Genomic DNA, 72,089 nt, shown 5'->3' on the forward strand with positions numbered 1-72,089 from the left:
CCGCAGTCGCAGGAGGGAGGAGACCCACTTTCTCTGGCTCAGCGCAATACGGAGCTCGCGTGGAATAATACGGGGCTGCGGAGGGCGACACAGCTCTGACTCAGCACAGCGCGCCGCGAAACAATGGTTAGTGCGCAAAAGAAAGAGGCACCCGAAGAGTGCGGAGACGGCGAGCGAGACAAAATGAGCGGAGATACCGCAGCCGCTGTGCATAACCAAACGAGATTACACCGCAGTTACAGATTCTGCGCCAGCAGTGTTGTTGCCCGTGAAGTATCAGCGCGAAGGGCACGTTACGCAAAGTACCAACGAGTTGATTTCGACTCTCGGGCGACACCGTCAGCAGATATGAACAAGACCACTGAGGCGCTTCCCCATAATCTCGTGCAGCCCCGTTTGATCTTACCTTCACGTCATAAGCAATGACTCGAGAGAGTTCTGCATCGTGCTGCTCTTGTGTTTCGCAGACGTACGAGTCAGTTGTACCGTGTTAACGCTGTGGAAACTAGAGCTGGCGAGACCGTATTCGCAAAGCGCTCCGCACGTAAAAATTGTAATAATACGCACTTTTGCCGCCATAACAGTACTTTTCACAACATTTGTAGCGGGGAGTAGGGCTTGCCGCTTTCGCCGGAATGATCGCGGGACGATGATTCATCACCGGTCTGTCATAACACGTGTAACTTCAACCGCTTATAATTTTTCCACCTCAATCCGTGCTTCCGCCGTGTGCGCGCATGCAAGTCGCATGCATCTGTGAACAGGGCATTATATATGATTGATGTCATATCAAAGGCGAGCACGCTACAAGCTCTGTGTGCATCGCTTGCTGGACTCGTACGATCACCATATTATTTCGTTTTCAGTGGCTTCATCAGCCAAGCATCTCGATTCCACTTCGCTTTGGGGTATACGCGTAAAAACTCACACCTGCCTCGGACGAATACGTCCGACACTGCGGCATCGAGCAGTAAACCGTGCTGTAAGAGTGGGCAACTAAATTGCTGCCTTGGGAAGGAAACATGTAGTACGTTATCTACAACCCTCCACTCAAGGCTTCAATCGCAAAGTCAGCGAGCTGTGTTGGCTGCAGAAAAGGTGCGAACGCGAGTCACGGGGTGTCACTTCCTACGTCATAGCGATAGCCGCGCCGCGGTCTCTCCAGTGGCGACCCTCGAGACCAATATGGCACAGTGACACATAGAAGGCGAATGACGGCGATGGGGACAGAAACGCAGGGAAGGTCGACGTTGCAGAGCAGTGCTTACAGATAAGAAAACCTACCGCGAAACTTGCTCCCCTATTCTCCAAGCGTCCGGTCCCATCACTTTTGTCGTTCCGTACTTGTCTCTTTGTTCGCGCAGCATTTTCTTATTGTGAACATGCATGAAAGACGAGAAAAAGAACAAAGAAAGAGAGAGGGGGGCTGGATATAAATAAGAATACGGCCAGAAAACAGCAAATGCAACCGCGTCGCCCCATTTTCCTGGTTTGGACTAATGCGTGCATTTTGCTTCTACATCAACGGCACCAACGTTACAAATTAATGTAATTAAATTTGAACTAATGAAAATTATCAGTTTGCAGTAATGTCAACAGCTGTCTTAAGCTTATAAACAACGCGAGACCACCTACGCTCTTCAGATCCCAAATGACTTCGTTTAAGGTCATCTTAGTTTTGCCAGTAGCAGGAGAACACCATCTACCAATCCTAAACTGCTTATACTTAAATCATCTACACATACTACTGAGATCCTGATTAAGCTTATCCGTGCCTTGCAGGAAACAGTAGCAAGTAATTGCTAGAGTGGTCTTTTCAGTTTAAGTATTCTACTTTAATCGTACCTAACTTTTATATTTAGTTAATCTGACGCCGAATAACGACAAATGTTCCCAAGAGTGCGATTCAAAATTTATCTTGCCACTTGCAGAGTTGTGCTCAAGCAACCGCCTTGGCGGTACATCGAGTGGAGACGTGAGCTTTATCAAGCAGTGCCTTCAGCGGATGAAAACCGCGACTAAGAGTCTAGCGTGAAAGAGAGAGAGAGAGAAAGAATCAAGGTAAAGCGGTCGTTCTGTCTGTAGGCCTTGTTGATTGGATCCAGATCAACACTTACATAGGTTTTTCCTTCTTGTAATGCACGCACGTGCGCCTAAATTCACGCTAAACACCGGGGGTGAGTATTTCAGGAGCAAAGGGGTCGGGTTATTCCTAAAAGCATCATTCTAGTCTTGCTACACAGGACCTGCGCCTGGCGCGGCGTCGCCGACGTGAGGTGTACGACCGCAACCGACGACCGCAACCGACGCCCGTCCGCGCGCCGAGAACGTCGGAGCTGGACAGATGGCGTCAAAGGCGTCGTTCACTTCGTAAGAGAGTGAAATGCTCTTTGCACCGGGTTATCGAACCGTGAACTGCAGTATCAACGCTATAGTAGCGACATCTTGTGAAGCTTTGTCCAAGCACAACGCGTTAGAAATACTACGTTACATTAATGCTCTCGTCGAAAAAAAAAAAAAAGAACGAGTTGTGTGTTAACCATTATGTTAATGCTGGCTATTTACACTATCAGCTTCAAGAAGAATATGGTTGGTTGCAGCCAGCACCCCTAGTTACAGCGCTAACACTGTGCCTGCTATATATGCATGGTTAGATTCCGTACCACAAGAATGCACCACCAAAACGGCCGGTCATGCACACGCCTCCCGGTAAAAAGGCAAAACTCTCTGATAGACCGTTTACCCTTGGTTCTCTAAAAGTGAACCAAGAGCAAAACTCTTGGTTGAGCACGCAATTGGCCTGGCCGGGAATCGCCTGCGTATGAGTTGCAGAGATTGACGGCGATGTTCATTAATTTCTGCCAACTGTTGCGTGATCGCTTCGTATCTGGATAGAGGCCCGGCCTTGGCGCGTGAAGGCTTTCTCCTCGGTACACCGTCAGGCCGCACGACTTCTTTTCTCGCTCCGAGGGTTGCGTCGCCGGCCACGGAAACTTCCTGGTGCGGCTTTGCACTGCGCCAGTGCGCCAAGCATATCTTCAGTCTTCGTTGTTGGTATAATATGGACCTGTCCCCTCGTCCGCGACTGACGCCGCATAATTCGATCTCGGATAACTCGCAATTCCGGCTCATTTAATGATCTCAAGTTCCGTTAATCTCCTCCTTAGTTATATAAAACCGCCCTGCGTCTTGGGTTACATCAAACGGGTTAATATCCCAGCCAAACAAGTGCTAAGCCGACAAAATATATTATAGAAAGGTAGATGTGCGCCCCCCCCCCCTTAATCACTTTATTTTCTTTTCACCAGTTTTTCTTGTCAAGAGGCTCCAGTTTCAGTCCTAGCGGACATATACGTGTAAAGTACAAATTTTCAGATAATTCAACGCGACCCATAATAAGTAGGGCGGCCACAATTTCCTTCGCCTTTCATCACGAAACATCGAAAGACACACACACAAACGTCAATCCGCGTTCCCGACGGCTAAGCCACACACATAGCGCACATTCAGGCAAGTATTTCCGCATAATCGGGATACCGCTCTTGTCCTCTGACGTCACTCTGTTCTTGGAAGCGCTACGCCTGGCAATGTTAGGAAGGGATATACCACAATGTAAAACATAAAAAGAAATGTTACTAAATATTCATTCACATAATTCTTGCGGCTTCTGCGTTTTAATTATCTAGTGACTCTATGTGAAACATCACAATGAGTTATGCAAAACTCAACTGCCACGCTCACGTCCATACGCTTCGAGTTGTCGAATAATCCGCCCTCACCCCGCGATCTATACGACTCCTGTTTTGCTCCCGGGTTCCATCCACCGGCAGGAATGATGGTTTTTTTTTTTTTTGCGAAGCTTTCCTTCTGAGAAACCCGTATGGGCTTCCTTTGTAGCTTCCTGCTATACAGGGTGTCCCACGTAACTTGAGGCCAAATTTTAAAAATATGCGAATGCCACGTAGCTGGACAGAACCAAGGTAATGTTGTTTGCCGTCGCTTGGAGATACGCAGATTACTTTGTCATTCTGCCTAATTACATAATCAGTCCTAATTAATTAAGCAACTTCTCAAATATTATAATTAGATGGAGAGTGTCAATGAGAAAATTGTAGGGCAACATGAAAAACTCCCGATACAGCTTTCTGTTGCTCAGTACGTGCTACATAAAAAAAGAAGTGTTTTTCCGAGTGTGAAAGATGCTCGAAAATACACGCAAAATTGCCGCGCGACTGGCAGCTCGAGGCCCTTTGCGTGTATTCGCGTTCTTCTTTCACGCTCGGAAAAACGCTTTTACGTAGCACGTATCGAGCAACAGAAAGCTGTATCGGGAGTTTTTCATGTTGCTCTACAATTTTCTCACTGACACTTTTAATCTAATTATGTTTCAGAAGTTGGATATTTATTAAGACTAATTATGTAATTGGCCGGAATGAAAAAAGTAATCTCAGTATTTCTAAGCGACGGCCAACAACACTGCCTTGGTTCTGTCCAGCTACATGGCATTTGGATATCCTTAATGTTTGGCTCAAGTTACGTGGGACACCCTGTATACTTCCAGAGGAATAACAATTTTCCCCTTTAATATGAGGCATCTTATAGAAAACGCGATCAAAGTGTTGACTTCAGTGTCAGTTGGACAGTTATAGATTATCCCAAGCATTATTTAGCACACTTAAGAGGGAGCTTTAGCTCGGGTGCTCCTATCTAACTACATGTAAAAGGAGAATTCGCTTTTCTCGGCAACCACAGAACCAAATTTGGCGAGGTTTGTTGCATCTAAAAGAAAAAGCTAAAATATAGTGACTGCCAGTTTCGAATTTTTGATTTATGTCGCAAATTTTTTATTAAAAATTAGCAAAAACTGAAAATTTTCAGAAAACGAAACTAGCAAGTTTACAACTCTGTAACTCGGCAACCAAAAACGATACCACAGTTTTGTGAATCACATCTCATAGTACATCTACAGCGGAACAAATTGATCTGTTACACATGAATCTCACGAAATTTAGTAATATGGAAACTTTTGCAGAAGCCTTGTAAACTACGTAACAAATGCACGTAAGGTGTAAAATGACATATCGAATTTGTCCGCTTTAAGTGATCTAATGGATGCCGTTTACAGAACCGCGATATCTGTCCTTGATACAGAGCTATTAATTTGTAAACTTCGTGCTTCTATTTCTCTCAAACTTGCGAATTTTTGAAAATCTTTTCAACAATATTCAGGTCCTAAGTCGAAATTCCGCTTCCAACAGTCACTACAATTTAACTTTCTTTCTTAAATGCAACAAATTTCACTAAAATATGTCCAGTGGTTATCTCAGAAAAATGCTTTTGCGTTTTACATGTATTTGAATAGGCCGCGTCGGAGTTGGGCCCGAGCTAAAAAGCATCCTCTTAAGTAGAAATGTAATGCATTCTTGGTCATGCGACGTTTCAATGGCCGTTCCAGTGCAATAACGAAAACCGTGATATGGTGCCGGTTAGAGTTAAAACAAAGCAATTAGTTGTTTTTTTTTCACTAAGCAATAAAGCTAATGACAGAGGAAGAGCCTATCAGTGCGAAGCTCCGAACGTTTCAGTTGTCCCACGCACGATAATGGGCATCGTGGTTACATGCACTGTAAGTTTTTGAAGAATAAATAATAATTACAGTTAGCCCATCAAATAATTGGCAATTGAGTGAACGCTACAAAGGATGTCATTAGTTTTTCAAGGACAACGACATGCGCTCTATAGTGCGTTGAACACGTTTAAAGGGACATACAACCGCTCAGAACATGAATCGAGATAACTCCGCTGATGTAATGATTCCCTATCGTAGTGGCTAAAACGAGCCAAGTTCTTCTCATTAAATGTGGATTTATATGTTTTATTCATCACTAAATGTCGTGAAAAATTACCTTTGGCGTCCGACGCGGCAAAAACATGAAGCTGCACAAGATGTTCACCACGTGACCTTCTTTTAGCGTACGCCGTTCCTTATCTTTTTATTAGTATTGAAATTTAGTATACTTTTTGCTATTATAAGTTTTTCCTGACTTACAATGTGCAGATAAGCACTCGTCTGTAGTGAGTAGAAAAGTGGCGCTGCCTTCGCCTTCGTTGTCAACGAGTTGGCTTGGCTCGTCTGTCGACAGAACAACGACGACGAGGGCCATCTAGCCGTGACGTAGGCGTGTACTTAGGGAAAAACGCGGTACACATGTAAGAAATATATATACAACAACGCCAACTTATTGCACCAGCTTTTCATTTTCAAAAGTAGTTGAAGATGTCTAAACGTAGGTGGTTAACCACAGTTACACTCACTCCTGTGAAAGAAGAACGATGCGAGGCGGGCTATCGGCATCGCTCTCACTTCTCAGCGTTGCTGGAGAAGGGGCTCTTACTTTCTTAGAGGCTGCTCAGATCGAAAAATTCTGCTGACTAAATATCCAGGCCCTTTCGGAAGTAACCACTGCAACTGTAAACACTACCGATGGCGAGCTTTGCGTTACGCCATAAAAAACCTAGGTCCTTAAAAATCTGTTGTCAGTCCCTTTATGCGCCTTCGAAGTGAACCCGCTTGCCCATTATATGGAACCAATTTGTATACTTGTACAGCGAATTTCGGCTATAAGGAATGCATTTTCTTAAAGCTCGGACGCAGCTTCGTAATTGCGAGAACAGAAAGCACCCCTTCACATCATCCCACTGGACGTTCGAAAAGCTGCGCGTGGCGACTACGGCGGCACGCTTAGCCATTCGTGACGTCAGCAGTGTGAGCGGGGAACCAGGTGTTCTGTGGGGGAACGACGTCGCGGCCATTGGCGGGAAGCAGTCGGTGCATGGCATGCGACATGCTCGGCCACGATCGCCTCTCGGCAGACGAGCTTCTCGCAGCACAAACAAAGGAATGAAGAAACGAGGCGGGAAACGGAGATATATAGAAGCTCGTCGCAAGGACGTCGCTCGGGAAAACACATCGACACCGACGGCATACTAAGCGAACGGAGCCCGAAGGCGCCTCTGTAATCACAACCGGCTCCCACGACGCCGATCTCCGCTGACTGCACCGCATGCCTGCAATCGAATAGGGGCGAATGCACTCGAAAGCGAACGCGCCAAAAACACAATCGCCACGGCAGGGCTGCACGGCTTGGCTGCACCACTCTCGCTCTCTCTGTTTATTCATGTCGGAAGGGAACGCCTCGCGGGATCGAGAACGCGAGATGGCCAACTCTTGCTTGTTTTTTTTTTTTTCTCGTTTTTTTTTTTTTTTTTTGCGCTAATCGTCTTGACCAAAAATAAAATGTCGGGCACGCCACCCCGAAATTGCTGCTTTTATGGGTGCACAAAGCTGCCCACAGTGTCACTTCGGTCATATACATAATCTCGATAGTGGCATGACAGGCACTTATGTAGTTAGCGTTTACCGTGAGGTCACGATTTGCTGTGTTTGCATGCACACATTTATTGTAACACCGCAGACAGCGCTCGACGTACTGGACATGGTGCATACCGGTAGCGCGTGAAAAAGAAAAAGTGCTCTCGTTTTCAGCCCCCGTGAAACGCCTGTGGCAATGGTCGACGTCGCCTCACAAGGAAACACAATCCTTGCCATGCTCACAGTTGGGTTTATGCATTCGCGCGGTCAGCTGTCATTCCGGTTTCTCTTGTTACAATCAATAAGCTGGATATGTGTCACCGAAATTCGTAAGCCGGTCTGCGAAAGCCAGGAAAGAAACGGTTCTAACAAGAAACAAGCACAGGATGCTCTTCCTTGACTGAAAACCAGCCTCGATTGCAAGGGACCTTTCAGACGAAGCCGGAAAAGTGCCGTGTCCGAGTAAGAGTTAGGCCTACGGGCGCGTCGGGAAAGCCAGTCGAGTGTGCAGAGTCGCAGCATGTGGTGGGGTGAAAGACACGGTTAACTCACCTGTCTCGTACCAATCCTGCGTTTCGTCGGCCGCCGAACTCGTGCTGGGAGCTCGCGACCGGGTGTCGCCGCTCTCGGGAGCGTCCTTGTCGGGTTTCATAATTGCGTCCAGCCGAAACTCACGGATGTTGCAAGGAAAACTGCAGTCCGCGTAGTAGCAGTGTTGCAGTGCTCGCTAGAGCGACCAACGGAGGCGCAGAATGCCACGGGGTAAATTTCAACAACGTTTTGTCAGTGCGGTCTGCCAGTCGAACTGGCATATTGGCCGCCGAAGGCGATTTCGGCCTCACCCGAAACAAAAGGGCATAACTGGGGCAAATACGGCCGCCAAACACGCGATCACATTCGCAAGCAGACGGTTACAATTTGTGATGCATTTTCTTCTGCTTTTCTGCCAAGCGCATTGTTGCTTAACGATTAACGTTCATGCGCTAAATTAAGACAAAAACATAAGCCAATTCTTACTTTACATTATAATAGTATAACTTGGCAATCACTTGTATTTATGTTATTTTATTTTGGCATTTAATTATGTATTTATTTAAAAAAGCTTCAGAAATGGTTTTCTTATAGTTCAAAGTCAAATCTCAAAGGCTGTGTTTTTGTACGGCAGACTAAGATCCCCTAAAGTACACAAACGTCTTTGTTTCTAAAAAAAAATGTGTCGTTACTGCTACTCTGTTCTTGCTCAAATTTTGCAGCAACATTCTGTTGTGCACAAAAATAGACTGTGTCCAAAACATGACGTCCATGACGTATTTTGGCGTCTTGCAATCGTTTCTGGTAAATGCAAGTCAGTAAATACATAGCCTTTGAGATTGAAACGCCACCTAAAAAGGCCACGATTTAAGTCTGAGGCGCTGCAGGCGGTTGCGTTCATTCCCAGAGTCCTCTGCGATAGTTTTGTTGTCCGCCATAACTGGAGAGAAAAAATTTTGTATCTGCGTTCTGGTAGTGCAAGCCGTCGTTTTACGGGTCACTGTAGTGGATCACTTGTTGAACGAGTAGCTGCACATTTCCAGCGTCACCATGGCAGACAAAATAGACATGTCCTTGGACGACATCATCAAGATGAATCGGAGCCAGTACCGGACGACGCGAGGCCGTGGCAGGGGCCGTGGTCGAGGCGCGGGCAGCTTTGCTGGACGCGGAGCGGCACGTGGATTTGGAGGAGCCGGTGGCGGTGGTGGAGCTGTTCGAAGAGGCACGCTTAGAGGACGTGTCCGTCAGCAGCCCTACACTAGGGTGAGGTAGCGGCCTGCACGTTTACTTGGCTGCGCTGTGGAAGTGGAAGCCGATATCGTTCGGTACTACCGGCGCGCCAAAGTGTTCATGTTTAGGCCTTTGTCATTGCGCTATTGAATGTGCTTCGGTAGCCAGTGGCGCGCTTACTAATGTTAGGCCGGCGGGTTTCAGACGTGCTGCTACGCGACACAGTTGTGCGGCGTTGCGTGTGCGCTAAACGTGTCTCGGCCTGTTCTGGAGCGAACCACGAATGCTGCCTCCGTATTCGCGATTGGGTTGCGGAATGCGCGCGGCAGGCTTTTCTCTGTACGTCGTGTAGCCGTTGTGGATAGTCGTTTCGGAATGGTGGCGCTAGGCGCAAAATTCTATGGCCTTCAATCACGACACGTAGAGGGGCCTGTATTTAGGATTGTATACTGTGTCCTAGCGGGTTCACATTGTGCGAGGCGAAGTTTGAAATTGAAGCACGTAAGACCTGCCCGCATTAGCTGCTCTATTTGCAGCTGCGTCATTCAGAAATGGCATCATTTCGCTCGTTTTCTATTGTGCGCATCAGCGCGTTAACGTTTTACTTAGCTACGTAATATGTATAAGTAGTTTCGCTTCCTTTCGTTATTACAGCGGGCCAACATGCCTATAATTTTCTAGTAAGTCCAGGAAAGTGTAGCTCAGGAAGATATTCTTACGCTAGAATTCAGTATATATGGATTAATAAATTTAGTCCCTTCAAAAACGGACGGATTGTTCTGAAGTAAGGAATTGCATCCAAGTGTTGATTTCAGAGACATTTGAAAACGGGACTATTACTGTCAACCAGTTTGAAAACACTGGTATTCCACTTCAGGGCGCAAAATGGTTGATAATCAGTTTGTTTATGATTGGGTGCACACATTCCATTTGGTCAGTGAACGTACCTAACCTGTGGGACAAAATAATGGGCAAGCGAAACAATAAAGGTGAGAAAAATTAGTCTGAAACAAAAAATAAATTCCTCATGGCCATAGTTCGAGTGGTTTTTCAAGAAAAGCTAATGTCTGCTAAAGCTAATGTGGAACCAGCAACACCTGTGAGCTAGATTTAAGTATAAACCCCATGCAAGCGATCTTGCACGCGACAGCGACAGGCGACGCGATGGAGATGGCTGTCGCGTTCGCTCGCCGCCTACAAGTTGCACCCCATGCGAGCGATGACTTCGAGCGACGTCTCCCCAGTGTTGCCGGTATGAGGGCAGCAATATAGGCGCCGAAACTAGCGTGACGCGTGCTTTATTAACTTAAGTTGATGTATTTTACTGTAAAAAGCAGCATAAAATATTTCTGAAAGTCTTGCAGTAGGTTCTTATCCTCGCACCTATAAAAATTCAATCGTTTGCTCGTTCCGTGCGACAATCGGAAGTACTGGAGTTACGTACATCCAGTTCCGGCTTTGCGCTATTGGCTAGTCGCTCATAGCACTTCCGGGCGACGAGCGACGAATTCTAGATTTGCAAAACCGAGCGACCGCGCGACAAGACCGAGCGATCTGTTCAAGCGACGGCCTGATCCGTCGCGCAAACCCGTCGCTCGTCGCTGTCGCGCACAAAATCGCGCTAATGGGGTTTAGCCTTTAACTTAAATTTGTGACCTCAGCACTGTAGACAGGAAAAGTACCAGTTTTTGTAGTAACAAGGAAATCTTAACAACAGTTAGCAGTAATATTGACTATGTACAAGTTTTGTGGGCTTATTTGAGCATGCCTGTGAAATAGTGTTTACGATCACATGGTTGATGTAGAAAGGAACATGCATTTATGAGCCTTGTTTCTATGGCGGCTGTTTGCAGAGCTTTACGCAAACCAAAGAGCTTCCTGACCGGTGGCAGCATGACATGTATGATGGAGTTGGCGCTCGACGTGCCTTGTCCGGCGGCCTCGGAGGTGCTGGCATGGGCCCCTCCAAGCTGCTGGTCTCCAATCTTGACTATGGAGTGTCTGACGCTGACATCAAGGTGTGAATCTGCATTCCTCAATTTCGTGACAACTCTGTCTGGGTTGTAGTTACAAGAGAATATCAAGTTTTATGGCACATACGACTGGTCTTTCGAGAATACTGTCAAAGTGATCTGGTGGTTGTGTAAAACAAGAATGAAGCTGTATTACTCATACAAAGGACTTTCGCAGCATTATTCCATCTTTAACACACACTATAGAAACATGCTTATTGTCATGATACCACTTAGTTACTTAATTTAAAATCATGCCAGAATGCTTGGGAATGGCCATTTGAATGTGCCATTAGCAAGCATCGGTTTGGCAGGCTTAGGAATTTTCTCGAGGTTCTTGATTCTCAGTAAAGTTTCATTCGACGTTCAGGTGTGAGATGTGGTCGTCTGTACATGACAGCACCGTTTAGAGTTGTATAGACCCGTTTCTTCAATGGGGGCAAAATGCAAAAACACCTGTGTTTAGGTGCACGTTAAAGAACCCCAGGCAGTCGAAATTTCCGGAGTCCTCCACTACGGCGTGCCTCATAATCAGAAAGGGGTTTTGGCACGTAAAACCCCATAATTTTTTATAGACCCCTTCCATGGCGATCCTGTGGGCGATGCCATGTTTCATCACATGGTGACATGTTCGTGGAATTTCTCTGTTGCCTGCGTGTTTAGAATGCATGTGCCTGATGCCATTGCAGCTTGGCAAACCTTTGTTTTGGTGGATGTCGTAGACAGTGACTGGTGGGACAACACGAAGCTTTGGCATTAGCTTCAAAAAACACGTAAGCGCTTTCGAAGCTCATTACACCTTGTCCAAACGGTGCGAGCAGCATAATGGTGCTTGTATACTAGAAGTAGTGCTGGAAATGTATCCCAAGCTGTCCAGACTCTTCACTTGAGGATTTATTTAGTATGAGTGTCTCTTACTCTTTGTTCTTATTTGCCACTTGCTTTGAAGCAGTGGCTTCTCGTGTTTCTGACTCGGTAGCATTAATCGCAGCAGTCACTATCAGATCATTTTCTGCCTAATCGCTTGCAGGTGTACTCATTTGCAGATTTGTTCTTGCCGCGCTGAATGCTTGGAACATAGATGTTTTATACTTTGTATTATAGCTTGTAGTGAAGACATATTATTGCTAGTAATTCACCGATTCTGTGGACTGCCACGAATCATTGGGCTTTGTAAGTTCGTGTGTTGTCGGTCTAATCCGTCACCCAAGCTTCGGCGGATTGATTTTAGAGTATGTCCATTCACTTATTATTAATACATGGGCGTAAGTTTGATCGTGAGTTGGGGGGTGGATCTGTGAAGATGACATGTGAGAAACAATACTGCATCAGGAAACGATGCTGCATAATTTGTCACTGTGTAGTGAGCGGTACCGACTCTTGCTGGCGTTGCACGATTGGAGTCTTTCGTTTAGAGGTTAGCAATGCAACGCTAATGGATAAGTGATTTTTTTTTTTTTTTTAAAGTCAAGGCAAACGGGCAACACAGGCAGTTCTTGAGTAGCAGTGGTCCGTAAACTTGGCCAGACAGATTCATTCCATTCCTTAAAACGCCGCTCACTATTTTTTTGTGGCCAACTGCTGGACACATCTTCCCTCTACTATTCCACATTTTGCAGCATGCATAGGGCACATTGCCTTAGTGATCACGCATGTGCTTTCTTGAAAGCTGGTCACACAGTAGCAGGACAGAAGCAGTAATGGTTTAGCATGTGCATGAGGCAATGTCTGTTGCAACGCGGGAAGTGCCATCTCGTTGTTGTAGAGCAAACAACGCTGTGAAAAGGGTCTATGGTCTTCTACCGAAACAAAAGATTGCTGCTTGAACTTAAATTTCTGCTGTACACTCGAAGCTCTTCATGAACCACTGATGAGTCTAGCTTGTCTGCATTTTTCTGTTGACATTTCCAAATTTTTTGCTTCGCACTCCTTGAGGGTTTGATTGCATGCATACCTCAACATAACCACAGGCTGTAATGCTCATCAAGGGTTGTGCGAAGAGAGATCTTTTGCCACAGTCACTGTAGCAATCTCGCTGAATGTGTGTACACCTTAACCATCTAATACAACAAGAATCAGTGTAGTCGGTGGAACATGACTGGTGGCAAGGATGCACGCGGCTCTCTACAAGCTAAGAGCCAATTGTGTTCACCGTTCAGTGTTATTTACCTAATTAAAGCTAATCTTTGGTTTTGGAACATAAGGAGATAATGTACATCGAGTATTGCAGAAGGCACTGAGCAGAACAAATTAACCAACACCTGGCAGCCAAATAATATTGCCTTAGTTAGTGCTTTAGGAACTTTCAATTGATTACTTTGAGTTTTAAGTTATTGAGTTCCCCGTTACAGTTGTGGTTGCATCATGTAAAGCTTGAATTTTGGTGTTAAAACTGTGATACAAAGTGAAATAGTTCTAGGTGGATGTGCACAAAAAAAGTGCTTCTTTTTCTTGGAAATAAGGCTCATGATGGTATTTAGGTGGCAATGTATTTCTAGATGCATTCACACTTGCATCCTGACCTGCCGTGGTGGCGCAGTGGCTTTAGCGTTGCAGTGCAAAGCCCGAGGGCACAAGATCGAATTCCGGCTGCAGTGGCCACATTTTGGTGGAAGTGAAATGCAAAAATGCCCTTGTACCGAGCATTGATCGCACATGAAAGAAACCCTTGTCAAAATTAATTCAGTCCCCCCCACTACTGCACACCTCAGTCATATGGTGGTTTTGGCATGAAAAACCCAAGAATATAATTCATCTTTAATGTGTGCCTCGAGCTCCTTAAAAGATCATCTTTATCTTGAGTGACATATACACAGCATTTCAGTGTCTGACAAATGTCTAGCTTTCTTCATGTGTCCTTAAATGCTGATAATGAACTGACACTTGCAGGAGTTGTTTGCCGAGTTTGGTCCTCTGAGGAAGGCAGCTGTGCACTACGACCGTTCTGGGCGCTCACTGGGCACTGCAGACGTGGTTTTTGAGCGGCGCACAGACGCTGTTCGGGCAATGAAGCAGTACAACGGTGTGCCTCTCGATGGTGAGTGAGCCTGTAGATCATTTACATTCAATAGAGAAGTCTGTGAGGTAGACCTTTATGATGGTGCATCGGCAAGCAAAGCTGAGCTTGTCTAGAATGGTACAGTGAAATGGTGATACAGTCAACTCCCAATAATTCAAAGTCTGTTAATTGGAAGTGAAGCGAAGGTCCTGCAAGTTCTGAATGCAATCCTATAGAAAAAAATACTTGGTAATCGGAAGATAAGGGTCTTAAATATCAGTTAATTAGAAGTTATTTTTCAATTGAAAGCCTCGAGGCGATTGTAACGTTCCATAAATTTGCTATTTTTCAAGTGAAAACACAACTTTGTGTACCGCACTAGTATCGTCACCATCGCAGCTGACCGCAGCACCATCGCTTGCGAAGTGTCAAGCTTAAACCATCTGGCCTATTTTTAAAGTGCAAAAGCAGCTTTGTGTCAGTCGTATCGTTGCCATCGCAGCTGACCATCATGAAGCAGGAAGATTAACTGGTCAAGCCGGGTGCAAGCAGCATATTAGCATCTTTGTCTCCGTGTCTTTCCCCAAGTTGGTTCGCAAGTGCGTTGGTTTCGTTCCACTGGTGTTTCCACGAGCTGCATTTCGGTTGCACTCACGAAGTTGGCAACTCATGGATCCTATCGCACGCTTGACTTGGTGATGAAAGTCGAGACTTTGAAAGAAGCTCAGAAATGAAGCACCGCCAAGGAAGACATTGCATGGAAATACGATATCAAGAACAAGTGCTCATTACTGGATGCTATTGAGAATGGTTAATTCAAGATGTCTCGAAAGAGAATGCACACCGGCACCTACCTGGAATTAGAGCAAGCGCTGTTTCTTTGGATTAAGGAAGCACGAAGCAACCAACTTCATCTCAGTGGTGATGTCGTTGCAGCAAAAGCCCTGTCCCTTGCAGCGATCTTAGGGATTGACAACATTGTTTCTTCCGATGGATCACTGGCGTGCTTCATGCATTGTCATACCTGGTTTTTAAAAGCGTCTGTGGAGAGAAGGCGTCAGTCAACCAGGGAACTTGCGTGACGTGGAAGGAAGAAAAGCTTCACGAGTACATGAACAAATATCAGCCGGAACACATATTTAATGCCGATGAGACTGCACTTTATCAGATGTTACCAGAGAAGACTGACATTCAAGGACAACGATTGTGCTGGAGGAAAGCGTAGTAAAGACTGTCTTGATGATGGATAGCATATCGTGCACTGAGTGATCTCGCCTGCTGGTGATCGGAAAGGCCACTAAGCCTAGATGTTTTAAAGGCGTCAAAGCACTTCCTGTGGACTACATAGCTAACAGGTAGTCATGGATGACTTCGGACATTTTTAAAGACTGGCTGCAAAAAGTGGATCGCAAGTTCGCGTCACCAAACCGTAATGTTTCTTGTGGACTAGTGCAGTGCCCATATGAATGTCTGCCTTGCTTACTTGCCAGCCAGCACGGCATTGGTGTTGCAGCCCATGAAACAGGGAATTACAGAAAATGTAAAGGTGTTGTACAGAAAGCATCTTCTCAAGCGGGTGATGTTGCGCATGGACAACTCCACCCAGTATGAAGAGAGCCTTCTCAGTGCCATCCACATCTAGGACGAGCTTGGGGTCACGTTAAACAAGAAAGCATTGCCAACTGCTTCAGAGAGTGATTAGTTTTGTTCAACGGGGAAGCACAGAAAAGTGAGCTTGATGAACATAGTCTTGGAGTAGCTCTTGGTGGCATTCATTTCGAAGTGTATGTTGCCATGGGTAGTGCATTTCAGATGTATGATGCGCTGACGAACATTGAAATCTTTGAGATTGTTAGACTCCGTAAGGCTAGTAAGGAAAGTGACATTGACGACGACGTTGAAACTTGGCTGCAGCTGCGGGCCTTGCCCTCATGCAGCGGTTTTTTGCAGCGGAGAACTGTAACGTGTGCGCCTGAGCAAGACTAGACATGTGGTGGTTGGGCATCAGCTTGCTCATCTTCTTTTAGGTTCTCTTTTATAGCTTTGTGCGAGACAGTGGCACATGCACTGAAGTGATTAGGAAAAAGAAGGATGTGCTTGCTATCAGCTCATCTGCTTCCATGGTGGCCAAGTTTGATACATCTCCTTTCCCTTAACGAGAAGAAAAAAAAGAAAAGAAAGGAAGAACGTTATAACCATAGGGTAATAAAGAATAGCTAAAAGACTTGACGAAATTTCGCGTCGTATTGCAGCCGTTGAAGCTTGTTGCGCTGACGGGGGTCGACCTCCAACGCCTCCACTTTGGAGAAAACCCGTCTGTTGGCTTGCGGGTGACCAGTGAAACCAGGCGCACTTAGGCCTTGTTCTGGAAGCTCCTATCTTTCGTTTTGTGGGCTACTATTTTCAGCGTTGGTGTTGTCTTCATCCATCCAGCAGTATTTTTCCTGCGTTTGGAGCAGGTGTTGTCTGTTCAGCCTTAGAAGCCTTCCATCCTCTGTCTCCACGATGTGGGAACGGAGGGCCACTTTTTAAAGCACTCTTTCCTTATGTGACCAGTTGTCATCCAGTATGCGCACCGTGTCTCCTTGCTGCAAAGGGTGCAGCATTTTGCCATTGGCCTGCTGTTGATACTTGATTATATTGGGTGTCCCACCCCAGTGCTGCATTTCGGAACATTGGTGCGCAGGCGCAATCCCTGTAACAGTTGGGCAGGTAAATAGCCATCCTCTAGGACAGACACACGATAAGACGAGTTATAACCAAAAATCGTCGCAAGATTCAGTGGTCTTTTTTTATGATGCGCTTGGCTATCTGTGCTCCCTTTTCAGCAAGTCCATTTGATCTAGGAAATCGCAGGCTTTTTCAGTACCCCGAATGATGACGACGTCGACGTAAACGCATACTCCTAGAATGCTTTCAAAGATCTCAGTGTCTTTTGAAAGACCCTACTGGCAGATGAAATGCCAAATGGTCGCCTTAGGAACCGATAGCGCCCAAAAGGAGCGGCGAACGCGCAGACCTGCGATATGTCTTCCTCTAGGGGTATCTGATTAAATTTTGAGTTGGCATCAAGTCTTGAAAAAAAATTGAGCTTGTGACAGCTTACTTTCTATATCTTTGCAGGTAGGCATCAGGTAGTGCTCACGTAATATATTCTTGTTTACTTCTCTAGGGTCAATGCATACTCTGAGAGCGCTGTTCTTTTTTTGTACCATAACTAGGGGACTTACCCATTCAGTGGGTTCTACTTTTACGATGATGGACGCCTTTTCCATCCATGCCAGCTCATCACGAAATGGTTGCTTCAGTGCCAAAGGTGCTTTCCGAGCAGGTTGTACGACTGGAACCGAATCTGGTCGCAGAACCATCTTGTACTTTCTTTCTACACAGCCCGTTCCGTGAAACAGTTGTGCTAATTCTATTTCTGGCCCTGCTTTTCTACTTTGCCTGACTGAGTCAGTTTGCTGGGACAATGCCAAACTCAATGCATGTGCTTAAGCCACTGATTGCGTGGCGTCCTTTCTTGATAATATAGAAAGCAGTATCACTTGCACTGTTTATCTCTAGTGCTTTAGTGGCGGCACCGACGTGCTTGATCCGGGAGCAGTTGTAGGCAGTCGGCACTCCTGCACTCTTGCGCAACGCGTTCACTTTCAAGATGTGTTGAACTATACTAAACAGAATCAAGTTGCCTTGGGAACCCGTGTCGACTTTCAGTTCTATCTCGTGACCAGAGACCATGCTAAGCCCTGTCCAGTCTTTTCCTAGTTTTGTGCTTCCATCACAGATGCTGTCATCAAGAACATCAAAACTATCTTCATGATCTTCTTGAATGCCGTGAACATGTAGGTTCTTACAGCATGCTGAAAAGTGATTCTTCTTTGTACATGCGTAGCAGGTTCTTCCGTAGGCTGGACATTGCCATGGCGTGTGCACCCGACCATAGTGCTTGCACCGCCCTTTCTGTTCTTCGCCGCGTTCAAATCGGCAAGAGAAGTCTACTTGCATGCACTCATTGGCTCATGCCGCATTTTGTTGTGCCGCCGCTTCAGCTGCTTTGCACATGTTTTTGGCATTTTGTAGTCAAGGTTTTGTCCCACAACGTTTTCTCTGACAGTCCTGTTATCGGTGGTCCCTAATAAGATCTAGTCCCTAATCATCCACTCTTCAAGGGTCCCGAAATTGCAAAGTTTGGCTTGCGTCCTCAGGTCGCGTGCAAACCACTCGAATTACTCTCCCTCATCTTGAACTCTCATACGTAACACATGGCGTTTGTAAACCTCGTTCCCTTGCTCAATTCTGTATGCATCAAACTTCCGCACTAGTGTCTCGTAGTCATCCTTGAGCTCACCTTCGGCGAATGTGAAGTTGTTATAGACCTCAGACACTTCGTCACCCATGGCGCTCAGGAGGATGGCTGTCTTGGGATGGTCTGCCCAGGTAGCCATCAGGAATAGGTCCAGTCTTTGCTTGAAGATTTCCTAGTTCCTTCTGACGTTGCCGGTTAACTGCAGTGGGCAGGGTAGTTTTAAGGCATCCAAGTCTTGCTTCCCGCTGCGCTGCTGCGGGCACTTCTGACACCATGCATCATGTGTGCCTGAGCAAGACTACACATACGGTCTTTACGTCCATTTATTAGTTTCTCATTTATAGCTTTGTGCGAGAGGGTGGCGCATGTGCTGAAGTGATTAGGGAAAAGGTGGATACACTTGCTGTCAGCTTGTCTGCTTCCGTGGTGGCCAAGTATGATACAAGAACAACGCAGAAGAACTTGTGCCACATCTAGTCCGCAGAACTTGCTTTCCGCAGCAAGATTCTGCAAGCAGAAGCAGACAGCAAATTACTGATTCTTTTTTTCATATACAGTGAGCTAAAAAAATGTATATTTTGTTTCTTTGTCGTTAATTAGAAGTTTATTTAATTCAAACTTTTTTCAGTCCCCGTGAACTTCGTATTAACGGGAGTCAACTATAGTTGCAACTAATGTAGGGGGTTTATTCAGTGCAGCTCTTCTGCCCTGCACAGTTGCATCCATTTCTCGAGAAATATTCTCAGTGACCCCAACAAAATCTCCTAGTCGCACTTTTTCAAGAGGTCTGATACATGCACAAATTGAAATTCCAGACCACGCTACGGAGCACAGTCGGCCTGACGTGGTTAGTTACATGTTTCGTTCTTGCTGCCAAAGTTGCAGTATGTTCCATGGCAAGATTTATCCTCAGCATTTCTTGCTTAAATTGTGACTTGAATAAAACTTGGCTTAATATGTTATTGCGGACTTAAAAAAAGATAGTTACGAAGCTAGAGTAGGGTGCACCATGCATGCTGCTCAGTGGACCACTGTATTATCGCTCACTGAAGAAAGCGGACAGCATAAAGCACAGGGTATGCACATTTCTGGAATGGCGAAACCCCCTCCACTTCTTTTGAAGAGTGTAAGTGCAGCCACAGCTTGCATTTTGCAGATTATATTGAGCACAATAGTACATCCGAATTGCCATTTTAGACTACTGGTCAGGGTTATGATTTGATGAGATTGTTGCTTTTTCTTAATTCCCTCTGTCAGTGCAAGGTGCAGTGTGTACTTTGCTATTTACCCTGATATGCAACGCTCTGTGGACTTGACATTCTTTGCTTGTACAGTTTGTCCTGTTCTGTGTCTGGGCAACAGCTATGCCAATCAATGTTAATTGCAGCTGCCGTTTCCTGGTGCCCCCATGCAGCATTTGTTATGAGTGTGGGTGCAAATAGGTCCCTAACATTGCACTGTTTGTTGCAAACTAGGCCGGCCCATGAACATCCAGCTGGTCACCTCAGCAGTTGGTGCTGCTGCACTCTCTCCAGCATCACGGCTTGGTTATGCGGCTACAGGAGGCGGTGGGGCCCCTTCACAGCGTCCTCGTGGAGGTGGTTTCCGGTGGGTGTGATGACCTTCATTGTAATGTGTACATTGTTTAGCAGCTGCTAGGATGCTTTTCCTTGGTGTAGGGGATTATCTCCTTAATCACTTCCTTCCAGAATCAACTTCCTCATTTCTTCATGGATTTTGATGAAAATTGCCACAAATGTTTAGAATGTTTCCCTGATGCTTCCATAAAAGTTTTAGAGCGATATCTTGAAAAAATTTTATTCAATTTTATTGAGCAGAATTTTTCTCCCTCTTACTTTCTGGAGAGCCTCAGGAACTTAAAAAACGTGATAGAAGGCTTGTTAAGTGTTGACTGCATCGCTAAATGCATGCTGAAGGTCGTGACATTCTTGTCTTCTTTTTTTTTTTTTTTTCGCAACAATAATTTTTTGGAGTGCCATATTTTGTTACCTTCACATCAAGCACACTTTCAGGGTAGACGAATAACCATATCGTAAACTTACAAAGGGTCAAGATAAGAAAGCGAGAATGTCACGACCTGCACTGCAGCCCAAGAAATGCGACAAAACAAATGGAGTTAAAATATGTTAAACGGTAACAAAGAAATCAGCTCCAGAAACTGAGCAGAAAGGCATAAAAACAGTTTTGAGAAAATGGCTCTTAGTTTCACCTTCTCTTGAGTTCTCTAAAAGGCACCAAATCTGCAGTCTGGGGTGTTTTGTGATGTGGGGCTTCTTGTGCATGGGGCCTCTGGTCTGGTGTGCTTCCCCCACCCCCCCCCTTTTTCTTTTTATAGGGCATTCTTTGCTGCTTTTGCTCTACAAAGAGCATGGTGTCCAGGTTTCAAACTAAGTGGTGTGCAGAACTCTGTGTGGGCATGAATATAGTTCCAGTGTACATTCAGGCAGCCTGTACCCGCAGGCTGCCCAATTGATAGCAATCTCCAGTACAATCAGTGAGTTTTTTGTAGAATTGACCATGTTACTGAATGAAGGCTCTGAGTGTCAGCAGCCTCCCAAGTCATCTTTACTTGACAATGGCTGTAGAACTTAGGATCAGAGAGCCAGTGATAGATATGCAGCTGCTAGGTGCTTTCCAGAATTGTACTTTTGTATGATGCCTCGATCACTTCTGCAGCCAGGTGTCTGTGCCAGCCCAAGGGCCCTAGTGAGCAGAGCTCATGATGAGGTTCTCTTTACGACGGGGTGGTATGACAGATATTGCTACGAGCTATCGTGACAATAGAGTGAATGCGCAATATGCTTGGTTGCGGGTCCGAGATGACGATGCGTGAAATGCCTAGCTGCGGATACAAGGAGCCGACGCGCTATGTGCTTAGTCGCACAGTTCGAGGTGCCGACGCACGAAATGCCTAGTCACGGGCTCGCGGCATCGACCCTTGATGTGCTTATTCGCACAGTCCGAGGTGCCGACGCATGAAATCCCTAGTCGCGGGCTCAAGGAGTCGACCCTCGATGCGCTTATTCGCGCAGTCGGAGGCGCCGATGCACAAAATGCTTAGGTGAGGGTCCGAGAAGTCCGCACGCGATGTCCATGATCGTCGAATCGGAGACTCCCTATGCGCGACATGTTTATCCGCGTGCCGTAGGATTGCGTGCATCATGTGCTTCGTCACGAATTACGAAACACTGAGTGCTGAAAGGCTTAGCCGCATGTCCTAGGATTCCGCGCGTGAATCTTGGTCGCGAAGTCCGCGCCACCGATGCTCAGAATGTTTAGCCACGAATCTGAAATGTCCACCAGTGTAGGGATGGGCCACGCTACTGCGATGTCCACATAGCGCCTGTTTTGACATGTCGAGATTATGGCGAGTGGAGACAACTGGCGAGGTGCAAAGAGCCGGGCAGACGCGAGCACCGGACCAATGGCGAACCGCGCTGGAGTCACGTGGCGGGCACGGCCAATCACAGACTCTGGCATGACCTTCAATCATTTGCTTTTTGTGCACTTGTTTCTGTATGGAGGAGATCGCTGAAGTGGCAAATTTGAAGATGGCGAAACGCGCTTTCCAACGAGACCAAGATGGTGGCGCTCGGTCGCGTCGTTCCGGAAATATTGTGGCTTGAAAAACTCTGTTCTTTCTTGATTTCCGCGAGATTTTTGCCACCTTGGCTGATAAAACGAATTTTTTAGAGCACTTCTAAGTGGTTTACAGTGATGATATTTTGGTACCTCAAAAAATACTTTTTTTGGCAATTTTTCGCGATGCGAAAGCTGCGTCCCCCCTTAACTCTATGCCTACTCTGTAATTGTTCTATTCTCACATCTCAAGGGCTATCAGCATGGTACAAACATGTTTCTTACCATTATTGCCCTTCAACCCAATAAGGATTGCTACTACAAACACCAGTGTGCTGAAACTTGTGAAATCAGCCTAGTGTGCACAGTCTCATCTGTATGTCACATTCGCAGAGGCCGTGGCAGAGGCAGGGGCGGCCGAGGTGGCGGCAACGTCCAACGCAAGGTGCCAACTGCAGAAGAACTGGATGCAGAGCTTGACGCCTACGTCAACAAGATGGAGTGAGAAAGAAGCACGCCAGGACCCTTCGTTCGAGCACATCCCAATCCTCTTGTCAAGACGACAATGTGTGCTTAGTTGAAGAAGACCAGAACTTTCAAATTTTTGTTTGTGGCTCACACATCACACAAAGAGCTTATAGAATTTTAGTACAGGCAGCATGAAGAGTGACCAAAGTGCAGGCCTGTTTTCTAGCTGCACCTAAAACATAGCTGCAGCTGCTGTGTGTTTCTGCATGGCCGTTGCACTCGTGCAGTTGCTGAGGAGATGTGCCACCACCCCTCATACACACAAAACTGTGCTCCATTCACTTTTTATGCTGCCTGTGAGTTGCGTAGCAATCCATAACTTGTGGACTCCTGGGATGAAAGGAGACCATCACAGCTTCAGTTCCTTTTTTTTTTTTTTCTCCTGAGAAACAAGCTTGCTGCTTCATGTCATAATTTCACACATTATGTTGACCTTCTGTATGTCACTTCATCATGTCATTGATCTGAAACAGCCATCAATGAGCATTTCATTGTTCATGTGCAACATTGCATGGGGGAAACTCAAGCGAGCAGTGCACACAACTGTGGGTTTTTACCTTTTTCAAATTCACTCCACCTGCTCTCATTTCTCGTGTGAGCCTTCAAAGAATAAACTTTTTGTCTGAAGATTACAAGCTCTGTGCTTTGTTCCATTTTCTAGATATAATGTGTGGGCACTAGAATTTTGATTGTGTATCTTTATTATAGTACCTGCATAATCCACACTCAGCAGTGTAGTTTCACCATTCTGAACAACTGACCGTGAAAGTTTGACCTTCTTGAAAAGGTATCGGAACAATTTTTTTTTTCCTGGAATGGCACTAACGGTTTAAATACCTGTGCCACCATTAGGCCTCTCTCTACAGTGTGGATTCCCATTGCAATGACCTTTGAGGACTGACCAAGGTAGCAGGATAGACTGACTTCACCATGTTGACAGCACATACACAGTTGGCCTTATGGTGCCAGTAGTCCTCGCTGCTTTTCCTGATTGGCAAGTATAGTTCTCTGCACTGCACATCTGCTCAACTGAGTGTAGCACCAGTCTTCCTTTAAGAGAACACAAAGTGCTAGTTGCACATTCTAGTTTTGTCTCTTGCGCATGGTTTCATCATGAGAGCCACCACATCTGCACCTTTGTGTCATATTGCAGCCACATCTTAATTGGAACTCTAAAAGCACTGAAAATTTCGTCAAACTAAAGGAATCTTATTGAACGGGCGACTTAAGTGCAGCGCTGCATTAGGTGGCACATGCGCTCTATGCTAGCACGGGTGAGGCGTTCTGAAAGTGTAGCTTCACTGCCGGGTTGGAATTGTCGTTGCGCGAGTTGGTGGGCTGTGCGAGCAGTTGAATGAAACTACAAAGAAAAAAAAACGTAAGTGCTACTACTACTACTGGCATACTTTGCAGAAGCAGTGCTAGTGGTTATGTAAGATTTATCAAAAGTTTGGAAATGTTAAAAAAATTGACTCGCCATCCCGACCCTGCGAAAGTGGATTTATCGAAAGTTTGGAAAACCACTAAAATTCCGTCGATGGGGATATGGAATGTTTTATTGTTCTACCTAGTCTTAGCAGGACACCATTGTTCAGCATTACAATTTTGCACTCTTACACTCATCATATTCACACTGCTCATTGGGAGTCCACTTTGTGTGGTCTGCCTATAGCAGCCTTGCAATGAACTGACCGAGTTCATGGGCACGTCTCCCTTTCATATATGAAATTTGAAGCCACTCACTGATTCGTAAGCTGCTGTTGCCCCATTCCCACTGGAGCAGCTTATGCATTCATAATCTTTACCGGAAACACATGCAGGGAGAAGGAACATGCCTCACATTGTTCACAGGTGCCTTATCATCCATCATGTTGTCTTGACGCTTGTTTTGTGCTTTTCTTTATTGAAATGAATACTGAGCTGTGTGTTGTATGCCTTATTCCAAAGGAGGTGCACCTTTTTCTTCTTTTTTTTCTGATGGACACGAAAAATTTCGACCAACTAGTGGCTAAAAGCTTCGCTGTAAAAAATATGCTAAGCTATATAGGGTTTGTTTAAGGAGCTGTTTACATGCTGCCACTGTATAACCAATTTGCTGGCACTAAAATTCTTGGTGGCTTTTGGAAATCTTATCTGCTAACCATGATAGCTATTAATATTTTTTTTCCTATTAAGGTACTAGGCTGGGGCACTGCCTGCACCAGTTTCTGCAGCTGCAAAGCATTTTCATGCTAAGTTGTAAATTTCTTGTTGCAGGTTTGATGTGACAAAAGCTAGGTCAAACACCTGCCTGCTTTTATACATCAAAGTATGAAAGCGGCAGCCATTAGTAAATTCTGTTCTGCCAGGCAATTCAAGAAACCAATTTATTGTAGCATTCTTTCAAATCTATTCTATTCATATTGCAGAAAACCATTAAGAAAATTAAGGCAAGCTTTTTTTTTTTTCAATTTTGTGCAAGATCATTGGTGCAAGTATTATAAAGTGTGATCAGTGGTGCAGCCAGAGGGTGGCCCACCTAAAATCCTGCACTCGTCTGGCACCTGCCCAGCCCCTCCCGTCAAAAAAAAATAATAAATTCTGGCTGTGCCACTAGGCGTGATCGCAGAAATTTTAAAGTACTTTCTCATATCTGAGCCCTTTTGACACAGAAAATCTTCCCAACTTGCTAGGTTGTGCATTCCAATTGTCCTTTCTATAACAACAATTAATTAGAATCATGTGAACACTCAAACTTCAAAATGTGACAAGTTCAGGGCAGCAGTACTGCCCATCTCTCTTCTGGATTTTCTTTTTTTCCTAGCCTCCACCCACAAGTGTGGCTAGTTTGACATTACTAAAGCACAATTTGCTCATGCAGCTAAATTTTATATTCTCTAGTGTCTAATATGTCCAACTTGCCTACCTGACATAGTCTAAGAATTAATTTATATGTCTGAAATTGTATCTGGAAAATCTTGCTGTAGGAGTGCAACTATATATTTGATTTGTGCAGCCAGGTAGCCCACCACTGGAAAATGACAACATAAAGAAATTGAGAGTTGTTGGAAAGAATGAACTTTTGTGGAGGCTTTCCTTGTTAGAGTAACAATGAAGGCGAAGCTGCTTTTGCGCTTATAGCAGCTACTGACAATTGTGATGTACAGATGATGGGTAGCCGATCTTGTGCAACCACTTTAAAAACTCCCATGAAACAAAAGTATTGTGTGTTTGCTTTGATGCCAAGAAACGTAAGTGCAGTGCAGCTTTTGAAAGCCGAGCAGCATTTTTATTGTGCTTATAAATGTTTATTTCAATGCTGGCGCTTATATTGGATTTTCGGAGCCTAAAAATGCTTTTTTCCATGTTTTGTCCTAGCCTTACTTTTTTTATAATGTTATCACCTGCTGAGGAACTAGGTCGAAGACAGCCAATTATTAAGACAAACACTTTGCCGGTGTAAATGCCATTATTAACAGTTTTGCAACAGACGAAAGCATTGCTGTGAGAAGGGCTCAAACTGTGCTATGCGATGATGCACTTGAAGCATACTTGTGGACTCACTTCACATTTTAGCTGACATCATCCCGAAATTTGAATGCAAGGGCATAACTCTCACCCGAAATGTGGATCTCATTTGGACATTCAGGGAAGGTTGGCCACCATCCTTAATAGAACGGTTGGCAATTGAGAACTACCATATGTCTCGTACGAAACTATCGGGCTTTCGGTGTTGAAAGACCTGTCGGAGGTTCTCCCCAGTCAACAATCCCCAATTCCAGGGAGCTGCGCCATCAAGCGTACCAAACTACAAATGTGCACCGCTAACATTCCTTTTCTGCATAAAAACCAATACTCCGTGAAAAAAAGGTGTAACATGAAGCCCAAAAATCTTGCAGTGCTTGTTAGTAATCGTTTTCGCAGCTTTTCTCATGGTGTTTAGTCACATTAAATTCCAGATAAATATTGTAAACTGTGCAACTTGCCTCATTCTGTTTCATAGAGAAAATATGAATTTCACAAAACAGGGCTTTAGTGGGCTGTGTTTTTTAGAAAATTTTATTTTGTCCTCAGTTATTGAGCCTATACATGCCTAAAGGTCAGTATTTAGTGCCTATACAGGTTGTCCCACAGAACTTGAGCCAAAGTTTTAAAAACGAAAGGCTCTCTGGATGCGAATTGAACCGAGTGCATAATGTTGGCATTGGCCTAGAGTTACTCTGGCTATTCTTTATTTCCACTTAACCAACGGATTAGTTGTTTATTTAATCAACTTTTTAAGTATTGGCTACAGGCCCCAAGTATGATACGCAAAGTTGTAGAGCACCTTGAGAAACCTCTCGATAAATTCTTTCCAACACGATATATCTCACATGATCCTTTCTTGCCCGTTCCAAAGAAAGCCCGCGAAATATGAAAAAATACCACATGATGGGGTGATTGCACACTGTTATTGTACTGCTCTCAAGTGTGCGATGGATGAAAGAGGTCGGCTGCAGCGAGACTGGCCCACGACAGGGCACTGTGTCTGGTGTAGATATCTGGGCATGCGGCTTTTATTGCATGCTGCTGGCTGAGCGGTACCGAAGCGATAAAGCGTCTAAGGAGACGAAAGAGAACAAGAACATAGCTTTATCTTTTTATGCTTGAAATGGGCAAGAGCTGGCAGCCTACCAACATTGTGTAATGGGGTTGTGTGGGGAGGTGGCATTAGGGCCAGAATAATTTTCCAGTAACCTTCAATCCAAAAAGCGCCCTTTGATTATAATGAGTGTTCAAAGATGTCACCATCTGCTTCAATGCACATTTGGCATTTCATAGGCACATTTTCCGAGACATTCTTGATCATGGTATCAGGGATGGAGTTGCAGACTTGTCTTTTTTTCTTTTAGGTTCTCTGATGCTATGGTTGGTGTCTGGTATATTTGATCCTTGACGTAGCCCCAGAGAAAGAAATCGAGGGGAGTTAAATCTGGCGACCGTGTCGGCCAAGCAATGGGCCCATGCCATCCAATCCACTGCTGCGGGAATACTTCATGCAGCTTTGCTGCTGCCGTGCATGGGGGCACCATCATGCTGATACCAAATATCCTTGATCCTAGCCAATGGAACTTTCTAAAGTATGATGTATCTTTCGCCTGTGAGCCTGTTATCAATAAACACGTGACCAATGATAGTGCCACCGTAAACTCCACACCGCACATTAACCGACCACTGACATTGCTGATGCGTCTTCAAAACCCAGTGAGGGTTTTGTTGCTCTCATAGTGAGCGTTGTGGATGTTCACCGGTGCATTACGCGAGAAAGTAGCTTCATCGGTCCACAGTATTTTGTTGACAAAGCCTGGGTCCTCTTCTGTCTTGATTATAATCCAGTTTGCAAAGTCCTTTCGATTTTGGAAATCACAGGGCTCTAACAATGGGTGCAGCTGCACGTGTTACGGATGAAGTTGCCTCTTCTCAAGTACTCTCCACATTGAAGACTTTGACACTCCAGCTTCAGCACCCACACTACAAACACTTGCATGTGGGTCTGAAGAAAACTTTGACAGAATATGTCTCCATGTCCTCGCTCAGGATTGAAGATTTATTATGTTTCTTCATAAAAGTCCCAGTCTGTCTCAACGTTTCACATACACACACAATCATCATTGAGCTCGGACATGTAGCTGGATGCCAGCAGTGAAACAGCTCAACTGCGCACATTCTATGTCCACTTGACGCACCCAGAGCCAAAACCATATCCGCTCTTTCCTTATTGGAGTAAGCCATATCTGCTGCTCAATGTTGGTCACAGCCAAATAGCATTGCTGTGGATAACACGCAAGGATACGAGGGCCTGAGGAGCACTGTATATATTGCAGTTCGCTGGGATTGGTTCAAACGAGGTACATACGGTGTGATCTACATCTGGTAAACTGGAACAGCCTGCGGGCGCACTCTCTCAGGGACTGACGCACCGGTCACAGTGCACAAGTGTGAAGCCAGACGCGGCCACCCGATACTGCGACCACAAAGTGATGCGCACATGCGAGGTGCAAGATCAAAAAAGAATGTCTGGTAGACAGTGAGTGTAAGAAGGAGACATGACAGGGCCATTGCAAAAAGAGTCGTCTGAAGAAGATGCGTGTAATCATCCTTGAATATAGCCAAGGTTTTTTTTTACCATTAGTCAGTTTTGTCCCCGTGTGATTGATCCACTGTTATCCGAGCCCGAAGTTTTAAATTGTAGCATCATCGTTCAATTCAAAAACTACTACAAGGTCATTTATGTACAAAAGCAAAACTGTAGCAGCCATCATCGCCTTCCATTGTTCCCACGAGCTTTGCCCTCATGTTCTTTCAAGCAGAATCAAAATGCTGCTTTCGTCTTTTCTTTTTCATGGCCTTAGACGCTCTATCGCTTCGGCAATGCTCGGCAAGCAGCATGCATTTGAACTGTCATGTGATGAGAGCTGCATGCCCAGATACTTACACCATGCATAACGCCCTGTCAAGGCCAGTCTCACTGCAGCCTACCTTGTTCATCCATCGCACGCTTGAGAGCAGCACAATAACAGTGCGCAATCACCCCATCACGTGGTATTTTGTCCTATTTCCCGGGCTTCCCTTGGAACGCGGAAAAAAGGACCACATGAGATATATTCTGTTGGAAACAATTTATTGAGAGGTTTCTCAAGTTGCTCTACAACTTTGCGTAACACTTGGGATCTGCAGCCAATAATTAAAAGGTTGATTAATTAAACATAACTAATATGTTAGTTAAGGGGAAAATAAAAAATAGCCCGAGTAACTCTAGGCCAGTGCCAACATTATGCACTCGGTGCAGCCCGCGTCTGGAGTGCCTTTCATTTTTAAAACTTTGGCTCAGGTTATGTGGGACAACCTGTATATGCCTTTAATGACAGTTTTAGGGTGTTATAGATGCTCAAGACATTTTTTTAGTGCCTAAGCATCGTCTATTTATCACTCTGTCCTGGGTTCCACGCCTACTAATGTCACTTGTAAATGGGGTGCTCTAGTCATTCAATCACAATGAAATGGCTGGCGGTGCATAGATACCTAAGAGCACAGCTCTTAGGTACCCGTCATTGCATTGAGCGTCCGCGTGCCTTAGTGGCGTAACCAAGGGAACGAGCACAGCGTAATACGAGAGTGCGAACGCAGAGCGCAGCGAGGGATGAAATACGGCGAAGAAAGTGGATGAAGCCACCTTGAAGCACCCCAAGGTGGCACTCGCGTCCATGGCAGTGGCGGAACCAGCCATGTGGGGAAAAAAAGGAATAACCAGAAAGCTTCCCTAAATTTGCGCATAGTATTCACCACAAGCGCTTTCCTGTGAATATTACGGTTGCATAAGCTGCAGTTGCCGGGAAGTGGCAACTGTGTGGCCAGTCTACACCTATAGTGCCACAATCTGTGGCTCTGCCAGTCGGTATGGTGATCGGTGCAATACCTCAATATATTGCAAAATGAAAACACATATACAGCTGCACTCAAATTTCGCATTAGGGGGTATTGCAATCGTCAGCGATTTTTTTTTTCTTCTATATTTTAGCACAGCTAAGTTGAGAAATTAAACCGCAGCTTATTTTACTGCTCTCTGAGGTTCAATTTTGTTGCGTTCAGACTTTTACACAATAAATTACATGCAATTATTTTGTAATTTAAAAGTTAATTTTAATAAGTAACACTCACTGCAATTCAATTACTTTTTTGTGTAACCAATTGCATGTAACCAGTAACATTTTTGAGTACTTAGATTTACTGGAACTACGTACAGTGTCTACAAGAATGAAAACATGCACATTGGTTACCTCCCTCCCACAATCGGCATCGTGTAGCTACACCTCGATCGCCTCAACATGGCGGACTTTCTGATTTTCACCCCTCTCTTGGAAGTCTGACCTCTGAGCTCCGCTACCACGTGACACTATAATAAATCTCTCTATCCTGGAAGCATGTTTATGCGGCCTTCACAGGCGGTAAGAGCTGCTGCTCAATTGTTCTCCTAATGCAGTCTACGACTTCTCTGATGCGGTGGTCAATTGTAGAAACAGGCATGGTTAGCCAGGTGATCAAAGACAGCAATTGCTCTGCCTGCGCACCTTTCAGTGTTACCGCGCTATGTCATCACATGCCTATCAAATTAATATCTTTTGGGAATGCAAGTAGTTTAAGCTTCTTTGCGGGCTATAACAGCTAGACCCTTCAGAGTACACAAGGTGTTGCAGGCACATATGCAGAAGGTCCTTCTTTTGCAGATTCTCAAGCAAAGCATCTCCTTCGTCTCAGTATTTTAGGCAAGACCTTAAATAGTATTAAACATCCCCTGTGTCTTCACATGCAGTGCAGTTTGGAGAATCAACACACCCAGTCTTAAATAACTATGCTGGTGTATTAGCAGATCCTAACTTGTGAGCAAGGTGTTTGTACATTACAACACAAGCCCTCTCCACGAATCACATCGAGCGAGTTTTCAGTGTCGCTACCAGACATCTTCACAAGAAAATGGAATATTACAGAAGAAAATTGTGAAAACAAATTCTTAGCAAAGTTAAACAATGTATGAAGGGCTGCAGACGATGCATTGCAAGAGCCAGTCCAGCTCGTTCTATTTACTGTATTGATGTAATGTTAATAAATGTAGGGTGGAAAGTAAAATTAATGTAACCTATTAATTTCTTTTTACTAATTGCTCAATTACTTTCACAAGGCTGCAATTGGTAACTAATTCATTACATTTTTGAAAGTAATTGTAATTTGATACTTTTTTTCTGTAACATGTAAAAGTCTGGTTGCATTCTAGCCATAGATTTCTTTAGAGCAGCATAGTCTTTTACATTGACAACTGCATCATTCTATTGTGTAATTTCAATGCACAAACAAGCAGCGTCCAATATTGCACCTGCCAGCAATGACTCCTTCTTATTCATGGAAACAAACCTCAAAGGCCATATTTCTCTGTACTGCAGGCACTGAAAGCAATGGCATGGACACCATGTTTTAAACACCACTTACAAGTCTTTACACTTCTCTTCATGCATGCTACCAGATATGAATGGCTTTTGGGCTACAACTCGACGAGGGTGACTACATTGAATGTTTTAGTTTTTATTTGTAGTGTTCTCAAACCAGTGTGGTTAGCAGGAAATTTGACGGTAAATAAGACTGATGACAGAATCAGGTTAAAACAAGAACCACAAGTTTGTTCAAAGCCAAAGAAGCAACGTTTCGACAAATGCATGTGCTACCCACCATTCTCATGCTGGATCAAGACACTGCATCGGTTGCATGCATAGGCTTCCCTCGGGTAACTTTAGTAAAAAAAATTGCTGTACCAGGATACACATAAAACATGATTTGTGTAAGCATCAAATCTGCCCCCCCCCCCCCCCCCCCACCATACAAGGGCACCAAAATAAAGAAGTGAACTCCCTGAACTTAGTTATCGTCATCATCAGACTGGTTACGCCCACTGCAGGGCAAAGGCCTCTTCCATACTTCTCCAACTACCCCGGTCATGCACTAATTGTGGCCATGTAGTCCCTGCAAACTTCTTAATCTCATTCGCCCACCTAACTTTCTGCCGCCCCCTGCTACGCTTCCCTTTCCTTGGAATCCAGTCCGTAACCCTTAAAGGGACACTAAAGCAAAACAATAACTCAGTTTCGACTATTGAAGGATTGTTTGAGAACGATGCAGGCAGTCATTTCAAAAAAATAGTTTGATTATTAGATGAGAAAATGAAGGTCAAAGTATCAGTATTTGAATTTTGCACCGAAACCCCAGCGCCGTTATGTCAGGGATTCCAAAGTATGTTTTCGCATTTGGGTCGCATTGGCTGAGTAAAGGTTCCCGAAACTTGCCATGTTTAATATTTGGTTCCTTTAGAACACAATGTAGTCAATCTGCACCGCTATTGGCCTCGAGCTCCACCACTGGAAAAGCTGGCACCACCATCGGCGTGACGTACTATTAGGGATCACATGGACATAGCGGCCGCATCGGCTGCTTCGGGAGCACCGATGCGGCCGAGCACCGATGCCGGGCTCCGTTGCGTAAGCAACGGAGCCAGGCGTCAGCCTTATTCACGCATAGCCACAGGACAAGAAGCTGCGTGAAGCTTGGCTCGCGAAACATAAAACCCGCAAACAGTCATCGGCTACAACTTGGGTATGCAGCAAGCACAGACGCGAGGAAGATTTCTGCTACGGCGCCGGGTCTGCAATATGTTCGGAAAACGCACACTGGGACGCTTGCCCGAGTCCGCTGCCCAACTAATGCCATGAGGGTTCGGTCTATGAACTTGTCGATGCTATAGATACTGGCAAGTTCACTGGAGTGGAAAAGGAGCGGTAAGCAGCACATAAAAAAAGCATGGCATATGGTCATGTTTGTGTTATGAAATAATGCACTGGATTACAAAAAAGAAGCAGCGGGAAATCGCACGCTGAGGACACCGATAAACATACAGTGCGACGTAACTCGAGAAATAATATTGAAACGTCCAAGAACTTAGAAAAAAAAAAAAAAGATGACTCGTCGTGACGGCACACCACTGCAGTCCCCATAGGCGTCGAAGTCTCTACAATGAATTTATTTTTGAACAGCTCTGATAGCGCCCACGCAATAATGGTCAAATGCTCATATTCTGCGGCCTAAAGCTCATGGCACGGTGCGAAAACGCGCACGCGGCGACAGCGAAACAGTGCGCGGACAAGCATGCAGACGCGCAGTAGCTGCGAATCTGTGCGATCGCTGCATTGAGGCTTCATTCTATCACGCTCCATTTAGTTATACAAACACTATAAGAGCATATTTCACATAGTTTGCTCTCAGCATTTACCTACCTTTCACGCAAGAAGCCGGTTCGGGAGACTCCATCGCGGCGACCGCGCGCAGTGGCGTTCACTGTACGTATTCGGTAAAGAGATAGCGTCTGTAAACGATTCTGTGCTTTCAGTTTGCCCAAGATTATTATATAGACAGTAAAAAAACTTCTGCTTCGAAAGTACTTACAGAAATGTAAGAAATGTAGCTCGCGCGTGGTGTTTTCAGTGAGAGCTGAAAGCAAAAACTATGAGGAGCACGCAGCGTGATCTCTCAACACTACGCAAGCGAGGCGCTTCCGATAGATGGCGACTCCGTAACTCCTCGCTGCCAATATATAATTAATAGACCCTATAAGATACCATCAAAATCCAAGACGTCACAGCCATCAGGTGCGGGAACTTAAGTAGGCGTCGCCACCCGTATTTCGTTCTTGCGCTCTTTCTGGCTTACCAAACGTCTTATCGTTGTAACAGTGGTGTTTTTGGTGTTGTAGAAAGGTAATTTACTGAGGCAGAAGAAATTTTTCACTTTAGTGTCCCTTTAATGCCCATCGGTTATCTTCCCTCCTCATTACATGTCCTGCCCATGCCCATTTTTTCCTTGATTTCAATTAAGATGTCATTAACTCGCGTTTGTTCCCCCACCAAATCTGTTTTTTTCTTATCCCTTAACGTTACACCCATGACTCTTCTTTCCATAGCTCGTTGCGTCACCCTCAATTTAGGTAGAACCCTTTTCGTAAACCTCCAGATTTCTGCCCCGTACGCGAGTACTGGTAAGACACAGCTGTTATACACTTTTCTCTTTAGGGATAATGGCAACCTGCGGTTCATGATCTGAGAATGCCTGCCAAACGCACCCCAGCTTATTCTTATTCTTCCAATTATTTCAGTCTCATGATCCGGATCTGTGGTCACTACCTGCTCTAAGTAGATGTATTCCCTTAGCACTTCCAGTGCTTCGCTACCTATCGTAAACTGCTGTTCTCTTCAGAGACTGTTAAACATTACTTTAGTTTTCTGCAGATAAATTTTTAGACCCACCCTTCTTTGCCTCTCCAGGTTAGTGATCATGCATTGCAATTGGTCCCCCGAGTTACTAAGCAACGAAATATCATCAGCGAATCGCAAGTTACTAAGGTATTCTCCATTAACTCTTATCCCCAATTATTGCCAATCCAGGTCTCTGAATACCTCCTGTAAACACGCTGTGAATAGCATTGGAGAGATCGTATCTCCCTGCCTGACGCCTTTCTTTATTGGGATTTTGTTGCTTTCGTTATGGAGGACTATGGTGGCTGTGGAGCCGCTATAGATATCTTTCAGTATTTTTACATACGGCTTGTCTACACCTCGATTCCATAATGCCTCCATGACTGCTGAGGTTTTGACTGAATTAAACGCTTTCTCATAATCAATGAAAGCTATATATATACAAGGGTTGGTTATATTCTGCACATTTCTCTATCATCTGACTGATAGTGAGAATATGGTCTATTGTTGAGTAACCTTTACGAAATCCTGCCTGGTCCTTTGGTTGACAGAAGTCTAAGGTGTTCCAGATTTTATCTGCGATTACCTTAGTAAATACTTTGTACACAACGGACAGTAAGCCGATCGGTCTATAATTTTTCAAGTCTTTGGCGTCCCCTTCCTTTAGATTAGGATAACATTAGCATTCTTCCAAGATTACGGTACGCTGGAATGCCTGGGTTAGCGCAGAGTATGAAGTCTATTTCATTTCTAGTCTCGCCATTCGGGCTCCTCATCCACTTTTGGCTGTCCCACTTGCGGAAGAAGGTATTTATTATCCACATATTATTCTGTTCTGCAAACTCTACTAATAACTCTCCCCTGCTATTCCTAGAGCTTATGCCATATTCCCGCACTGACTTGTCTCCAGCCTGCTTCTTGCCTAACCTGGCATTGAAGTCGCCCATCAGTATAGTGTATTTTGTTTTTACTTTACCTATCGCCAATTCCACGTCTTCATAGAAGCTTTCGACTTCCTGGTCATTATGACTGGATGTAAGGGCATACACCTGTACGACCTTCAATTTGTACCTCTTAAGTTTCACAAGATCTGCCACCCTCTCGTTAATGCTATAGAATTTCTGTACGTTACCAGCTATATCCTTATTTATCAGGAATCCGACTCCTAGTTCTCGTCTCTCCGCTAAGCCCCGGTAGCATAGGACATGCCTGCCGTTTAGCACTGTATATGCTCCTTTTGTCCTCCTAACTTCACTGAGCCCTATCATATCCCATTTACTGCCCTCTAATTCCTCCAATAGCACTGCTAGACTCGCCTCACTCGATAACATTCTAGCATTAAATGTCACCAGGATCAGATTCCAATGGCAGCCTGTTCGGAACCAGGTGTTCTTAGCACCCTCTGCTGCGTCACACGTCTGACCGCCTCCGTGTTCAGTTGCTTGGCAGCTGCTGGGGACTTAGGGCCGGAGTTTGATTCTTGTATTCATATAGGAAGTTGTGGCCAAGTACTGCACCAGGGTGGCCATTCCTGCTCTGGTGAGGGAGTGCGTTACCGGTTCTGGTCACCGGGATCAGGCCGCACTCCAGGCCTGTTTATAAAATTTTATCAGCACGCGGATTTTTCTTTTTTTTTTTTTAGTCCAGTGGAAAATTGTGCAGCACCGGGATTCCAACCACGGTCCTCTTGCACACGAGGCGGATACTCTACCTCTACGCCACCGCTGCATCCCTGAACTTGTAAGCTGCATTTATTTGGCCATTAAAAGCCAGGGCCTACTTCACCATCAAACCAAAAGCCTGATTGCACTGCAGTGGTTGAACAAGCTGATGGCAGTAGCAAAGAACCCTGGAAGTGTGAAAGCACAGTTTCATTTTTTTTTCAGGGTGTTTTGTTCTGGCTCCGGTACAACCAGTAAGGAACAGAATCTATGAACCTAGTTGTGAGCATTCCATTGCCAATGACCGCTGACTACACAAGTTGGTGATAATGGTGACATGGTCTACAAAACAATTGTTCTAATGCCGCAAAAATAGGTTTCCCATTATTCAACAGCATTTAATTGCTGCTCCAGCGCATCAAACACGGCCACCAAATTCTTGCACCTTTAATACCATCAGTGCATGAGCACTTTGTGTCAGGCGGATGTGGTAACAACGAATAGGACAGCCCAGAAGACAATGTTGACTCGTGTGTGCTTTAATGCTACCATCTGCTCTACTACAAGGAGCCAACACGCGGATATTACTGAATAACTGGGCTGCTGTACTTTGAGAAGACAAACTTCCTTTCTCTGCACTGCATTCTTCAGAAAGAATGCACTAGAACCACAAACAAAGCAAAGGATCCAGGCTCCTTCTTCAGGGTATAACATAAATAAAATTTATATTAAGCAAATGAGGCCACAAACAGTTTTTTCAGGACGTAAACATTTACAAACTGCTTCGCAACTGACACAAAGAAACATAATTAAGATACAAAAGCACAGCCTTAACCAGTGTGCGCTCTTTGACAGGCCATTGAATTCTTGGACACAAAACAGCTTTTCATAGGCTGCTTTAAAAGTCCGATTTCATCAAACCTAGGAAAGCTCCAAGTGCACCACCAGAACACTTCACATGTCAGCATCATCAAACTGTCCTTCGACGACCTTAAACTGTGGACACCCTCGACGTGTTGTCGCGGCGTGAAGGTCGGAAGGAACAAAAACTTTCTTTCCAAACAGGTACGGTTTCTTGGGCACTGTAAAGCAGGAAATGAGCATCATGAGGTGATGGATTTAAGTAAGAGCAAAAGTACGACACATTCTTTTAAAGCCTTTCTATGTTTCACTGATTCCTCCGTGAGTGCCAAAAACACACTGCAGGAAAGCCAACTTACACATTTGCATAGAACACCACAGTTTACATTCGAGTTGTACCGATAAGAACAACGGGAACAATGTCATGCTCTCGATCAATGGGAAAACGTCGCGCTACATAGACGAACTGTATATATCTACATTTCATTACGTGTGTCACGCAATGCATTCCTGGCCACTGCCACCGGTAGGCTGCGGGTCCAGCGCACGGCAGAAGAGGCTGCCGTACGCAAACGTAAGTGCGAGCGTGCCCATAAGGTCGATCCTGTGTATCGGCAACGGCACGCAGAAGCCATGTGTATACGTCGACAATCTGATCTAAGTGTGCGCCTCAACGCAACGGAAGCCAGACGTCGCTGCTGCACTGACCCCGTGGTTTGCAACCGGGAGAATGCGGCCAAAGGCCAGCGACTCGACGCAGTACCACCTGAAGAGACACAACGAGTCGCTGGCGTTTACCTGTTGCGAGCCTGTTGCAACGTCAACGAGTTGTTGACGTTGTACCTGTTGCAAACTTCGGGATCAGCACAGTGGCAACGTCTGGCTTCCGTTTCATTGATGCATATGCTCGGATCAGATTGTCGACGGATACACATAACTTCTCAATGCCGTTGCCGATACGCAGGATCATGTGTCAGAAGCTCGTGAACGTTCAGAAATCACAAGGGGCTATGCAACTTAACGAAATGTGTGTTCATTCAACTCCAACATTGAAAAAGTACAATCCTAAACAAGCAATCAAATCACATATGCATAGCATCGGGTCACTCAGCATTTTTTGGTTTCGTTGCGTGGTCGTTGGCTTTGGACTTTGGTTCAGTTTACATTGGGGGAAAGCTTCGCATTCAACTATCTTTCTCTAAGAAAGGGGCTTTGATTTCTTTATACAAGCCTTCTACTTTTCCCACGAAAAACAATTGTTTTCTGCACATATAATGCTATTTCTACTTCAAAATTTCATTTTGAAGAATTTACGTGATGCCTAGTATATTGCAGTGCTCAAAAAATGGCCCTGCAAATAGCCCACAAAACAGTCTTTACATGTTCATCCACCACACTGTAATCCAATAAAATACCGCAATAGCTTATATATATATTCAATCATTTATTCGCACCTGTATGTGACATAACAGACATAGTTAGAGAACTCTAAATATATTCCCCAACATGAAGTTCTTTTACACCCTGCCTGAAGACATGCCTGTGCAGTGCTTAAAGCCACACTGACGCCTTTCTGCTTCTATGAACACCATCAACCAGAATCTGCCTCTGCTTCACTGTGTTTTTGCCTTATGTCGCACAGGAACACAGTACACACAGACTTATCATCACATGGAGCAGGCTCAATTTCAGCATCATACCATCTGACGTGTGCTCTGTCATGCCACTTCCAGTACCTAGCACATTTGAATTCACAATCACAATCCACTACCCCACATTCACAATCTGCCAAGACTGACGATTGATTCTCAGGGGTTCACATCCCATAGCAACACCTAGGCTATGAAAGACAACACAGAGGTGAAATCCGGACTAATTTTAAATGGATAAGGGTCCTTCAACGATCACTTAAACCCAAGTATGCGAACATTCTCACATTTCGCACACATCAAAATGCAGCTGCTGCGGCCAGGAAGAGCCTGTGTCACACACTGCCCACGACTCTTCTCAGCTTGCCATCATTGAGCAAACATCACAAACTTTTCTGCTAAGGCAGAGTACACACACACACACACACACACACACACACACACACACACACACACACACACACACACACACACACACACACAAAATGGAGCATGGGACATGCACTGACTACTGACTGGGACATGCACTGACTTTTTTTGCTCAAGGAACAATGGCTACCTTTTGTCAGTATTCGTACGGCCAAAACATGCACGCATAAAGGACTGTGACAATTCCCATCCAAAAGAACTGTAAGTGAGAAGGCGTGCTAACACACTTAGTGACACAGTGAGTGCGACCCTTTTCCACAATTAAAGAACAGCAAGAAAGCAGCAGCTTTCCTTTGCCTTTGGGCAGGTAGAAGGTTACCGTAAACAAGAACCCTCATAACTGTTACACATCATAAAAAACAAAGAGCACAGATTACATATACCACACTGTTTTGTGAATTAACAACCACATAAGTGATTACGGGATAATGGCACAAAAATACAGTGAGAAACAAATAGCTCATGCGTGATAAATTGAAATTTTGAAGTCATCATGGCATAACAAACCCCTAAATGCGCTCCAGCCCAAGAATGCAGTGCCTGTAAATGAATCGCAAAACTGCCACACACATGGGTGAACATGGAAAGAGAAATAATGCATGGTAAAGTTTTTCTTGTTACTGCCTGCCCACACAAGGCACCTGGAGTCGCATAAGTCCACCCACTGTGGCATATGCACCACAAACAATGATGGGTACAAACTGAATCTCTAAGACTTGACGTAATAAATGTTCATATTAGAGAGTTTACAAAATGCACAAAGCCTTTTAAAGAGATAAAAGAAAATCACAGACTGCAAGTGCTGAACGTTCTATCCAAGGTACACAAACAGTGTAGTCGTAAAGTTCAATGTAGAACAAATGCAATATAAACAGCGAAGGGCTTGGCACTTTGTTGTTTGAACTGTTGTGCAAGGCATTGATTGCCTTCAATTTAGAACAGCACAACACAGCAAAAGGACAGAAGTCGCACACAGTGCTAAGGTGAAGAGAAATCAAGCAGCTGGATGGTAACAGCTTTTAGCGACGCTGAAATCTAGTAGGACGGCACTGGGTATACCCTTGATAGTGCATGCAGATCAGCAGTGTGCATGCCCTCTCCTGTCCCGGTTCTGTGTTGTGCTGTTTTAAATTCAAAGTGATCAATCAACAAGCCCAAATTCTAATGCTATCGAGTTAGTGATTGCCTGGATTAAATGTCAGGTCCAGAATTGAAATGCGTTTCAGAGATGATGATGTACCTTCAGATATACACAATTCAGACAAGAGAGAGAAAGGATGTCTACAAAAGCGAGGAGATACTCTCTAGCAATGGAGCAGAAGGTCAAAGGAGGAAATTAATAAGGACAAGCACACAATCCATGCAGTGTTGTCAAAGCACTACCATGCAGGCCTGTTGACTTCAGCTGAAGAATTCCGACAGGGGGCTTTGAAAAAATGTGAGAGAAAGGTAGGAAGTATACGAGCTTTCAATAATTTCACCCTGTAATTTTTTTTTTACCGTCTGCACGGCACTGCCTTTTTTGTGTACTTTTGGACTATAAGTCGCACCTTTGTTTAAGTTTCACCTCCCATTTCTCGTGTGCTTTGAAAAAAAATTGGTGGATAAGTCACACCGGTGCATAAGACAAATCTATTTTAATTCGGTCGGCATGATATAACAGAATTATACACACTTGTACACGCATCACATGCCGTACTTGCCGATTTCAGAGCATCATATTTCCATAAAGATATTTTTTACAAGCCACAAATTCGAGGAGAAAAAAACTTCAACCAGCACTCTTCCTAGGCACAGAAAATAAACATTTATTGCACTTCACTCAAAGCCATCGAAGGCCTCGTCCTCCGACACACTCATAAATAAAGAAACTTCAGTGGCGACTTAACAGTAAATGCACTACATCACACATCTACACACACACGCACAGCATACATACACACACATATATGTACATGCATGCATGACACGTGACCTGCCTCTACCACGTGGCTGGCTTCCCACACATACACCTCTTCCCCTTTAACACCCCTAATGCTAACGCATTAAAAATTCTGCTACTTCAGCCGGTAGCATCGCTGGGTCACCCTGCCATTGTCCTCTGAATAACTAATACTTTAGCCTCCAAATTGATTTCAGAAAAACACAGAAAATTTCCGGAATTTCCTTTTATGTAATCAATTTTTTTTACGTCATTCTGATTCTGAAAATATGTTACTTGATCGGTTTCTCATTGGAAATAATACAAAAATTTTACAGAAAGAAATGCTGCTCTAAAGGGTATCCTTCCCCCAATGCCCACCGTAATTCGCCTTTGGGAGCGGGGGCAGCACATCGGGCTGAATGAGTGTGACTCGTCATCGGCGATACTAGCACAACTTCCGGTGACGAGTTCAGATCAGGATTGGGGGTTAAAGGGTTACCAAGACTTGTGGGCATGTCAATGGCATTGTGTCTGTGGCGTGCCATGCTCAGCAATAAATAAATAAATTAAAGAAACAACGCTCATTGGTCATGCCAGCATGCATGGGTTTGTGCATATGTAAGTCGCGCTGTGGTATAAGATGCACAGATGAAGAACTTTTTGGGAAAAATGTGAATTATAGACCAGAAAATATAGTACCTTTGTCTCCATTTTTTATCAGGTCAGTAAACAATACAAAACAAAGCAAGGTGCAAATGTGGACTAGTTGGTTTCAAGTCTTTGGAACCACGGATAGATTAATTATTCAAAACCAAGTGAAATTTTACACAAAAACAACAATTAAAGCAACACAAAGGAGAAAAACTACATTGTAAGAGAGTGTCAGATTACGATTCATAATTTTCTCTGAACTTCCTCAGAAAGAAAGACTGCTCATAAATGTCAAAAAATAAAGAACAGATACTGTGGTTTCCCAAATTTTATGCAAGAATCATGACTTTGATGACATTATGGTGAGGTGACAGGCTTCATTGTATTTTCTCAAATTGTGCCATTTTTATGCACCTTCACAGGCTACATTGCCATATATTCCAATCCACAGTAAATTATTCACACACATGAGGAGCTTGACAGATGAAAGAGAAATATATGCTGGTATTCATGGTTGCAAGTTCTCAAGCATCAATGCTTTCCAATTTTTTAGTTCCAAAGACTTTTCAGTCTACAATTATCATCTGAATGATTTGGCACAGTTGTCAATTTACTTACATTCCTCCTCCTCATTGTTTCCTGAGCAAAGCAAGACAGAGAATCTAGCTATCAGCGTGAACATCAATACCTAGAAATCTAGAACATGTCACGACAATTTACAGAACAGCTTATTTATCTTAAATACATTGAAACTGTTTAAGATGGAAGTCTGTTAAGCTGAATTCCTCACGAAACTTAAAAGCTATGTTACGCTGGTTTACTTTTTCACAGAATTAATACACTCCTGTTAAACACTAACTGCAACAAAATTTCACTTTTGTCAAGTTGGATATCAGATATCCCTTATTTTTGAAGCAATTGAAGCACCCTTGGCAAACATGCAGGGCTGGTGATTGCCTAATTTTCTTAGTAGCAGCCTTTCAATAGCAGGTAAGCAGACGAAATGTGCATGTGGTGGTTCGGGGATTTGACGTAAATTGCAGCATGTCACTGAAATTTTTCAGCGTGCCACGAGCAGCAAACGTTGCCTAATCTCAGAACTTATAACAATGGGCCTCATTCCATCTCATTCATTGTTCTGGGTCATGCATTACTTCTTGCGAGCGGTAATGGTGGCATCTTGTTTACATCAATATAAAAAATGTGTTAGTTTTTCACGGCACATCCACTCCTATTTCAAACATAACATTTTGCATCAAGGCTGCTTTGAATCTACACCTGAAACTAGGTAATCTTTTTGCATGGTCCAGAATTTCGCAGAAGTTGGCCTTTAAAGGGACACTAAAGTAAAATATAATTCCTACTGTTAGTAAATTATCCTTCTACAATATGAAAAATGCCACTCTTACTGCAAGAAAAGATTTGTCAAGCAACAAAAAAAACACAATACTTGAAAAGGCAAGGGGTGACTCCGCCCTGACACTGCCCTGCAACAGCTCACTGTGACTTCATGGATTTCGACGACGTCTGCTAGAGGCCTACTCAATAATTGTTTATTGGCAAAAACGGTGGACTACACTGCGTTCCAAAGGTGCCAGATATTGAACACTGCAAGTTTCCTAAACCTTTGCTGAGCCAATGCAGTACAAGTAGAAAAAATTTTTTTGAAATCCTTGCGTCACCTGAACCGGTGTTGTAGTGCTAAATTCTAGAAAAGAACCACTGCCCATTTTGTCTTCTGATATTCAACCTACTACTGCAACATAAACGAAAATAGAGTATTCAAAGAACACCTTATCAGTCTAGACTGGCTTAGTGTTTCTCTTTAGTGTCCCTTTAAGTTGAAGCACTGATTAAAGAATCACACAATCTTACCAGAGACACTGGTACGTCTAAAGATGGTTGTATGCTACATCTTAAAGAAGCAAGGGCGAAGTACCAAACATGCCAAATAAATACAGCCAATGCTGAAGTCTCCATACAAGAACAGGTACAGCACTAGTGTATGTGCGTCTTTGTTTGCAAGTACAGTGCACAACTAAATACTTGGTGACAACCAAATAATACAGCATGTATATACCAGCTTTGTCTACAAAAACCACACAGCACCTGCCTCCTCTGTGCCTCTGCACTCTGAAAAATAGTTCCCCGTAATGACAGCGATATGAAAGGAAGTTCGCCTCTGCCATGACTTCAAAAAAGTTAGCGAACATAATAGACCATTTTCACAACAAGTTTCACTACTCCACTGGTGCTTCAAAGCTCGTGGTAGCAGTAGTGGCAGTCTTTACAGGCTGAAGGGTAACTATGCTAAGAAGCTTGCTGAATTTGTGCTACGAAAATCCGCTTGGCCACAGGCAGAAAAATTCAATATAAGCGGGGTTGAAAAAAGGAACCTCTTCCCTCAACCCCCATTGTTCTTGCATTCACCAAAAAATTCACATTTAATTTGTTCTTGGCACTCCGCACAATGCTTCCTTGAAGCCAAATACAACGGGAAAGCATCAAGGGCTACTGTCATCATGGGGCTGACAGGACAACTGCGCATGGGATGTGAACGTGGCAAAACTGATCCATTGACTAGCACACCTGTACAAATTCTACATCATTTGGACAGCAGTATTTTTGTTGCTGCACCCTTAAGTTGTCACTGCCTATAGTAGGCATCCAATTGTGAAATCCCTTCTGCCAGCTACGTCCAACTTCAATGCAAGATTGCTGGCCTTTTTATTATTATTATCATTTGTTTTCTTCTATTTTTTTTTTTCACTCGGTACCAATCGCTCCCTCCTTAGATGTGATATCTTCCTCCATAGTGTCCTGCCACCTCCTCTCACATCAATGCAATTTCCTTTTTCCACCACAGTCGGTGATCACTGCCTATCGTCAATACGCAGCAGCTTGTCTCCTCTATGTGATTAAACCCCTCCTTCCTTCTAAGCTACCCTTTCTCAACCTTCACTGAAACACCCAGGGCTTTAATTTTTCCTCACACACAAGTGTTCCAAACACTAAATTATTCAACAAATCTGTGCAACTCAATCAGAGGTTCCACACAACTACTGAAATGAAAAAGGAAGGGTTGAAAGACTATTTGTGTTACGTAATCACATAACGTTTTTTTCAGCTCTCATTTCTGTGTAGACTAGTCATTTGGACCAGTGTTGGTAACTTAGCAAGAAAATTGATTAATTTAGTGAGCTTTTAATTATTTTACCAGCAATGTTGACTTTCCAGAGTTTTAACTTTTTTTGTGACCTTAATAGCAAGCAGCAAACTGTCCTGGTAAAATTCCTCAAGAGTCTTTGCCTAAGTCCATCTGTCGTAACTTCCAAAGCCATACCAAGGAGCTTATTAGGGAGCCACCTGGTTGCATCAAAGCTGTTTTTCTGGGCAAAGCACAATCGTGAGATCTGATATCAGTTTAGAAAAATGGGGGATTGTTTTTTTATTTTTGTGACTGACCAGTGCAGGAAGTAATTCGAAGGAACCCTAAATGACAATATTAAGTCGAGCTAGGTTGAAAGATTAGGCTTCTGTAATTCATAGCGGGAACAGAGCTGTTACAAGAGAGAAAATGATGAAAACGTAATAACAGAGGCATCACCAATTGAGCGGTTCACAGAGTGGCAGAGAGGGAGGTCATGGGAGGGCTTACGTCAACTCGGCCGTTTTGGCATAGGAGATCTAAATTGAAAAGCAGCAGCGGGATGGGACATTCAGGGCAATTTTCTATGCAACAAAGTCATGGATAGGCATACTGAAACCAATGATAGACTTCTAGACTAATAATCTATCTATCTAACTTTGCTTAATATTTTCCTTCAGTGTCCCTTTAATGCTATAGTTCGCAAAACAATGAAGACGTGTAGGAACAATTAAAACAAACAAAACTCCAAGCATGTCATTGCATAGCAACTTCTTAGTGTTTTCAGCTGTGACCTAGTAACTGTGTTACTCTCACTGACCTGTAACCACCTTCTGATACTCAAGCAAGCAAAGCTGGCTAACATGTTTCCCGTGCAATAGATATCAGTGTAGATTAAGGTGCGATGTCATGCTCTCAAAATTCAGTAATTTCTGTACTTTTATGCCTTCTAAATTTTCAGCCATCTATTTAACATCCGTGGCACTGGTGAAGCATAACCTGAGGATGTCCTGGTGCAGACTGCACAGGTTTAAGCACAGCTAGTTTAAGCCTAGTGTTCCGTTTATTGGCGCACAATTCCTACATTCGTCTGTTGTTGGAATATGCCGTAATTATTTGGCACCCATTAACCGATATTAAAAAACTGGAATGTGTGCAACATAAGGTAGTTAGGTTTGTTTTCAATTCATAAGGCCGTGCATATGTTGATGAGCTTGTAAGGAAGACGCAGTGAATTGCCCCCGGTGACTGTGCGCAACCGTATCTGCCGATTAAAGTTCCTCTTTCCACTTGTAAACGGCCATTATAAGGTTAACACTTCCAAGTCCTTTACTTACTCATCAGGTTATAACACGAGACGAAGGCATACTTTATCGATAACCCCCTCGAACGCATGGAATAACTGTTTCAAATATTCTTTTTTTCCTAGGACAATAACAGACTAGAATAATCTCAATTCTGAGATAGTTACCCAGAATTCCTTATCAATGTTTGAAAAATGCTTGCAAATGTTATGAATGTGTGTGCATTATTTGCTTGTATGTTTTTGTGTATTCTTCACCAATGTTTGAAAAATGCCTGCATATCTGATGAATTTTGTATGTGTTTTCATGCTTGCATATTTCTATGTATACACCCACCCTGCTATGATCTGACTTCAGATCGTAGTAACTGTAAATAAACAGATAATAAATAAAACTTGCCTATATAGAAAGGTGTCGTTATTTCAGTCTCCCAATCTTCAGCAGCGAAGTTGTCATCATCTTTAGTGTCCACTGTGGTGCCACCACTGTAGGCTGCTTCAAGCTGCTTGTCCAGATCTGCAACGAATAAAACATAGCAGTAATTAAATTCATCAGCTCAAGTGTATAAGCCTGCAAGTGAGAACTGCTTTACATACAAGCAGATACCAATCACAGTGACTGGAAAAACCCATTTTTGTTCATGTTACCTTGGCACACATCTTGCAAAAAAGAAAAATAGAGAAAGGTGAGACTATCATTCAATGGAGCAAACTTACCCTTCTAAAAACAAGTGTACCTTGGAGCTATGCATATGGTTGCCATTGGTTGTGTAACTCAGTGCCCATATTGCATGACAAAACAAGCGAAAACACATGTCAACTCAAAGTGACCCTGCAATTCTAAAGTAAATTTTTAATGTAAGAGAAAAGGAACAAAAGGAAGACATGGCTGTCAGTGTCAGATTAGTTACACGCAGACAGTGAGAGAAAGATAAAACAGTAAAAGCAATTGCCATATTTGAGAACTTGGGACACTGCCATGCCAACAGGACACTTGGCCAAAATTCTGAAGGAAGTTATGCCTGGAGCTCCTTGGACGTCAACACTTGTCTTTGGAAGTGCATTGGCTCGAACAGAGGTCAATGCTTTGAAATTGTAACACTTATGCAGATTCTGGTGCAGTCCTTATTGGGGTCATTACAAGGCTCACCCCTTGCATTCTTTGAGCCCATTCATAGCCATCTGCTGCACTGCTTTTTAACCTTAATCTTATGCAACTGCTCCAATGCTACACTTTGTGAAATTAAGACACAAGACAATATTCTGCTTAGTCATACCTACAAGCATTGCTTTCTTGATCTTAACATGATTAAATGTTTGTCCTCAGAAGTGCAATAACTCCAACAGAGGTCAATGCTTTGAAACTCTAATACTTATGTGGACTCTGGTGCAGCCCTTATCTGGGTCATTACAAGCCCCACCCCTTGTAGGCCTTGAGCCTGTGCATAACCATCTGCTGGACTGCTTCTCAACCTTAATCATATGCAACTGCCCAATGCTGCACTTTGCGACATTAAGAAACAGCACAAATTTTGCTTAGTCAAACCTACAAGCATTGCTTCCTTGCTTTCAGCATGCCTAAATGTCTGAACCTAAGACATATTTTAGGTCAGCAAAGGGTACACCAAAACCAAGGCACAGCCTTGAGGAGTTTCCACATGAAGTTGTTCTTGACCAATATTTGTTACGATCAAGCACCTTCATCATCGTCCCAGGGAAGCCCTCCTGTAGCACATTCAGAGTTGACGTCCACTTTGCTTCCCTGCTGAGGTTCTGTGGTATCAGCTTCTTCTGCATCATCCTTTGATCCAACGTCCAGTCTTCCATTCACATGAGTTTCATTTGTGCTAAGTCGTTCAGCACCATTTTGAGAACATGGGCTGATCTTGCCATTCTGCAGAGATTCAGCGACACTAACTTGTATTGCACCACCTACACAGCTGGTGTCTGCCGGTCCATTCAGCTGATTTTGACAGGCATCCCCTCTGACAACTGCCTTCACACAGGCACTGACAGGTTTGCCTGTGAAGCTGCACTGATTATCCAGAGCCTCGCACTGGTTTTGGGCACACGCATTAGCATGAGACGAGGATGAAACTGGTGGCTTCATCTTGCTGCACTACTCTGAGAAAAGAAAAAGAAAATGAACAAGGAAAAAGAAATCAAATGAGCAACTTTTGCAAGTGAAATCAGTAGAATTGACGACACAAAACAGTGCGAATGATAATTTTTGCACCAGAAAGATGGCAGACGGCTCATTTTCTTTTGGACATTCACAGAAGCTATGATCACATATGCCTAATTTTCTCAAACCTGTGCATTGTTTCTTTGGTCAAAGTGGGGAAAGATGGTTAAATTCAAAGCAAATAAAATGGCATTACAGAACTTCAGCGAGAAATATTGTTCTCCAACAAAGAAACTGAAAAGTAAGCTGCCATTTTGATTGAATGAAAAAATATTGATTGGCCAGGCAAATTACTACCAACCTTCACATTTGCCTTCAATTACTCGCTCATTATGTTGTTCGACTAATGCACCAAGATTACCAGCAGCAAAACAGTTAAGGAAGAAATCAAGCCGACAGGGAAGATGCCAAAATTAAAAATGAGGTTTACAAATAGTACACCTGTGATAAATAAAGAAGGCAAAACGAAAATGCAACTGCACATGTGCGTAAGCTCAGGCTTTGAGTGATGTAATGTGCCTCCTTCTTTGAGATACAAATTGAAGGAATGCTGATGCTGGCCAGTGTGCCTCCTCCGAAGGAGGCAAGTTACCTCAGTCAAGTTTTGGTTGACATGAATGTGCAGTAGCATTTTAGTGATAGCGACCATTTGTTTATTTCAATGCCTGCCAACAGCTGTAAAGCCTTTGGTAAACACCTGCTGGTTTTCAGTGATGGATCCTGAAATTGCAATTATACAGATGCTTGAAGTATATTTGTGCTGTCACCATGTTGTCCTGCAATCAATGGCACATGCTTGGCCAGCGCACAAATGATTAAAAGGCCTGAGACGTAGCGTGCGTTTGCCTCCAAAACGAAGCCAAACAGATACATCTTACTGCTCCACTTAATAGGTCCTGCCGGAGTCAGCGCAGTGTTCTGGCTTCCACTGCTGGCATTGGTGCAGTGTGCACATACACTAATATTTATGCTGAGCAGCTGTGTGCATACCACGCCATGGCGAACGTCAAGCTAAATTTATGCAATCCTTTCTCTGGATGCTGACCAATGCCGACAGCTTCCCTATGGTCGCATTTAATGCACCATCGGCGTGCGACGCCTGCACTGTCGCTGGCACACTCATTCCGCCAGTGATCCAGGACGCCCGCAGCACAATGCTAAATCTTGCTATCACTTTCAATGCTTTGCCTTCTTTTCTGCCCCAACGGTACTACTTTTGTAAATCTAATTTGTAAGTGCAGCCTCATTCCTGTCCAATTTCTTCCTTGGATTTTTTGATGCTGAAAATCTTTGTGTATTACTTGGCCAACCTACTAACCTGCCTTACAGTCACTGTAACGTGAGAAACTGACTCTAGTAACCTATGCAGTCTGATGCCAAAAGAGACAATGTGCTGCGAGGCAAACCTTTCCTATCATCATATGTTCGAAAGTTTTGATGATCCATAAACATTTGACTAACCCTTTAACCACCAGCCGTACTCATCATAGGAGTTTGTACCAATATCACCAATGATGACTAGCATTTGTTCAGCCCAATGTTGTGCTGCTCGCACTGCCAAACACGAGTTACGGTCAGCATGAGGTAAAGCTGCCCTCAAAAGCTGCTTTCCTATTATTTTTTAAAATTTTTGTGTTAATTCTAACTAGAAACCAATCAAGTAATACATTTTCAGAATCAGAATGACATAGAAAGAGTAATGACGAGAAACTTTGTGTGTTCTCCTGGAATTATTTTAGGGGTTAAAGGGTTAATGTAGCATTCTGCTGACACCAGCAATTATACTGATAGTTGCATTGTATTATACTGATAGTTGCATTGTGGTTCATTGCACAGAACACTGAAGCGAAACAATGTTTCAAGACATGCATATTGTCCTTAAGAAAAAAAGGTAAGGCAACACACGAGATTACCAATTTTGTTCATCCATGAAAATGGTGAAGCGTGCATAAACCATCCATGATTATATACCAGACAGATATAAGGTTTTTTTGACAGTATGCAAATGCATTTTTTTCTATCAAGGTTTTCGCTTCATATGCTTAGTCATCTTTAGAGCTTTTGCTGTTGTTTTCTGGTTGTTTCGAGAATGCGCAAACACCATGGTTTACTTTGTGGATAAATTTTTGGTCACAGCTGCAAGTCATAACACTCGTCCCACATGCCTGTTTTCAGTTTGTATTTGGTCTGGCACTGCCCAAGTTACCATATACAAATACGGAACAAGCCCACTTGTTGGTTCTCTTTAGGAAATTGTTCAAATTGAGCTTGTTTACAATGGTGTACCTATTAAATTGTTTAACAACATCAATAGGTCCACTTTGAAAACAAAAAGTGCATGCTCTTGCACACCCTGTCTGAGAAAGCAGGCATTCTCAACCAAGGGGTGCTTACATTCAAGAAGAGTATATTTGCCTAAATCAAGCATGGCTTCCCTTAATATGATAAAGAAATTGGTAAGCTTAAGAAAACTTCACGGCTGCGCACCGAGAGCTTTGTTCGTTTGGTATATTTTACAAACATATACCTAAGGAGAAAACTGAGCTACCCTTAAACCACAACACAGGAACAGTAGACAAACACGGGCTAGAACTAACGTTTCAACAAAAGTTGTCTTTTGCAATGCCCGAAGACAAGTACCCTTGCTGAAACATTGGCTCTAGCCCGAGGCTTGTTCGCCCACTATTCACTACATTATGTTTCCATCTCTCTGTGAACCCTTTGCCATGTCGACGTGTCACATATGCACGCACATGCCAAAAAGATTGGTGCACAGTCTGGACGCTCTGCACCCGTTACAATAGCGAAGACAGACTACACAAGAAATGCACAGGTTACGTATCCCAAATGGGGATGCACTTTCCGCTAAGAGGAAAAATCAATGAACCTAGAAATGCCAAAGCGTGGCCAAAGGAAAACGTGGCCAAAGGAAAACGTGGCAAGTTGACGCAGAACGTGAATGATCGAGCTAAAATCATGCACCGAATACATACACTCTAGACCTGTATGCAAAGCCAGTAAAATGATAATGCCCGCGTCGAAACAGTGTCACTTGAGATGCATAGCTGCCTCAACAGGCGCCACGCTGATCAAAGTGTAGTTATGGGCAGCAGCAAGGTGCCTTATCACAGAGCCGAAAAATTATACGCATGACGGCCATTCATTGATACGCATATCCTGAATGACAATGCTGCTTCACGCGAAGACAGAAAACGCGCAGCAACTCTGCCCAGAAAAAGAACCGCCGAAGGTCCCATCTAAAAAATACATCGCTTCTTGAGCGCACGCTAGACAACAAAATTCACGAACAGAGACTGCGCTTAGCAAAGTACGGAACACGCACGACACGGTGTCTTCCGCCCGGAGGTTTCCAGCAGGCACTGCGCTAGCACCTGCGGCACCAGAATCCACTTGCACCCCTTTGCTGCACTGTCACTGCTGTCAGACCCGAACGGACGTTCGTTAGTTCTGTGGCTCGTTCCGCTCGTTCGCTTGCACAGCGCGGGACCACAGCGGGACCAGCGAAAGACCGTCCGAGTTAGGCCAACCCGCGCTTCGTAGTTGCAGAAGTCATGGAGTTATAGTGGTTTTTCGCACGTACTCCTAACAAGATTCCGCCTCATCACACTAACACATTATTTTTTTATTAAATCAGCAGTTTAATCACCAAGAAGTCAACGTTTTCTCGATTAGTGCGGTTGATTACGCTGCATACAGATAACAAAGATGATAAAAAAAAAACGGGGAGGCGGGGGGCGGTAGTGGCAAAATTTACGCGCGCACTACAAAGTAAATTATGTTTCGTGCGGGGAATTTTTCCTTATTAAGGAATTTTCGGCCGTAATTCTGGAGGAAAAGGCAAAAGAGAATCTGCGTTATTGCGATTTGATAGAGTTAATATTATATTGTGAACAAGCCGTCGTATTTAGTATCCACGGTACATCATTTTCATTACACGGCCTCGACTTGGAGTCGGTAAGCTTATAGTTATAATAGTACTCGTTGTTGAAAAGCCGGTTATCTCGTCAATATTTGATAAATATACCTATTCATAATCTCTCAAAAGCTAAGGGCACCAGCGGTAGTTGATGCTAAAGCGCTGACAGCAAGGTTTTGACTAGTGTTGCATATAGCGGGCCGCTTTTTTCGTCGGGACGATAGATAGGATTTTTAACAAGTACTGCTCCAGGAGGGCACATGTATAACCGGCAAACGGAAGCCTCAGGAATGCACCTGAGATTATAATAAAGGAAGCGGCGCAGGATCTCCAGGGCACCCAAGCGTGGGGATCAAAGCTGGAAGCAGGCCGGCCCATAGGTTGGGGCCGTGGAGGCCGAAGCGTGCCAGGGCGTGTTCGCACAATAAATTGGCTGCATGCTGTCGCGGACAGCCGATCTTGTATGCAAGTACAGCCCTGACACGCGCAGGCCTCGGCGAGCCCAGACCCACGGACAGGCCCGGGTTCTAGCTTAGTGTCACCGTTGCCGCTTTGGTGTCCTGGAGGTGCCGGCAATAGTGCGAAATAATGAAACATTGTTACAACTAGTAAAAAAACACGATTAATAACTGTAATCACGTCCAGCCGCCAACTTCTGACGATAAGTTCAGCGCTACCGCGGCCCACGACTTCTGCAACACCAGTGAGAACTTTGCCGCGCTGACTATGTGGAAGACATGTCCGGCGGGGAAGGAAAAAGCTTTACTTTGACAGGGCATTTGGGACCTCTCAGGACCGCTGGGTCCCCGCACGATCCCACCACACTCAAACGTTCGTGTTTATGCATGACGGCTGACGGCGATCGTCTACCTTGCTGGGTCCGTGGAAGCGTATGCAGAAAACCACATTAAATATAAATTCCCCCGAGCGAGACGCCGCACATAAACCGTAAAAACCGCGCATAATGTTGTTGAACATAGCTTTCTTCACCTAATAATCGCGTTTGCCGATAAATTACCTTCCTCGTATAATATAGGGTACCTCAGCTAACTTTAGCCAGAGTTTAAAACTGTGCGAATGCCACTGAATGCCACGTAGCTGGACAGGACCAAGGTAGTGTTGTTTGCCGTCGATTGGAAATACTAAAATTATTTCTTTCATTCCACATAATTAGATAATTAGTCTTAATTCATTGTTCAACTTCTCAAATATTATAATTAGATGAAAAGTGTCAATGAGAAAATTGTAGAGCGACACGAAAAACTCCCGACACAACTTTCTGTTGCTCAATACGTGCTATATGAAAGTGTTTTTACGAGCGTGAAAGAAGCCCTCAAATGCCCGCAAAATTGCCGCGCGACTTGCCGCTCGAGGCACTTTGCGTGTATTCGCAGGCTTCTTTCACTCTCGGAAAAACACTTCTATGTAGCACGTATTGAGCAACAGAAAGCTGTATCGGAAGTTTTTCATGTTGCTCTACAATTTTCTCATTGACACCTTTCAAATAATTATAATATTTGAGACGTTGATTAATTAATTAGGACTAATTATGCAGTTAGCTAGAATGAAAAAGTAATCTGAGTATCTCCAAGCGACGGCAAACAAGATTTCCTTGGTTATGTCCAGCTACGTGAAATTCGCATATTTTAAAACTCTGGCTAAAGTTAGCTGGGACACCCTGTGTATTACAGCTATGTGTGTGTAGCACAGAAGGCAGGGAATTTTGTTGCCTAGAAATGGGATTTATTCTTTCCCATTATATGACCTTTAAAACCTTTCTGAAACGGTACAGATACTCAAGCTGATGATGACGACCTTGGCTAATGACAAGTGTTGGAGCGTTTTCGAGTGCCAGTATCAGTCAGCTAACGTTGGTAACAGCGCAGTCTCAGACGTCCTTTGAGCCGAAGTAGCCAAACGGAACTGCGGGTCCTGTGCGACTGTGCCATGGTGTTCCTCGAAGCACAGAAAACGATTTTAACCAGCGGGATCCTTTCGGACGCGTTCTACACATAAGCAAAGCAACAAGGTCAAGATTACGGCGCACCTAACAACGCTCGCATGCAGCTGTGTGTTTCGCCACCTGATATGTCAACAAGGAAACAACTTCCTCTTATTCGCTGTTGAAAGGCTACATCGAAGGTGTGAAAAGTCACCAATACAGCGACAGGTTGAACGTATTTCGCGATTAATGAAACGGGAATGAACTGCACTTCGGCATTACAAATTGGTACTCACGTGCGTCCGGAGCAACTGGAAGGGACGTCCAAGAACGGAGGCGTTGTAAGCGCTCGCACGACAATGCGTATCCGAGTGCAGCTGTGGAGAGGGACGCCGCGTAGGCCGCGTCGACGGTCGCGTCTCACAGCTAGCGGCGTTCTAGAACGCTGCAGCAGGTAACTGTAAACTCCGTCATAGAAAAAAAAATTGGAGGACGCTTAAGCTTCGCCTTCAAGAATGGAACGCGACAGCGTTCCCGTCGACCCGCCAAGGGGTGTAAGACAATGGGCTACGGCGCAGCGACTACGCGCCCCGCATCGGACGCGGTGAGCGTCGAGCAACGCAGCGTTCGGCGCGACAACGAAATGTGCGCCTGAGCAAGCGACGCACGCCTGAGCCTTAGAAACAGCTAGTTTCTAAGGCAACACCGCGTTCACTAGAGGCGGCATCGAACTCGTGGCTCAGTGGTAACGTCTCCGTCTCACACTCCGGAGAACCTGGTTGATTCCCACCCAGCCCATCTTGCAAGTTGTTTTTTATTCATGAAGTGCCTGCTGGGATTTATCGCTCACGGCCAACGCCGCCGACACCGACGACACCGGCTTTTCTGCGACACGAGCTCCTTAACGCTGTCGCGTTAAAATATCAACTTTCTTTCTCTGTGTCTCCGTTTCATAATATCAGGTGCAACGTTGTGGAAGCTAGAGATACCTTTTTGAAGCGAAAGCTTTACTGGCCGCGAACTTACGAATTTTGCAGTGGCTGCGTTCTCACTATAGAAACAGTTCGGTGTCCTTGAAGGATTTTTGTGAAAATGTTCTTTATATAGACCTTTGCACCGGAAGCCTCGAACCAGAGAGTGGGAAACGGATATCAGGCCCCCGGTAGCGAGAGTAGCTAGCGCCTCATAGTTGCCATCTCTTGCTGGACTATCACGCGCGCAGTTCCCGCATTGGCTGCACGACGTTTTCGCGATTTTGTGCTTATCCGCACAGGCTATGCGAACGTCCGGGCAGCACTGCGCTGAGTACGGTTGTTCGAACAACCAGACGAAGCGCAATGCAGCAAGAAAAGTGCAGTAGCACGCACATTGTTCTGCAAGAGGACTGCGGCTGCATCATGTGCCTGTTGTATCGGTTTCCTTGCGACGCGGTACTGAAGCATCGTTGGATTAGCTATGTAAATCGTAAGGGATTCCTCCCTGCGGAGTCGTCGCGCGTCTGCTCGATTCATTTTATCGACGGGAAGCGGACATCTGAGAATCCAGAGCCGATGCTTCAGCTCGGATACGCGAGGTAGGTAAGATGCGCTGTGTGTGTCTCCATCGTCAGTCCCTAATGTTTAGATGGGCTATAAATATGCAAATATGAACTAACAAGGTCAATTAAGTTTTGGCCTTCTTGGGTCTTCTTTTATTGAAATGAAAATAAAAGAAAGAGACGTAGTCACCTTACAATGGTGACGGCTACTCCTTTTCTCATAGCAGAAACAATATAAAAAAATAATGTAGAAAAATGAAAAAAATTACTAAAAAAGATCACTTCGTAGGCTGAGAAAGCCACAGCACAGTCCTATACGCCTATGAACATCACAGTGTAAAAGTCAATTGCAAGTTGCACCACAATGAGTTCGTAAACAGTCACAAACACACACAAACGGCCATGATGTAGACTTCGATGAGCATATAAACAGATGAGGAATTACAGTGTTAAAATAATTCATGCGCAACAACAAGAAATGTATAACACGTAATTTACAAGCACTAATAATTACAAATAATAGAAGAATGTTTTAGTGACATCGTGTGATTATTCAATACAATGCCTAGTATTTGTTGAGGACGCCTGTGTCTTCATAAAAATGTTCAATTGCGTTCAATCCTTTTCGCTGTGCTATTTTCGATGGCCATGGGCCCAGCAATTTTGCGAGTGAGAAAGGCCGGTGAGGATCGATGAAGTGTAGCTCTTGTTCTAGCTGCTGTCTTTGTATCTCGTATATGGGGCATTCGAGGAGTAGATGGCGAATATCCTCATCGTCGTGGCCACAGGAGCAAGCCGGGGAAGGAGCCCGTTTGTTGCGATGGCGGCTCACGGCGGCAAGCCGACAGTGGCTGACGTCGACGGCTTTCCGCAATCGCACGGACTGATTCACAGCCACGGGCGCTCAAAACAGGAAAGCATTCGCCGTAATGCGTAAAGCGACACCTCTCAACACTGGTGATACTTGCACTAAAGGTCCAAAACGACGCTGAGGAGACTTAAGATATAGAGAATCATGGGTGAAAGCAGCTGCAGCGCCGAGCTGACGCTTCCCGGCGCCATCCGGCAGTCGCGTGCAGTCGTACGGCCGCCGCCAGCAGGAAAGTTTCCTTCTCGATGCGTAGCCGATGCCTCTCGACACTGGTGAGAATAGCACGAAAGTGGCAAGACGACTCTGCGAAGGTCGAAGATACGGAGATACACAGACGTAGATAGCAACCAACGTTTTTAGATCTGTTTGTTGATAGCAACAGCAGCGCGCTGAGGCTGAGCAACGACAGTCCAGTATGGCGTCGGCGCCGAGCAGACGCTAGGCGGCGCCAGTAGTCCAAATATGGCGGCGCCCGTGGAAGCCTCAGTGCAAAGGTCTATAAGGTGAGTTCTGAATGAAAATAAGAATTTACCCTTAGAAGCAGACAAACCGTTCGCTCATTCGGCTGCTAACACGTTGTTTTACGTCAATTTGCTTTTCGTTGTTTTTTTTTTATCATGCATCCCGTCGCGGCAGCCTCACGTGCATGCTCGAGCGAGCAAACGCCGCTGGCGCCCTGCGAAGCATACACGGAACGCGCGGAGTGATAAAATTTGGAGACCGCACTAGTTGCGTAGCTTTCACAGTGTTGCACCTGGTGTATGAAACGGAGTATAGGCCTGGCACTGTCCTCTCTTGAACGATCGTTCAAACAAAGAGCCTTACGTAAATCAAAGCTGCAGCTTCGATGATGGTCACAGCTGCGAAGTTGTATTATCGGCATAAGTTAACACGCGAACAAGTGGAAAACGGCTGGAATGCGCGTCCTTGCGTTTCCAGGTTCGCAGACATTTGTAAGACTAAATTACGCTTAGAAACCGGCAGTGCTTGCGCGTCACACTACTATGCAATTACACGTAACAGCTATAGGTGTTAATCCAGGTCAGCTTCTTTTTGTTCGCGTTTCAGCGTATGCTGTTGGGAACACGCACGGCAAACGTCATTCTCGACCAGTGACATGCATGTTTTTATACAACAATAGATGGGGGTAAAATGACTGCCAGGGATTCAAGAAGTGTATTTTGGTCGTGAGTTGGCGGGGAGGGGGGGGGGGGCTACTACAGCTCTTTTGACACTTTGACACTCCGTAATGCATAATCATTAGGAGTGTCAAAGTGGAAAACAAGAAATTGCTGGCTCTCCCGTGATAGAGAGTAGATGTAAGCATGAAATTGCAACCGGCAAGGCAGACTAGTTGGAGATGATAGTAGCCACCATCTTAAAATGAGTGTAGCGCACGTTCGCAATGCCACATGTCCCACCTGGCACAGCACACGGGACCACAACGCATAAAGAACTTAATAGAAACAGCAGTTGACAACCAAGGCACACGGACAGCGGGGTTGTGTTACTCCGCTAGCCAATCACAGAAGCAAACCAAGTCGTCGTCATGCCACGTTTTCAAAATGGCGTCGTACTTGATACCTCCGGAGCGTCTGCTGTTCGTGAAGAGTTTTCAACGGCGGAAGCGATGAGGTAGGCAACAGACATGGACAATATGCATGGAGTCTGAGCATTTCATTCTTCAAAAGTCCACGGTACAGTTGATTTCCCTGCTGACTCCGTTTCACTTCACTCATGAAACTTCAATGGCAACTGAGGTGAAACTTGAAAGTAAGTAGTTGCGGCAAAGCAAGAGAGAGAGAGAGAGAGATAGCACTTTATTTACACCCGTCAGAGAGTATGGGTGATCGGGTGAGACGCAGCTCTCCCTATCACCGTCTACCTCCCCCCTAGACGTCGGCCGGAATCAGTTGGCTTCCGGCGGCGGCCTGGGCTTGACGGATGGCCTGTTTTTGGGCTTGCTCTTCCTGGCTATGGAGGGAGGATTCCCATGACTCTCTGTTTCCATGTAGGCCGTTTAGTGCTGGGCAAGCCCAAAGCATGTGATTTAGCGTTGCTGTGCCTTCACAGTTTTTACATTTTGGAGAGTGCACCTCAGGATGCCATTTGTGCAGAATATACGGGTTTGGGAAGGTACCTGTCTGCAGTTTTCGCCATATTACCTCTTCCTGCTTTGTGAGAGATCTATGGGGGGGAGGCAGAGTTCTCCTCCCCATTCTGTAGTGTTCTAGAATTTCTCTGTATGTGGTGAACTCTCGCTTTTTGGACAGGAAGTAATCTGCCTGCGCTGGGGCCCGGTGTGTGAGTCCTCGGGCGACCTCATTGGCGATCTCGTTCCCTGTGAGTCCACTATGAGCGGGTGCCCATATTATCCTAATTAGGTCGTTAGGTACGTTCTCCTTGCCTGCTTGCAGAATTTTGCCGGCCTCTTTGGAAACCTTACCTTTGTCATAGGCTTTGATTGCAGTTTTAGAATCGGTGATGACTATTCTAGTTGATGGGTGTGTGATTGCCAGGGCAATCGCCGCCATCTCTGCCTCATCTGGTGAAGAGTGTCGTACGCTACAGCTAGAGACTAGCTCGCCTTTGTCGCTCACTACTACTGCAGCATAATGCCCTTCTGGGTATTCTGCCGCATCGGTGTACACTACCCCTTGTGTTTGGAGGAGGGAGCCTTGGAGTCTTTGGACCCTGCTTCTCCTGCGTTCCTTGTTGTGTATGGGGTGCATGTTTCTTGGGATAGGGGTTATTCTTAACTTGTTAGCAATTTCTTTGGGGATGACGGTTATCCTATCACGTGATTCTGGGTTTTGATAGCCCAGGTTTCTGAGGATGGATCGGCCCGTTTTGCTGCCAGTTAGTCTGATATATTGTGCCGTGAGTTTCGCCTCGCACATTTCCTCTAGGGTGTTCGACACTCCTAGGTTCAGAATCATCTCGGTTGATGTGCATGCTGGTAAACCTAGTGCTGTTTTGACACCTTTCCTGATGAGAAGCAAGCGTTTTCTTTCAGTTCAACAAAGAATTAGGCTTTCACCGTTCCGCTATGATATACGAATGAAATCGTATAAAATTACGCGGTTGTAATTTTATTTCTGTGGTTGCCGCCTTATTTAGGTAACAGGGAATGTTTGCAGTACGAACTATTTGCAGCCTCGCGGTGGAACAGAGGCTGGCGGTTATGAGGGCGTGGGCGGAGCTTCACTGCAGACTTGAGTTGTATCCGGCTATGGAAGAAAAAATTGGAGGACGCTTAAGCTTCGCCTTCAAGAGTGGAACGCGACATCGTTCCCGTCGACCCGCCAAGGGGCGTAAGACAATGGGCTACGGCGCAGCGATTACGCGCCCCGCATCGGACGCGGTGAGCGTCGAGCAACGCAGCGTTCGGCGCGACAACGAAATGTGCGCCTGAGCAAGCGACGCACGCCTGAGCCTTAGAAACAGCTCGTTTCGAAGGCAACATCGCGTTTACTAGAGGCGCTTTTGTACCGCTTTGAAGCATCGAACTAAATAAAGAAAAAAAAACTCGTGGCTCAGTGGTAACGCCTCCGTCTCACACTCCGGAGACCCTGGTTCGATTCCCACCCAGCCCATCTTGGAAGTTGCTTTTTATTTATGAAGTGCCTGCCGTGATTTATCGCTCACGGCCAACGCCGCGGACGCCGACGCCGACGCCGACGACACCGGCTTTTCTGCGACACGAGCTCCTTAACGCTATCGCGTTAAAAACGGCTGAAGACGGCACGATAGGCAGCGAAAGACGCCCTGCAGGGAGACAGAACGCACTGCCCAGCTAGAAGAAGGAAAGCAAATGAAGGAGGCGCCACGCAGCGTGGCGCCATCTCTCGAGGCGACGCAAAACCCGCGCCACGAAACTCAACAAACCTTAGGAAGAACTTGGAAGCGATATTTTTTGTAACTTGTTTCAGCCGTAACTAGCGTATGTAATGCGGTCTTGTACAAAGAGTTGGGGGCCAGAGACCGTATTATCCTAAGTTTCGACTGGTTACCCGGATGTTCTCGTTTGAGCGCACGGATTTTGGCCAAGGCCACTTGAAGGTCGCTGACAACGGGAGCAAAGTGTGTGTGTGAAGTATGGAAGCTGTTCACATGGTAGAGCTGAGAAGAGCGTGTTTATGTATATAGCATCATCATCAGCCCATTTTATGTCCACTGCAGAACGAGGGCCTCTCCGTGCGATCTCACTATATATATATATATATATATATATATATATATATATATATATATATATATATATATATATATATAGGGTCTCCCAGCTAACTTGGACCAAGATTTTGAAAAAACCTAAGCGTTCTTCAGAACAGAAATCACGTGGATGTTGTTAAGGTTAATCTAAACTTACAGTACCATTGTTTTGCTCGTCTTTTCTTGAGTAATTAGCCGAGATAAATTAACTTTCTAAATATAGCTTGAAACGCTCAGGCGTTAATAGGAAATTTGTGGAGCTCCACGAATATTTCCCAACACAGGCACTTCCAACGAGATAGACTTAGCGTGGCTGGTTTTATTCGGGAAAAACGAAAGCCCGCGGAGTTCGAAAAATACCACGTGGCAGCGCGCTCTGTGCGCCCGAATGCGCCACGATTACAGCGCTGTCAACCGTGCTTTGTAAAAAAACATCGCTCGCTTCGCGCCTTTCGTGCTGCCAACGACAGAGCTTAGCGTTGTCCTTGGTTCCGAGATAAACGCCAGTGGGTTCGGGCGACAGTTGAAATACAGCGTGGCTCCCGTTCCTGAGGCGATAATAGCACTCTCACGCTAGCAGAATGCATGAGGAGGAAAAGTGACAAACTAATGAGTTCGAATTTGGGAGCAAGACCTCAACAAGCAAACACGCATTATAACAAGCTTGATAACCTCGTGTGAATTACGCTGGTTGTCACAAAAGGAAGAATTGTAACCTGACACGGAAGGTTGCTTTTTAGCTTCCTGTCCATTCCTTGTCCGTAGATCATTTGTAATTTCATATTACTTACGTGCCTTTTCCACGTCGTACAAAAGTTTCACACAGATGGCTCTTTTCATGGATAACGGTTGTAGAGATTTATTCGCTGTGATGTCTGTCTAAAGAATGTGTTCAAACAAGTCGCCCTCTGCCATAATGCAGTATTGGCACGTTTTCAGCACGTCCGATGTAGCTTTTTTGATGACGCAAGACGGTATCCCGCTGCATGCTTCAGCATTCTCTGCCTTTAGCGCTTCTGGTGCTGTTGTAGATTTGCGGTACACTCGGTCTTTCACATGTCCCCACAAGAAGAAGAGGTGTCAAGTCCGGTGACCTTGTAGGCCATGCCACTGGTCCATGCCACCTGACCCACTAGCGTTTGAAGGCTTCGTCAAGCCAGGCTCGGGCAAAGCTGCTTCTGTGAGCTGGTGCACCGTCGTGTTGATACCAAGTTCGCTTTAAAAACGCAAGAGGAAGATCACAGCGAAAATATTCGACTGGGCCTTCCAAGATCTCGTTCACGTACCGCTGAGCAGTGAGCATGAGGTCAAAAATATGGGGCCAATTATTCTTCCGTCAAAGATACTGCATCACACACTGAATAATCATTGGTACTGGTGTCTTGTCTGCGTCACCCAATGCGGGTTCGTATCGCTCCAGTAATGCGCATTACGGATGTTGACTCGAGAATTTCTGGAGAAGGTTGCCTCATCTGTCCAGAGCACTTTGTCAACAAAATCCGGTACTTCGTTAATGTTCACAAGGATCGAATTTGAGAAATCAAGCCGCCATTGAAAGTCTCTTTCTTGCAGCTTCTGATGCAGTTCGAGGTGATACGGATGCATTTCAGCCTTCCTAAGAACTCTTGACACTGAAGACTTTGAAATGCCGACCTCGCCACTCACATCACGCACGCTGGAATGAGCGTTTGCAGTCATGAAATCCAAAATGTCTCCTTCAGCCTCTTCCCTGATGGTCCCCTTTCTGTGCCGCGTCTTCTTGAACCTACCTGTTTCTTTCAGCGTCAAGTAACTCCTCATAATTGTGTTCGCGCTAGGTCTTCCCCCACATTGCCAATTTCGGTATACCTTGGCAGCTTTCCTCTTGTCGCACCGTGCCGCTCCCAAGGCTAAGACCATGTTCGCCTTCTGGTCGCTTGAGTACGGCATGCTTTAGGCACCGCAAATTCTTCGAAACGGTTGCGTGGCACGACAGTAATAGACAGTCGAGCTCATATGCATCTAGCCGCTGGCACAGCTTGGAAGAAAAGCGGCGTTGTATTAAATGATGCTCTCTCTCGCACAGGATCCAGATCTATGACGTATGTTTTGCGTGTATTTTGTCTATTCCGCATCCACTTCAACGCTGAAAAAAAAAGTCTCTTCTCGTCATATCGGAATAAACGGCTGATGACGGCGCGTTCTTCGGCGACAGGCGCGAGCGGCTGCTGACGAAGCGCTTTTTCGGAGCGCCGTCGCCAGCCACTTCCGGTAATGTCAGAGCCGAGCAAAAGTTGAAGCCCTTTCTCTAAAGTGAAGGGAAGACGCGGCGCTGGCGATGTTTTTACAAATCACTCATGAGAGCGCTGTAATCGGGGCGCATTCGGGCGCACATAAGATTTTCTCACTATATTACCTACAGAGGGAAATCTGGCGCTGCTGCGCTGTGGTATGCATGGGAATGCCGGTATATTGTGACTTCGGATTGGCATCGCTCTCGGAGAGCCAGGCATGCACCGTTTCATCTGTCACATTGATTCATTTCATACTAAAACTGCACGTAAAAAGCTGTTCTAGCTTTATTATTGCAAAAAAAAAACATGTTTTGTTTAACTATGAGAACTTGTTATTGCATGTACAATTATATAAAACGTAAAAAGTATCAGCGGGCCGCTAAAGTTGGAGGACAGACGACGAGATTCGAGTTTGCTTTTAAAGAGTTTGTCGTTTGTTCTTGTTTTTCTTCGCTTGGTCATGCATTGTAGGTGAGTAAAGGTGCAATATGCGTGAAATGAAACATTTCATGAAGATTTTACTTTAAGAACGCGTTATTTGTGTAGTCAAATCCACGTTCTAGACGAAGCCCCTTACAACACCAGCCAACACGAGCCTCGCAGACACAAATACCGTCATTCCCATGGCGGCACGGCGCCCCTTAAGAAAGTCCCATAGACGATGGCACCAGATTTCCCTCTAGGTGTTATAGTCAGAAACTCTATGCGGGCGCACAGAGGGCGCTGTCACGTGGTATTTCTTAAACTGCGCGGGCTTTCGTTGTTCCCGAATAAAGACGGCCACGTTAAGTCTATCTCGTTCGAAGTACCTGGGTTGGGCAATATTTGTGAAGCTCCACAACTTTCCTATTCCCTCCTGAACGTTTCAAGATTGAAGTAGTAACTTAGCGCGATAAAAACACGGAAACAAGAAAGGTGGACAAGGACAAGCACTACTCACAACTGTTTAATGGAAGGAAGGACAGTGCATATATATCCTCTTGTCACGCATGCGCATACCAAGAAGATGAGAACAGGCACATGCACGTCAAAGGCGGTTGCGCAAGAAGTCAAATTCGGCTTCTAGTAATGAGATAGAAGGCTCACTTATACACCTATCTCTATTCTTGATAAAGTAGGCCTCAAGAGAGAGCCTGGAAGAGGCGTTGCCGCTCCTGCTCAGAATAGTAGTCGCAGAAAATCGAGCGTCACAACCACACGCGCTAACCTGAGCCACCAAATGTGCGGCCTTATCCTCCTTTTTCTTTAGTTTTTGCGCATGTTCCCTTAAACGGTCATTCACGCAACGCTCGGTTTGTCCAATGTAAAGCTGCCCATAAGGGTGCAAGGGAATTGCATAAGCAAACCCTCTGGAGCACTCAACAAAGGGCTTCTCATGCCTCGTGCGGCAGCCCCGCCTGCTCTTACAGCAAACTCGAGAACACAGCTTCGAAAGCTTATTAGGCGCCGAAAAAACCAGAGGAATACCATGACAGTTAGCAACCTTTTTAAGGTTGTGTGACACCTTGTGCACGTAGGGTATAACCTCTGCTCTCGCCCTTCATGCTCCAAGCTTTACTTTCTGCAGATGAGACTCTACTATAGCGTTGACGACCGTCAAAGGGAAACCAAGGTCGATTCAAATAGGTCGCGAAGCTTCGGGCGAAAAGCGGCTCAGTACAGATTGTCACCGACATCAGCATGGGGGGTTATGGGAGCAGCGATTGAAGCGCGACTATGTTTGGAGGGAAGAAACAATGGGAAAGAAAAACGCGTTTTTAAATTCAAGCGAGGCACAGTTGGATTCATTCAGCGAAAATAAAATTCCTAGTCAATTTTATATATCCGTGACGAGTTAAGAAAATACAAGTTTATTTAATTTTATTATTATTAATAAATGCATTTCTTTTCAGCGCCCATCGCTACAGGGGGCGTTGACGCGACTATCACTTGCAACGCAATACACGTCTTGATATGGGCATGCAGGAAAGCGCACTCGTAAAGTTCACCTGTTGAAATACGCCCCCCTTACAGTTTGTGCTTTCTTGCTTGTCGAAGTTTGTCTGAAGTTGGTGACGCGGGTAGCTTCATCGCTTCTTAATCTGTTCAGTCAAAAGTAGTGAGGTACGACGGTCAGATAATTGTGTAGTTGTTTTCGTGCGAGTGCGCTGGCCGACGGGCTTGGCATCCGACAATAGGAACAGCACTCTACACCTAAAGCTTTCGTCGGCCTCCAAAGAAAGTGTGTTCTGTGCAGGGATGCGAATCCGGCCACCGTACGGCTGGCCTTTTCCTGCATCGCTTTCCACGCTGAAAGCTCGAAACGCCTATCAAGTCGAATGGCGGGGCATTTGAATATATAGCTCCAAAGGCGGGACAACAAAACAAATTTCACGCCTTCAAAAACAAAATGACGTCACTTCTGATTTTAACGAACATGGCGTCACATTATTTTTTCTTCCGCCGGAAGTGTTCCCACCACATACAGATGGCGCTAAGCCCCATGAACCGCCGATGGACCGCCATGTTTTGAACGTATGGGCTCCTATGGAAGCTTCGCTACCAGGTATATTTACCTTGGGGAAACCAGCTGCCGAAAGGCGTCCAACTTGGTACGTAAAACTAGATCGCATTTGGTGTATGCACGACTTCCGCAAAGCCGATTCCAAGCAAAGACTACCTACTGCTCGCTTCACCATCTTAGAATGTGCGGAATCATACAGCAGCAATTGCTTCATGGCTCGCGGTTGATAGGCCCAGCAGACGTGGCCAGCTTCAAAAGACAGTTTTAAATCTGGGAACTGCAGGTCTGTGGTGTCAGGAAGTTCACGGGTAAAAACAAGCCCTTGGCCTCAGTTGTTAAAAGCTTCTAAAATAAAAGCAGGGGATGTAAAGTCACCCTTATTGTTTAAAAGCACTAAGAAATCATCAACATACCTAAAAACTTTTAAAACCTGTCCCCCATTAAAAACATGCTCCAAAGACCTATCAACAAAAGAAAAAAAAATGTCGCACAAATTAGGAGCAACGCAAGACCCTATACACACTCCCCGGCGCTGCAGATGTGGCTGCTCGTTGTAAAGAATAAAAGTCACACTTAGATAAAACTCGAGCAATGTTAAAACCGAGCGTTGCGTGAATGACCGTTTAAGGGAACATGCGCAAAAACTAAAGAAAAAGGAGGATAAGGCCGCACATTTGGTGGCTCAGGTTAGCGCGTGTGGTTGTGACGCTCGATTTTCTGCGACTACTATTCTGGGCAGGAGCGACAACGCCTCTTCCAGGCTCTCTCTTGAGGCCTACTTTATCAAGAAGAATAGAGATAGGTGTATAAGTGAGCCTTCTATCTCTTTACTAGAAGCCGAATTTGACTTCTTGCGCAACCGCCTTTGACGTGCATGTGCCTGTTCTCATCTTCTTGGTATGCGCATGCGTGACAAGAGGATATGTATGTACTATCCTTCCTTCCATTAAACAGTTGTGAGTAGCGCTTGTCCTGGTCCACCTTTCTCGTTTCCGTGTTTTTATCGCGCTACGTTACCACTTCAATTATGGACGACCAATTAGCCCAACAATCTACTCTTCTAGAACGTTTCAAGCTATGTTTAAAAAGTTACTTCAGTTATGTCAGCTAATTACTCCAACAAAGACTAGTAAAACAACGGTACTGTAAGTTTAGATAAACGCTAACAACATCCACGCGATTGATGTTCTGAAGAACGAGTACGTTTTTTTTCAAAATCTTGGTCCAAGTTAGCTGGGACACCATGTATGTATGTATGTATGTATGTATGTATGTATGTATGTATGTATGTATGTATGTATGTATGTATGTATGTATGTATGTATGTATGTATGTATGTATGTATGTATGTATGTATGTATGTATGTATGTATGTATGTATGTATGTATGTATGTATGTATAGTGAACTCTCTTTAAGACGAACTCGGCTTAGAATTCTCTCATAGCGAACAACAAGGGAACTTGGTTAAAACACGTTGGCGGGCGGCTAGTTGGTTAGAATCCATGGTAGAGTGTATAAGCGCGATTGTACAAAAACGTGTCTGTGTATCTGTTTCTTCCTACGTCCTCGTACAGTCGCACTTATACACCCTACCATGAACAAGGGAACGTTTGTTTGGTTTTCCATAGATTCAATACAAAAAAATATATATATACGCGTAAGACGAACTGCATCAGACGTGCTCTTCGTTTAAGACGATAATTCGGGGTCACCGCCACCGCTACCGATCCTGGAGGCTAGGGTGCCAGTGACGCACATCGTCCGTGGAAAGAGGCGAAAACAAGAAGAGGAAAAAAAAGTTACAGTGACACTTCGTGAACGTGGATGACGCACAATCATACGGGTGTCACAGTGCACACGAAGCTATCAGGTCTCGGTGCGCCTACACTGTCCGCATCGCAGACAGGGCTCCCGCGGCTGCGCCATACGCTGCAGCTGCCGCAATGGAACACCCCTTCGTAAACATTCGCTTACTAATTTCACAAGCATGGTGTCAGTCCGCACAGGCAAATATAAACAGATCACACTTGATAACCACGGACGCTCGCGGTCAAAACACTGGAGAGAGGAATCACGGCAGCAGCAGCGAGCGAAGTGACCTTCGTGCTGTCTATCGCTTCAACGCAAACTGAGTGGCGAGAGCACAGCGCACACAAAGCTATGAGCCATCGGCCCACCTAGACTGCGCCCGCAAGACAGATCACTCTCAAGATAAAGCCCACGCGACCGCGCGCGGCCGAAGTACAATGGCTCCCGGTGCCATGCGCGCGACGGAAGCCGGCGCGCTTCCTCCCCCCTTTTCTCCCTTGCGCATGCGAGATTGAGCCGGCATCATCGGCTCAACGTCGCACGCTTCCACTCGCACAAAGAGCGTGCGGCGTGCGAGGTCGACGTTATCACGAGACGAACTCGATACCTCCGTATCGCAAGCATAACCTGTAGCAACTGATATGGGAGGCCAACCCAGTGCACCTCAGCTTACCTTCCTCTTCCAAGATGCTTCGCCTTGTTTCTCCTTCCTCACCTCGCTCGTCACCTAGACTTTCCTCTATAGGTGGCGTTGCTTTGCCGCGCGCTCTAGGGTGCCTCGATGTCAGCGCCGCGCATCGAGGCACCCTAGCGCGCTCTAGTGTTCCTGTATATATACGGACACTAGCGTACTCCTTTGGTACTTTCGCTAGCTCGGAGCCTGTACCGATGACCTGTGAGGCTGCAGATGCCTGCCTGAACTCCCTAGTCAATTTTTTTTCCATTAGCACGAAGGCACAGGATGTTTAAGATCAGTAGGTGAGATGATGTCGTTTATGGCTGCTCGCCGATTTGCACAGAAGCGACAAACATCCACCACGGACTAGATGAAACCAAGCAAGAGTGCCACTTGAAGGCAGTTTTGTATTAATTCCCGCTAAATAAATGCTTCTTATGTCATTTTTCCCCACCCTTGTAACTCTACCATTTTGAAGTAAGGTATTTTGATATTTTGATGCTGCTGGTCCTGTTGCCAATTATTCTTCTGATAAGACGAACTTCTGATAAGACGAACAAATTTTCATGGTCTCTGCTAGTTCATCTTAAACGGAATCTACTTATAGTCGCGCTCCAACATAACAGTCAGCCGATAGTACAGCTGCTTACACGCGTCCCTACGCAAGAAGCATGGCGAGGTAAAAATTATAGCTCCTGTAGGGAACGGACATTTTATTATAGGGCGTCAAGATTACTTTGCAAAAATTTTTACAATTCACTACATAAAAAAAGTTGGAGCACGAAGTTTACAACTTTGTAACTTAGCAATAAAATGATATCACAATTCGGCAAACATGCATCTAGAGAGACATCTAAACCGGTCAAAATTGATAATCATCGCTCTGAATTATGCTACTAAATTGCAAATAGAACATTTCCTCATAAATATTAGAAAAATTTCCCATAAGTTATAAAAATTCTCACGTCAGTCCTAAACGCATCTATCATGTTTATCCGCTTCAGATGCTATGACCGATATGCAGTTTATACAAAACTGCGATATCTGTTTTTGGCACAGTTACGAATTTGTAATCTTCGTATACTTCAATTTCTTTTTGAACTTACCAATCCAATTTAGGACCATTTAGACGAAAACTTTGAGGAACTAAATAAATATTGCTTCCTACAGATGGTACGATTAGTCTTTTTCTATACGCGTAGTGCGCGCCGATGGACGTGCCACTGGTGGAGGCCTTGCGCAGAACACACGGGAGAGTAGCCAAGCGCGCGCCGTAGTTTGTTGTCTCGTTGATAGTGCTTCCCTGCCTTCTTCACATTTTCAGAGAAAAATAGGCAACACCCTTCGCATGTGCGGGGTGGCCAAAGCTTCAAGGAATGTCGAAGAAGAATTGTTGCAGGGTGGGAGGCTCAAATACCGGCGAAAACGTGCCGGCGATACGGTTCTAGTCATTTCCAGCAAAGCCTCATCAGCGGGAGCAACGGTAGCAAAAATGGATCGTCGCTTCGGCGGGAAATTTCTTGTTCTCATCTTTTCCTTTGTCTCGTCGGTGTTTTTTTTTTCCACTCGATCATAGACGCGTAAGCGACGAAGTTCGTCTGCAGTGTAGGATGCAGTTTAAAGGCATTTCGCTGAAGTTCGGAATGCCGTTTGCTTCTTATATTGTTTTCCGCTTCTTCACCGCGTTGCCCTAGCTGGGCAGCATGACTGCACGAGCGCATTGTGTTGTATGTTAAAGTTACTGAAGTTTGCAAGAACTGAAATTGTTGGTTTTATGTGGCCCGGTTCGCACCAGCTGTCGCGCACTTCACGTTTTTACATCTATTTTATGCGTGGCTTTGCACATGTTTACCTGTTGCTAGTTGCTCCATGCATATAACTCTGGTTTATTCTATTGAGCTGCGAGGTTTTCACCCTGCCTTGTTTATAAAGGGTATAAATCACTCTGTGTCTGATCGGAATGATACCAAGCAAGTGCTTCTTTAACAGCTTTATTCCTTTCGCCTGAGGGCACCTTAAATATTGTGTGTGTGTGTGTTGTTTTTTTTTTTTTGGAAATGTGTTTAGAGAATAGATAGTTCAGGGTGAGAATTGCTAATAGTTGCTGCATATGGTATTTTTGTTCCATTTTTTTCGCTGAAAAGTTCGCGCCACGTTTGGGAAGTCATCACACCTCGATGCTGCCTGAGCAGAGTTAACAGGCCGAGTGATTTGTTTGTTTCACAACGTAGTCCCTTCTTGCATGTGAATTTTGTACTCAACTGAATTATTTCTTATTATGCTTACGCCGCAGAGGACTACACCCGGCCTTGCCGCCAGCGCTCATCTACTTTGACTGGCGCTGCTCTGCCTTTAAATATATCATGTGGCACCTCTCTCTAGTAATATAAAAAAAGTACTGAAACGTTTGTCAGACTTTAGCTTTGTACGTTTCCAAGCAGCTCCCTTGCGGAATTTAAAACTGCAGCGGGAACGCAGTTCATCGGTGTATGCAGCAGAATTGCATCGGCAGTACAGCATTAACACGCGCTTTTATTAACCCGTGCGTTTGGTGACTTCGTTGATTAATGTACGCGTTTCCATCAATAAATTCGCAATTACTCTTCTTGAGGCGACTTCGACTGCACTTATTCGGCGATGTCACATGTATTCATCGGCAGAAAAATCACAACTGCATATGCAGACATCGCACCGTGCGGATTTGTTTGATATGAGTCTGCACTAACGACGGGTGATTATTATTGAGGTACAGAAGCAGCATTACGGCAAGGGTAGAATTAAAGAAAAAACACGATAGAGACATCGCATTAGTCAACAAGATTTATCGGCTAATTCACACGAGCTCCACTTCATGTAAATGGGGTTCATGGCGTTTGTCTGCGGGACGCACCTGGCACGTATGTGGACCATGTTGTCCGAAACACCGGTAACGTCGTGTTCATACCCGCTCCCAAAGAGGTGGGCGTCTTCCCTACAGCTGTCACCGCAGAAGAAGCAGTCCGGCACCCGAACAAAGGAGAAATCACAGCCGTGAACTTCAGCCACCCTTGCTGCAAAGGGTTGTCGTCTGCCACTGCTCCTGCGGGTATATACTGTTGGAAGCGCCCGCTAGGTGGCTATCAGTGGCGCTTCTATAGGCGGTGCACGAGGCGAGTAGATAAAAATTTCACCAATTTCATTCACGTTATCTCAGCGGTTGTGTAAGGAGCAAATTTCTGCATTTCGTGTAATTGAACAGAGAAATCCGAGATGTATCCGACGCATAAGCACCTTAGAAATAACTTATCGTCGTTGGGCAATAAATTGGTCGACACTTGGGAAAGCCATTGTAACGCAAGTGGGAAGAGAACACCGGCCAGTACAGGACAGCACAGGACTGCCCGTGCTGTCCTGCCTTCTGTTCTTTGAGTCCGTCTCACTTGCGTTACAATACCCCGACTAAAAAGCATCCTCTTAAGAAGAAAAAGATTATGGCCCGTATATGTAGTTATAATCAACGGTAATAAGTAAAAGTCTTGACAGTATACCGCTCTTATCGCAGCTGCATGAATAAGCAGTGCCTTCGTATTCCTGCGTCACTTCACCATATATCGTCACTGTTGAAAAATAAAAAAATTGATTTGATCATAGCTAAACCTATTTATTTAGTTGTTTATCTATCGTTATCTATTTGTGCAGTGACGAAGCAAGCTTTGCGCAGCAGCGTTTCAATATAAGCTACCAACTCAGGCCACGTCGAATTATTGCGCCTCTCTGCGCCCTGGCACCAAGTTTAGGTGTACGATATTGCCATATTTAAACGTCACTTTGTGACGGAATAGTAGTTATAATTTTTAAAAGTTATCACGCACAGTTCGCGTACGTATTAGTTTACAGTGCCGCGAACAGGAGGAGGAGGAGGAGGAGGAAAAGAAGGCTAGGCCGGCGTAATAGTAGTACTTGACTCTTTATATAAGTAGTTATATAGATAAATAAAGGAAAAGGGACGGGAGAAATATTGCTGCTTAACGCAGTAACTGTCCAGCACAGCCTGCTGACACCTGAACCGCGGTCAGCATCCAGTGGAGGAGGGAAAGTGGCCGTAATTGTGGGGTATTGCTCGGGCTTTTTGATTTCAGCGTCG

General features: G+C 44.9%; 3 protein-coding genes across 3 annotated transcripts in view; 1 reads left to right on the forward strand and 2 right to left on the reverse strand.

The window, feature by feature from the left end:
- Window positions 1–8,313, reverse strand: part of LOC142589561 (cerebellar degeneration-related protein 2-like) — a 138,077-nt gene extending 129,764 nt beyond the window's left edge. The window contains exon 1 of the mRNA XM_075701019.1: window positions 7,925–8,313. Coding sequence (XP_075557134.1) covers window positions 7,925–8,024 — 100 coding nt within the window. The 5' untranslated portion in view covers window positions 8,025–8,313. The remainder of the gene's footprint in view (window positions 1–7,924) is intronic.
- Window positions 8,314–8,823: 510 nt separating this feature from the next.
- On the forward strand, window positions 8,824–23,218 carry LOC142589562 (THO complex subunit 4-B-like). Its single transcript, XM_075701023.1, has 5 exons — window positions 8,824–9,169; window positions 10,990–11,154; window positions 14,038–14,185; window positions 19,931–20,063; window positions 22,449–23,218. Exons 1-5 carry the CDS (start codon window positions 8,954–8,956, stop codon window positions 22,558–22,560), a joined length of 774 nt encoding a protein of 257 aa, XP_075557138.1. The 5' UTR covers window positions 8,824–8,953; the 3' UTR covers window positions 22,561–23,218.
- Window positions 23,219–36,744: 13,526 nt separating this feature from the next.
- LOC142589563 (uncharacterized) lies at window positions 36,745–54,481 on the reverse strand. Its single transcript, XM_075701024.1, has 4 exons — window positions 54,377–54,481; window positions 47,715–48,135; window positions 46,417–46,533; window positions 36,745–37,133 (listed from the first exon to the last, which is right to left on the reverse strand). Exons 2-4 carry the CDS (start codon window positions 48,124–48,126, stop codon window positions 37,006–37,008), a joined length of 657 nt encoding a protein of 218 aa, XP_075557139.1. The 5' UTR covers window positions 48,127–48,135; window positions 54,377–54,481; the 3' UTR covers window positions 36,745–37,005.
- Between the last annotated feature and the right edge of the window lie 17,608 nt (window positions 54,482–72,089).

Source organism: Dermacentor variabilis, chromosome 8 (assembly GCF_050947875.1).
Source record: "Dermacentor variabilis isolate Ectoservices chromosome 8, ASM5094787v1, whole genome shotgun sequence".
In the NCBI taxonomy this organism is placed as follows: Eukaryota; Metazoa; Arthropoda; class Arachnida; order Ixodida; family Ixodidae; genus Dermacentor; species Dermacentor variabilis.

Bases quoted from the DNA above. Each gene is read 5' to 3' on its own strand.
- LOC142589562 (XM_075701023.1), top strand. From the start codon at position 8,954: ATGGCAGACAAAATAGACATGTCCTTGGACGACATCATCAAGATGAAT. The intron at 11,155-14,037 runs GTGTGAATCTGC...TGACACTTGCAG, and splicing joins TGTCTGACGCTGACATCAAG to GAGTTGTTTGCCGAGTTTGG. The intron at 14,186-19,930 runs GTGAGTGAGCCT...GTTGCAAACTAG, and splicing joins CAACGGTGTGCCTCTCGATG to GCCGGCCCATGAACATCCAG.
- LOC142589563 (XM_075701024.1), bottom strand. From the start codon at position 48,126: ATGAAGCCACCAGTTTCATCCTCGTCTCATGCTAATGCGTGTGCCCAA. The intron at 46,534-47,714 runs GTGCTTGATCGT...TATTCGTTGCAG, and splicing joins TCCCTGGGACGATGATGAAG to ATCTGGACAAGCAGCTTGAA. The intron at 37,134-46,416 runs GCAAGTTTTATT...CCTGCTTTACAG, and splicing joins AACGACACCTTTCTATATAG to TGCCCAAGAAACCGTACCTG.